The sequence below is a fragment of the Sturnus vulgaris genome, unplaced genomic scaffold, assembly GCF_052056855.1.
Source record: "Sturnus vulgaris isolate bStuVul1 unplaced genomic scaffold, bStuVul1.hap1 Scaffold_192, whole genome shotgun sequence".
Classification (NCBI taxonomy): domain Eukaryota; kingdom Metazoa; phylum Chordata; class Aves; order Passeriformes; family Sturnidae; genus Sturnus; species Sturnus vulgaris.
In genome coordinates this window covers 8,252,961-8,324,608 of record NW_028276155.1, presented here as the reverse complement: position 1 = coordinate 8,324,608, position 71,648 = coordinate 8,252,961, and the positions used below count along the sequence as shown (strand labels likewise).

At 46.9% G+C, this 71,648-nt stretch overlaps 3 long non-coding RNA genes across 3 annotated transcripts; 2 read left to right on the top strand and 1 right to left on the bottom strand.

The window, feature by feature from the left end:
- Positions 1-36,718: 36,718 nt before the first annotated feature.
- On the bottom strand, positions 36,719-37,733 carry LOC148218302 (uncharacterized). The gene is made up of 2 exons (XR_015800513.1): positions 37,115-37,733; positions 36,719-36,834 (listed from the first exon to the last, which is right to left on the bottom strand). It is a non-coding gene; the product is annotated as an uncharacterized LOC148218302 (long non-coding RNA).
- A 10,712-nt stretch (positions 37,734-48,445) lies between these two features.
- LOC148218301 (uncharacterized) lies at positions 48,446-56,624 on the top strand. The gene is made up of 4 exons (XR_015800524.1): positions 48,446-53,286; positions 54,855-54,936; positions 55,790-55,852; positions 56,558-56,624. It is a non-coding gene; the product is annotated as an uncharacterized LOC148218301 (long non-coding RNA).
- Positions 56,625-62,609: 5,985 nt separating this feature from the next.
- Positions 62,610-64,600, top strand: LOC148218300 (uncharacterized). Its single transcript, XR_015800523.1, has 3 exons — positions 62,610-63,340; positions 63,636-63,722; positions 63,808-64,600. It is a non-coding gene; the product is annotated as an uncharacterized LOC148218300 (long non-coding RNA).
- Positions 64,601-71,648: the final 7,048 nt, after the last annotated feature.

Here is a 71,648-nt window from a genome sequence, read left to right as displayed (position 1 = left end):
TCCGTTGGTGTCGGGTCAAGGTTGAGCTCGTGGAGAAGCTCTTCCCACACTCAGGACACTCGTAGGGCCTCTCCCCGGTGTGGATGCGCCGGTGGGCAGTGAGGGTGGAGTTGCGGTTGAAGCCCTTCCCACAGTCGGGGCAGCGGAAGGGCCTCTCCTCTCTGTGAATCCGCTCATGTCTGAGGAGCTTGGAGCTGGTCTGAAGCCTCTTCCCACACTTGGGACACTCGTAGGGCCTCTCCCCAGTGTGGATGCGCTGGTGTCTTCTCCGGCCAGAGCTCCACCCAAAGCTCTTCCCACATTCCAAGCAGGTGTAGGGCCGTTCCCCAGTGTGGACTACCTGGTGCCGGAGCAGGGTGCAGATCCTGCTGAAGCTCTTCCCACATTTCCCACACTCATAGGGCTTCTCCCCAGTGTGGATCCTCTGGTGTTGGATCAGGCTGGAGCTGTAGCTGAAATCCTTCCCACATTCCAAGCACTTGTGCAGCTTCTCCCCTCCATGAGGCTTCTCCACCAGCTCTGAGCTCTGCCTGGATCTCCGGCCGCCTTCCCGGCTCAGGGAGGGTCTTTCCTCCTCGCAGCTCCCTGGGCTGGGTTTGCAGCCCCTCCTTGAGGAGGATCTCCGGGGCTTTTCCTCCTCCTCCATCTGCCCAGGTCTTTGGAATGAAAAATCCTGGTTTGGAGGAAAACAAAAGATGAGAGGGCCTTAGACTAGGGGTTTCTCCTTGCCCAGGTTCATTCAGGAAGTCATGGGGCATCTTGACCCTGAAAAAACCTCCAAAACGCCACAACAGCACGAGGGGGCCCGGCCTTGGCGCTCCCCCCCCCACCTCCCCAAATTCCCCTGCCGGGGGGCGCTGGGGCCCGGGCCGGGCGCAGGTGGCTCCAGGTGGGCAACGCTGGGAGCTGCGGCTCTGCCCGGACACTGCTGCGTCATCACCGCCGCGCGCTCTCATTGGCTCAGCGCTGCCCGAGGGGCGGGGCTGCACCAAGCCGGGACACCCTGCTCCAGGGGGGATGGCCCCAAAACGGGGGACCCCCATGCAAGGAACAACAGCAAAGGGTCTCTACAAACACATGCTGCGAATCCGCTTGGACACAGGGCCGGGGACGTGGACATAAGGAAGTGACAGCAGAAGCCATCAGGGTCAGAAAATGTTATTCATTGACCACACAGACTGCTGCTCAGCCAAGGTACTGCTCAGTTCATGAACTCCCAGAAGAACAACAAACACTTAACAGAGCCACGAATATCAATAGCTATACAAAAGTGGTGTGCATATTAAGGCCCAAGCACCCAGGGGCTCTCAGATCCTTACACCATCTTGATCCAGGTGCCCTCCTCACACTGACACCATTCAGTCCTTGATGGCAAAGATGCTTTCTGGGGATGCCCACTTACACAGGAGGGTAAACTGGATTTTGCCTTTGAGTGCGAACACGAGGTAGAAGGGAAAATGGTAAAGACATGGATGGTCCTTCTGCAGGGATGCACGGAAGCACCAGCCTTATTGGGGCAAGCCTTGCAGAAAATATCACAAGAATTTACCCCACCCCCAGGGATTGGGTTAATGCAGGATGTGGATGACTTGCTGCAATCAGGAGGACAAGAAGGGGCAGAAGAAGTCTCTGTGAAATAACTGAATGTTCAGGCTAAAAAGCATCTTTGAGTATTTGAAAAAAAAAACGCAAATGCTGGAGAAAAAGGTTAAATATTTGGGACATAGTTTGATTGAAGGTTTCTGGTGTATTGACCCAGAGAGAGACCAGGGAATCTCAGAAATAATCCAGGATTAAAAAGGAGTTGCAAGAAGTATGACGATTAATAGGAAATTGCAGGATCTGGATTGAGGATTCTCTGTTCTAGCCACAACACTTTGTGACTTTTTAACACCAGGTATTCTCAATGCTGTGGTATGGATACAAGAAATGGAACAAAACTTAAGAAAATTAAATAAATGATTGATGCTGCAGCCATGGCTCTACTAGACTGAGAAAAAAAATTTGAATTGTATGTGGATGTTAAACAGGGCCATGCCAAAGGAATTCTCATGCTAAAATGTTTAGCCCAGTGGCCAGAGTGGCCTCATTGTCTGCAGAATTGTGCAGCCACAGCTTTAATGAGACCTGAGGCCCAAAAACTGATGGCAGGAGGATCTCCTGTTGTTCAAGTCTGGCACCAAGTCAAAGCTTTGATAACCAAAGGAGCCTCTACATGGATGAGCAGTGCTCGGTGATTACAGAATGAAACTTGTTCAGTGACACAGGAGGATTTAGAATTGAGGACAGGGGAAGGGTTTAACCCAGGCTCCTGTTTGAACAGCCTGCACAAGGGGCTGGGAACAAACCCATGACTGCATTCAAGTGACAGAGCTCCAGAGTCAGCCTAGGAGAGATTTAGGAGACATTCCCTGGCGTGAGAGACAAAATGTGTTTCTGGATGGCTCTTCAAGGGCAGGAGAAGAGAAAAGAGTTCCAAGACACGCTCAGATGAAGGAAAGGGAATTAGACCAAGCTCAGGTTACTGCCTGCATGGTCAGCTCAACCGGCAGAGCTGGTTGTGCTTGGAAGAGCCTGAGACTGAAATGCCCTGAGCAGGAAGGCTCAAATATCTTCTGGTGACAGCATGGCAGCTAACAGGGTGGCAAAAGCAATTCTGACTTCTTCTGTTGAGTCGACTGGTGCTGTACTTGAGACAGAAAACACAGCACTCTCTGATCCATGTGAAAAAGGCCTCTATATTTTTCTGACTTCTTCTTAAATACCTTTCTTAATGTTCCCAGGTAAGCGCCTGTGATTGGTTCCAAGTTTAGGCTGCTCAGCCCTCTGACCAATAGCCCCTGCAGCTTAGGACAGAATTGAAGATAGGCTGGAACTCACTGGGTTACATCCTTGTCTATCTCTGTTTTCTGGGGGCCCGTCTATTAGGCCAGGCCACTTCTCTTATCAGTGGCCAAATTCACTGCCCAGTGTAAGCCAGCTAACACTGTGACATTGCTCAGCAACCACTGGATCGTTTCTTAATGTATTTCTAAAACAAATAATTCCAATATAAAGGATTGTGGAAAAAATAGATTCTCATATGGGGAACTCATTTTATAGCAAAGATCCTTCAGGGGGTTATGACTGCTTTAGGAATACAATGGGACCTCCACAAGCCCTGGCACCCCCAGAGCTCAGGGCAGGTAGAAAGAACAAACGGGAAATAAAGAAACACCTTTGGAAGCTGGTGATAGAAACCAAGATGCAATGGCTACGGCTTTTGCCATTGGCTTTGGCAAGAATAAGAGCCAGACCCAGGGCAGATATTCAATTATCTCCCTTGGAATTGATCTTTGCAATTCCTTACCCTGGTAATTCTCCACCTAGTGTGGGCTGGAGATAAGGGATATATATTTCAAGCAGTCTGTGGCCAGAATCCTGTCTCTTGTGAAACCTCTCCCACAGGAAGCTGGGCTGGCACAGAGCCTGCCTTGGCACTTTGCTGTTCACAACATCCAACCAGGACATCGGGTCCTGCCTAAGGAGTGCAAAGAAGCACCACTGGTGGCCAAGTGCCGTGGCCCATTCCAAGTGTCCCTGAGCACAGAAACAGCCGCCAGCACAGCTCAGCACGGGGGGACCCCTCACCCTGGGCTCAGGGGCTCTCAAGCCCCAGAGATTTGGAATTCCTGGCTGCAGGAGCAGCATGGGAGGGCACCACTGACCCTGCACTGAAGGCAACACAGCAGCAGCCAGGGCTCCACATCGGGGCAAGCCCCTGGGCCTGTCCACAGATCCTCTGCTGAAATCCTCGGCCTGGGCACCCTCCTTTGGCATCTCCACACACTGGGGCCAATCCTTGCTGCCACTGCTGGAGCTTCGCTGCTTTCTGTGCCTGCACTGCCACAGCTGCTGGGGAAGACAACGGCACAATTCCACTCTGCCCCTCAGTTACACTCACACACTGGGCTGCCGGGGATTCCATGGTCACAAAATATACCAAGTGTAATATTAAAAATCTACTTCTCTACTCAGGCTTCATGTGCCTTTGCATTGGGGAAACGAATTTTAAAGGGATTGTTTGAGGGATACTCCACCACTCAACAGAGATGAGTTTAACATCTCAACAGACTGGGAATAGCCCAAAAGATACCAACAAAGAGAACGACATTCAACAAAACATCAACAAAACACCAGCAAACATCAAGGAACACCCACCCCAGACACTGACACGGCATAGTTGGAGACACTGGCCTGGAAAAGACTGAGAAGGATATCCAGGAATGTGGACCTAATTAACATCACAGGAGGAGAAACCGGGGTACAGTAGGAAACCAAATACTAAGAACTACACAACTTGGAAGTAATGAACATGAAACCAATGGAATTCTATGGGTTCAGACTGTAAAAAGTTAAGGGAAAATCTAGTAAAACTCACATGTCATGGAATGATTTTCTCTGCACACCCAGGCTATGTGTGGATGAAATTACTTCTGTTGCACATCCTGACCAGAATCAACTACTGCCTTAACTCTCTAACACTAAAGATATTGTTGGAGAGATTTTTATTGTCCCTGCAGTTTCAGTGACAAGATTACACCATGAGAAAAATTTTTCATAATAATCCTACTTTTATATTGTCAGTTAGGTTTGGGCCAGGGGTGTGACAAGCAATTTTTACTCTTAGGAGAAGAAGTAGAAAAAGCTTGATTGCACTGGAATATTTTTGTATATATTTGTGAGTGGCTCTTAATGATGGCAGAATTTCAGAATGGGTTTCTCTATGCTCACCTTTTGGATGCATTTTGCCAAACTACAGGAGTATTGATTGTGAGGGCTTAAACACATAAACAGTTAATACAAAATTGTTAACAAAAACAAGAAAAGAAAAAAAAAAGCAGACTATAGGGGTGCACATGTGAATCACCTAAGGGCTGCTCTGGAAAAGAAGCATTGGCTCCAGGCAGCCAGGAGAGGAGCTTTAGAAATGCAAATTAACACTGCTAGGGCAATGTGTGCACAATGAACCAGGATGATCTTCATGCCTGGAGGAGGAATTTCGCTGATTCCCTCTGCCCCTCACTCCAAGCTCTGCCTGCTTGCACAGATGGAATTAGCACAGATAAAGGCAGAGCCCATAGTGAGGATATCTGACTGCAACAGAAATTGGTTAAGCTGCAAAGGGAAACAGCAAACGCAGAATGTTGGGAAAACTTTACTAAAAAAGCGGGGGGGAAATCATCCCTCTCCTCACTCCAACATGTGCTGCCACTGTCTAGGTTATATAGAGTGTATTAGAGCACTGGGGTGTTTGTGCTAGTCCAGAGAAATCAGTTTGGAATCCAAACATCTGAGGATTTAATAAGATAAAAGTGGTCAATTGATGCAGCCCTGGATGGAGGGAGCACCCAAAAAAGATGAACAGACACCAGAGCCAATCCTACAACACCATGGACCAACCCCTGGGATCCCTAACGAATTCATATCAGGACACAGAAAATCCATCCATAATTTGAGTGGCATAATTAGATTTAAAAGTGTCCTTGAAATAATAACCAACCAGACAACTCCAGCTCCTGACCTTCCTGACGACCAATCCACTGAAATAAGAAGGAGACATTTCACCATGGGATGGGATCAGATTATCTATTAACAGAAAGAGGCGGAGTTTGTGGAAAATTAAATCATTCAAATTGCTGTTTGCAAATAGATGATAACTGAAAAGTGGTGAAACAGATAACAAAGGAAATAAGAAAGTAGTTCATGTACCAGTCCAAAGAGGGAAAGGATGGGAATGGGACACGTTTTCGTGGTTCCCTGGCAGACCATGGCTTAAACGAATGCTGCTCCTCCTCTGACGTGCTGCAGCAACTCTCATCTTTTTACCATGCAAGACACCTTGCGCCAAAGAGGATGCAGGAAAAGAAATTGAGTCAATGGAAATTAAAAGTTTGTAAAGGCAATTCTCGAGAAAATGAGAAAAGGAGGGATTCCAAGAGGTAAGATGGATATCGTAGGAGGGGTGCATATTAAGGGGGACATGCAGTCGGCGGATTGGGAAGTCTGAACCTTCCAAGTACCACAGCCAGTGGGGAAAGGGAGATGCAGACGGGAAAATGAGGATAAAAAGGAGGCGGCGCTTTAGAGACCGCATGGCAAATGCCGCATGGCGTCTCTCTTTGTTCATCAATAAAGTCACTTTTACAGGACTCCTCTGTCTCCTTTGGGCACACAAACCTCTGGCCACGGGAATTTTCCCGCACAGCCCCGGGCACAGGGCAGACACCGCTGTCCCACCCACAGCAACCGGGACGAGCCAGCGCTGCCCCGGCACTGGCTCCTGCCGAGGCCCCAGCGGGAAGGAGACCGCGGGCAGCCGCTCCCGCAGCGCCCTCAGCCCAGCGCCAACACGGGCCGGCACCGGCACAACCAACCCGCCAGAGCCCCCTGCCGCCCCCTCGGCCCGCAGCGAGCCCCGAGCCCCCGCAGAACCGAGCGCGGCTCCCACCTGCGCTGGGGCCGCCTCCGAGCTGCTCCGCTGCCGCCTCCCCGGGCTCCGGCCGCTGCCGCCGCTGCCGGGCCCGCACAGACGCTGCCACAATGGCGCCTTTGCTGCTCTGCCCAATCAGCGCGCAACAACCAGGAGTGACATTGGCACAATCATCCAATGGCAGCGAGGGGCGGGCTCTGCACACGGCCCAGCCTCGGCCCGCGCTCTCAGGGCCCCCCGGGCTGTGTGAGGGCAAAGGCGGAGAGGAGGAGCAGCCCTGGAACGGGCCCGGGCCCGAGCCGCCATTGGCCTGGAAACACAAACAAAGTTCACCGCAGCTCCCGGCACGCCTTTCCCAGCCCCGCGTGTTCCCTGCCTCCGGCTCAGCGGGAAGCCCTGGAGCCTCACTTCTCCTACCCCTAATTAGGAGCATCAGTGCATGGCTTTGATTTTCCCCAAAATGGGAAAACTGCTGCAAACCCCTGTGGATGAGTGGAGAAGGGAAAAGATTTCTGGCAGAAAACTCCAAAAACTCAGAGCAGGATAATGAGAAGTAAATGGAGACCCTTCAAACCAGCTTTCCCTCAACCCTCCCTCCTTCCAGCTGCACCTCCTACCCCGGCAGTGCAGGGTGTGAGAAACGACGCTCATTTTAAAATTTTAAAGGTTTATGAAGTCTTAAAAAATATAATAGTGGACTTGTGAGAAGCAACAGGTGTTGGAAATGATAAGGATTTGACAGGAAGGTCTCACAGATATGTATGTGTAACAGAAAGGTCTTTGAATGTAGAATCTGAAGTAGGAATACAAATCATAGCAAATTTTGATGTAGAAGAATTGCTGAGCCAGTCTGACTGGGTAACCAGAAGGCAAAGAGCAAGTGAGTTGGAAGGGGCTTTTATGATTTAGAGCAAAGGATAAGCCACCTCAAACAAAAGATTTTGGAAAAAAGTTTTTACCAAGCAAAAAGATTTTCACAGACAAACAAGAAAGCCAATGTTGCAAGTAGAGAATATATCTCAGAATTTTCCACTGCAAGAAAACTGAAAAAGAACTTCTAGCTTAAACTGTAACATAGTAATCTTTTGTGATTGGACAATAGTAACATGAATATGTTTATGTTAGTAGTAAGGACAGGCTATAGGTAACAGTAAAGGTATCGATTGGGTGTCATGTATTGAGATGCTCTGTAATGAAACGTATAGAATGCACTGTAACCAGAACTAGAGATGCTTCAGACGAACCTACAGCTGTGCCTGGAAAGGCTCCATGACCCGTCAATTGCTGTCTCATCTGGATACAATAAACAGCATTTGAAAGAGCCACCTGGAGCCCCACATCCCTCATTTCTGGCTCTTACACAAATGCAGAGCTGAGTCCTTTGTTTGAACTGCTAAAAGGAGACTCAGACCTTTTATCACCTAGAAGACTCAATTCACAAACTCATCAAGCCCTGCAGGGCAGAGCTTAGCAAAACGGCAAGGTGCACTATGTGCACTTCTTTTCATAATTTTGGCACAGCTAAACAGCTTCATGCTTTGATACTTCAATGGGACTCCGATGAACCAGACCCTTTGTTTATCATGGAATGGATTTTTTTGCCACAGCAAGCAACCAAAGCCATCAGTACCCAGCATGGAATGATGGCACAGCTGATTGTTAAAGCCTGACAGAGACTAACTTCCCTGGCAGGAGTGGATTTTTCCACTATTTACATGACTATTACTACCTTTTATTTGGATTGGATATTTCAGGAATCTGTGGCTATTCAGATGGCCTTTGCTGAATTCAGAGGGCAAATTTCAATACACCCACCAAAACATAAGCTTTTAACCCCTTTATTCCAATTGATAGAAAAACCAAACAGAAGTGAAGTCCCACTTAAAGCTTTAACAGTACTTACAGATGGTTCTGGTCGCTCTCATAAATCAGTGATGGTATGGAAGAGATCCCTCACCTGGTGCTCGGAAATCAGATGTGTCCACAGTTGAGGGGTCTCCCCAAATTGTTGAACTAGCTGCTGTTGTCAGAGTTTTTAAAAAATTTTATGATCCCTTTAATTTGGTAGCAGATTCAGCTTATGTTGCAGGAATTGTGATGACAGCTGAAGCATCAGTTTTGAAAGAGGTTGAATATTCAGAACTCTTTTATTGGTTACAGCTTCTTGTTTTTTCCTTAGAAAATAGAACATCTCCTTATTTTGTTATGCATATTCGATCACACACAGACCTTCCTGGATTTTTGGCTGAATGGAACACGCAGGCTGATCTTTTAGCAATGCATGTACTAAATTCTGTACAGAAGATGGACCAAGCTAACTTGAGTCATTCTTTTTTTTTCTCCAGAACGCTGCTGCTTTGATTCAGAACTTTGGCATTACTAAAGCCCAAGCTTCAGTAATTATCACTGTTTGTCCTGACTGTCAAAGGTGTTATTTTCCTTCCATTGCAGCAGGTGTTAATCCCCAGGGCTTCAAAGCCTTCAAATCTGGCAAAGAGATGTTACCCATTTTGCTGAGTTTGGCCGTTTAAAATACATTCATTCCTCTATTGACGCCTTTTCTGGCGCTCTTTTTGCATCAGTCCATTCAGGGGAAACAGCTAAAGATGTCTGCAGACACTTTACTGCTGCTTTTGCAACTCTTGGTGCACCTTCTGAATTGAAGACCGACAACAGCCCAGCTTATACTTCCCATCGAGCTGCTGCCTTTTTTGCTCTATGGGGAATTAGTCACAAAACAGGTATCCCTCATTCCCCAACAGGTCAATCTAGCATTGAATGAGCTCATGGCTCTCTCTTATACTACAAAAAGTGGGAGCTGGAGATGGCACCCCTGCCGAGAGACTGCAGAAAGCTCTTTATGTTTTTAAGTTTTCGAATTGTTCTTTTATGGACCCCAATCCACCAACTGTTCACATTTTAATTGTAATTCACAATTGCAACATAAGGAAAGGCCCCCTGTTTTAATAAAAGATCCAGAATCCGGTAAAATATTGGGGCCTTATCCTTTGATCACCTGGGGTTGAGGTTTTTCATGTGTCCTTACAGAGAATGGTTCCAAGTGGATCCCTGCAAATAATGTGAAGCCATTTCGAGAACCCCTGAATGCAGCACTGGAGGATTTGCCTTTAACTGCAGCACCTGAAGACCCACCTGTAATACCACCATGGAAGGAGGACACCCAGGATCAGGACTTTTAACTGAGGTTGACTGTGTTAGACATGCTACTCTGCAAAACAGAGCAGCAATAGACTTTTTGCTTTTAGCACAGGGACCTGTGGGTGAGGAATTCGATGGGATGTGTTGCCTTAACCTTTCTGACCACTCCCAGCCCATCTATGCCAGCATTCAAGCCCTGAAATAAGGTGTGAATAAACTTCGGGTAGATAATGGGTACGACTGGCTGAACTGGCTCTTAGGGCACTGGGGACTCACTGGCTGGGTTCGGAATTTAGTTCAAATAGGTTTGTATGTATTAGGCATCATATTATGCATTGTAGTAGTTATTCCTTGTATTTTACAGTGTGTTAAGAATTTAATCGACAAATCGCTTAAGAGTGTATTTTTAGTTAAAAGAAACGGGGGAGATGTGGATATGGGTAATGCAAATGAGACTGATAGTACTGCAGATTTAATCAGCAAATGCAGCCTGACAACGAGGATGCCTGGCAAGAGCAAACAGAGATCTGACTGCAAGAGGACTGGATCAAGTCTGGGTTATGGGAAATAAGATTTTACTAAGTCCAAATGTAAAGTTTGTCTATGTGAGAGTTTGTCTATGTAAGGTTTGTCTATGTGATTGCAGTAAAATATTATAGCCTTCCTGTAATTGGTATATAGGCACATGTAGTGCTCAGTAAAAATTGGATTTTGATTGAGAGGAATGTTGAATTTGTCTTTACAAATGAGCTGTGGATCAGCCTGTAGATAAGGCTAGCACTGAGAGATAAAAGAAACAATGGAATGGATTCCTCTGATTGATGAATGGGAAGAGATATTTGCCTTTACAAACAAACTGTAGGGCTGCTGATAAATGAAATTGGATACTGAAAGATGAAAGAAGCAACGGGGGAAAACTATGAATTCTGTAAGAATTAAAAATTAAAAGGGAGGGTTATATATTAGAGGGGAATTTCAGGTATCAGGCGTTCCGGGAATTCTGTGCCTCTCAAGTACCTCAGCCAATGGGGAAAGAGAGAGGGAAATGCGGCCTGGAAAATAGGATAAAAAGGAGGCTGCGTCCTCCAAAAATTGGAGAGATCCCAGGGGAATGTCCCATGGCCTCTCCCTTTATTTGAATGAAGCAAAAAGGATTCCTCTGTCTCCTGTTTGGACATGAACCTCTGGTGTTTGTGGATTAATTTTCCTGACAGAAAGAACTTTGGGATTCTTACCTGCACAAGCACATGCAGTGCCTCAGTCATAAGTGCATCAGAAATATCAGAAGTGTGTCTTCTTCAGAGTGTGGTCACAAGGGTTCAGAGTTGGAGCCAGTTCTGCGGGCAGGCTGATGAATAGTCTGGGGCTCCTCTGCAGAGCCCCATTCATTCTGAGGCTGCTTTCTGCTGGTTCTGCTGAACTGGCTCGAGTGAAGTAGACACCCAATTAACAACAGTTAAATTACTCTGGCATGAAACAGTGGGGAACAGGCAGAGCAGTGAAGGGCAGCATGGACCAGTTGTTCTGGCAGCTCTGACGAGGTCTGGTTTGATAGAGCACTCACAGAACTCTGCTCCACCTGTGACACTTCCACTTGCAGTAGATGACTGTTCCTCTTCACAATATCCAGCAAGGCAGGTCAAAGACACTTTTACCATTTTCATCTTCAAAAGCAAGAAGAAATCAGCAGCAAACATGAAGTAACCAGTCAGAGGTCCCAGGAAGAAACAAAAGAACAAAGAGTGGTGGAAAAAAACAGGTGGAGCAGTGATCCTTATCTGTGTGGGAGATATCCTCTGCTAATGGGCCATCTGTTAAAACCAGGTGGGGCAGTGTTCTTTATCTTTTCCACAACCCATCCTTCCTCCAGGAAGATATCTCCTGTTAATGGGCCATTGAGTCCCAGTGCCTGACTGATAAAATTCCATCATCCCATTGGGAGATGCTCCAGCCAGGGGGAGGAGCCAAGACTTTCTTACCTAGATAAAATCTGAGATTTTGAACCCCAAGGCAGCCCTTACCCACTGGTTTCCAGAGGACAAGAGCTACCAGACCTTTCTACAGCATCACTACTACAACAAGACCACGTCATCAGGACTGCTACCACCACCCTAACTAGCGGGGTGTCAGGTTGTATTCTGATTCTGTCAGGTGTTTTCTTTTGTACTATTGCATGGATTTTTTTTTCTCTTATGTTTTTCTTATGAAATTCTATTTCTGACTTGGAGTCTCTCACTGGTTTTGCTTTCAACCCAGCACAAATTTGGAGGGGATTTTGTCTGAATCTTGATATTTGGGGAGGTTTTGATCTGTGTCTTAAAGTTTGGAGGATTTTGGGTGGGAATCTTGTTGTTTGGGAGGTTATTACAGACACAAGATGCTCAATGACTTCCAGAGATGAACTTGGGCGAGGAGGAACACCCAGTTTATGGAGCTCTCTTCTTGTTATTTCCCCCTAAACCAGGAATTTTCATTCCCCTGGTGTGTGGGGATGGAGGAGGCAGAAAAGCCCCGGAGATCTCTCACAAGGAGGGGCTGCAAAACCAGCCCAGGGAGCTGCAAGGAGGAAAGACCCTCCCTGAGCCAGGAAGGCGGCCAGAGATCCAGGCAGAGCTCAGAGCTGGTGGAGAAGCCTCCTGGAGGGGAGAAGCCCCACAAGTGCTTGGAATGTGGGAAGGGTTTCAGCTACAGGTGCAGGCTGATCGAACACCAGAGGATCCACACTGGGGAACGGCCCTACAAATGTGGGGAATGTGGGAAGGGTTTCAGTCGGAGCTCCAAGCTGATCCAACACCAGAGGGTCCACACTGGGGAGAAGCCCTACGACTGTGGGAAATGCGGGAAGGGCTTCAGTGAGATCTCTGACCTGCTCCGGCACCAGGTGGTCCACACTGGGGAACGGCCCTACACCTGCTTGGAATGTGGGAAGAGCTTTGGATGGAGCTCTGACCTGAAAAAACACCAGCGCATCCACACTGCGGAGAGGCCCTACAAGTGTCCCAAGTGTGGGAAGAGGTTTCAGACCAGCTCTGATTGCCTCAAACATGAGCGGATTCACACAGAGGAGAGGCCCTTCTGCTGCCCCGACTGCTGGAAGGGCTTCAAGCAAAATGGCAACCTCACTGTCCACCGGCACATCCACACTGGGGAGAGGCCCTACGAGTGTCCTGAGTGTGGGAAGAGCTTCTCACACAGCTCTCACTTGACCCGACACCAACAGAGACACCACTAAGGGAAGTCCTGTGAGTGTCCCGAGCGTGGGAAGAGCTTTGTGTTCTGCTCCAGCTCCATCCCCCATGGGAGGATTGGTGTTGGATGATCCCCAGTGAACCCCGTTGGGCAGAGCCCTGGTGATCTGTGTTCCTGGTGATCCCCATTGGGTGGGGAAAAGTGGTTGGAGAGATATCTCTCTGTTTTCCTTCTGTTGCTATGATTTGGTTGGTAATAAATTCCCTCACTGTGCCCAGGCTGTGTCTGTGACGCCCGTTTTTCTGTTTGGTGTGTTTGCTCGTCCCATCTTAATCTGATCCTGGAGCTCCTGGTTAAACTTTCTCTTCTCTTGCAGCTGGAGGGGCAGGGACAGAGTGGCTCTGGTGGGTGCCTGGCATCAGGCCAGTGTCACCTTGTCTTGGTTTGAAAGACAGGTATTTTTCTACGGAAAGGCTAGAACCCCTTTCCTGAGATGCAGAGTGCAACGCCCTCCCTTCTAATTATTTTAGTTTCAAATCAGCCTGTCAGGCAGAAGATATGGGGATAGGAATAACAGTTCTTTACTGATATCTAACAAGGCAAAATAGCAGAAACAGCAACAGCTATAAAAATTGACAACAGAACAGAACAGTATAGCTCAGTTTCAGTCCCTTTGGCCAAAGCCCTCTCTCCCTGTGCTGTTACCGGTGCTGGGGGCAGGGCAGGTCCCGCGCAGTTGAAGAGGGCTGGGTGATGGCGGCCACGGCCCAGGGTGAGAGGGGATGGGAAAGTGACTCCCCCTCATGGTGTCGGTCGTGGTGCTCAGCAGAGTGTCCGGAGGTAGCAGGGTGAGGTGGGAGAGCAGCAGAGCAATGTCCAACGGCAGGGAGCGTGGATCTCAGTGCTGGGATGGCAGGGGAGATGCCAGAGCGGAGCACAGGGCATCCCCCTTCCACTCCACGGGTGAAGTGAGAGAGCAGAGTGCCCCTCCAGACCCCTCTCCCACCTTTTCCTTTTCTGGTCTCCCCCCACCCCCCTGCAAGAGAAAACTATTGCTACTAAGGTGTAGCCACAAGTACTTAGCATAACAATGGGAAAAATTCCACAGAAAGAAAAGGGAACAATTCAATCCCCAACAGGAGGAAAGAGTGGTCTGAAGATCTTATTCTGAATTTGCTTTTCTTTCTTTTTATTTATGTAGTTAATAAAGATTTTTATACCCTTTTAAGTTTTAGGCCTGACTTGCTCTTTTGCTCCTGGTTCTGTCTCACAACAGAAAATGAGTATATTTAAATTGGCAACTCAAGACTATAACATTATTTGGTGCGTTGGCCAGGAAATTCAAAAATTCAAATTAAACCAAGACATTAGATTATCCTATCTGGATGAAGATAACTAGAACTCCAGGGAAGGAATTTATTGATGGGGAGTAGGACAGGATGGCTACAAAAAAAGTTGATTTGCAGGTTGGGGTTGATGATTTTGAATAATGAAGGTCTATAAATGTGCAACACGTTGATGCATTTAAGGAAGTGTTTTCTGAATGTGTGCCCTTGGCTGAATGCCCAGCACTCAGCCACATTAACCCTTTGCTTTACTGTCTTAGTCTCTTATTTGTTTACTTTTTTATTAAACCTTGTAAAATTTACCAGGAAAGTGAACCTCGTTTTTCACATCACTATGGGCAGGGAGCTGCTGCCTCCTGAAGCTCACCTTTCCTCGTTCCTTCCAGGAGGAAAGCTGGGTGTGGGAGCGCTGCATGCGCTCCTTCCGAGGCTGCTGAGGGCAGGGGTGGGGAAGGAGAAGAAGTGGATGAAGAACTGCGTGCAGTGTCCTGGCCCTGCTCATCCTCCCCATGAATGACGAGACCCCCAGGGTGGGCCAGGCACTGCTGCCAAGGCTGAGCACTGACACGGAGAGGGGTGGCTGACCCCCCCTGGGGCTCCAGGCATTGGGCAGCATTCCCCAAGCACAGCCCAGGGAAGGGTCCCTGCAGAGCCAAGTTGGCATTGCCAGCACCTGCCCTGCCCACTCCAGCAGGGCTCAGCACCAGGTCAGGACACCGAGGTGTGGACAGGTGTGTCCCCAAAGGTGTTGGAGAGCAGGGATTTGGGCCTCAATCCCTGTACCTGGGGGCCATTCCCGGATGTTTTGGCAGCTCCCTAAAGGCAGAGTCACCCCAGGTCAACTTTCCCAGGCCCTGGAGCCATCTCCCAGTTTCTGCTGTTCCACAGGCCTCCAGGAATGCTGTCCTTGCTATCGCAGAGCTCCTCAAGTGGAAGGAACTGAAGCACGTGGTGAAGACAGGGCAGACCTGGAGGATGGCTGACTGCTTGGTGAGGATGTGCCCCAGGGACTGTGCTGGGCCGTGGGCTCTGCAGCTGGGCCTGGGGAAGAGACCCCCACAGCCTGGAGCTGCATCCTTGTTCCTGGCTCAAGAACAGAGCCCCAGGGGCTCTCCTCCAGTCCCATCTCCCCTTCCTGCACCCAGTGGGAGGGAGGAGGGCTCTTGGTAATGGGGCTGCTGCCAGGAGGGGCTGCTCCAGTCACCTGGAAGATGTGTGACAATGCCCACATCTTTATGGTCCCTCCAGATGGAAAAGGACAGCAGGAGGGCTGAGCAGCACCTTCATCAGAGCCTGCAGTAGCTGAGGGACCCTCAGGAATTTGTGCAAGACTGGACCATCAGGTTCATGAGCCCCAACCCAGGGTCCCTCTTTGGGCAGCCCCTGTCCCCCCCAGCCCCTTCCCAGTGCCACATCCAGGCTACTGGTGGTCCCTGGTTGTTTGGGATCGTGCTGGGGAACAGCAGGGGCTGACAGAGCTCTGTGCCCAGGGACCATCGCGTGACATCTCCAGGACCAGAGCAAGGAGCTGCCTGCTCTGGATTTCAGTGGGGAGTGGGGAGTGAGGGCTGGGAGAGTGGGGGGTCTCTACAAACACGGGAACTCATCTCGGCTCTGTTTTGGTCACAGAACTTCAGGCCTTGCAGAAAGATGGGTGTGAACTCATGCGTTGTGTGGCAGCTCAGAGCAGCTCGATCCTGAGGAGCCCGAAGGAGCAGCGGACACCGGGACAGTCCCTGCGAGCTCTGTGGTGCTGGCACTGCTGAGCTGGGGGCCTGTTGTGCCCAGAGTGGGACATTCAGGCACGACTGATCAGGGACACCCTCCTACTGATTCACAAGGTGCAGAAAGGACTCCTTGACTTCCTAGGGTTCTTCTCAGAGAAGGCTCTGGGTGTGGCTGGATCCAGCCCCAGCCCCAGACTTGGGCAGCACTTTAAGTCTGAAGGGTCATACAGGCGTCGTTGAGCCTGGAGATCACTTTGTCCTAAGGATTATGGCTGGAAAACCAACTATAGTTTTGTAAATAAAGTTAGTTTTTTAAAGTTTTAAATAATTGCTTTTCAAATTTCTTTTAAGACATCCCAAAGGTACCTGCGGGCAGGTGGGCACACAGGTGTGATGGGCTGGGTGGGATCAGGCCAGGAATTAGACCCTGATTTTGTGATTTACAGCAGGACTTCTCCTCTGATCCTAATTCCCAGTGTTACGGTGCTGCCAGGTGTGCTGCTGGTGGGTCTGGGACTCTCACACTGAGATCTGATACACCTAAACTGGGGTTTGGGTCCCTCAGATGGGGGGGTTCAGGTCCTGGACTCCTAAACTGGGGTCAGGGACCCTCAAACGGTAATCTGGGTTCTTTAAACTGCGTCTGGGATTCTTAAACTGAGATCTGGTACCCCCAAACTGGAATCTGCAGCCCTCCAGCGTGATCTGGGATCCTCACACTGAGGTCTCAGCTCTCCACCCTGGCACCTGGGCCTCTCAAACTGGGGTCTGGAATCCTCAAACTGGGTCTGGAACCTCCCCCCGCCTGGAGTTTGGACCCCTGAAAAAACTGGAGGGGGACAAGTGGGGGAGGTGAGGTAGGGCTTTATTTGGGAGTACAAAGATTAAAGGGGGATGGGGAGACCTCAGGGTGGAATTTGGGGTCTACCTTAGAGGGGGGAGGTGAGTGGGAGTAGCCCAGGATGGAGATTTGGGATCCTCAGGGTGGGCTTTGTGGAGTCTCAGGGGGGATTTGGGGTCCCAGGGTGGGTTCTGGAGGGCCTCGGGGTGGAATTTTGGGTGTCCCAAGGTTGATTTAGGCAGTTCCAAGATAGATTTTGTGCATAGATTAGGTGCAAGATGGATTTTGTGGGTCCGAGCACCAGATTTCACAGACCCCTTAGTGGAAGGCCATTGGGGTTTGAGGATTCCCAGGGTGGATTTTGGAGTTTCACAGCGAGTTTCACCCTCCCTAGGATGGATTTGGGCATCTCAGGTTGGGTTTTGGGGTTCCAGAGTAGGTTTTTAGGGTCCTAGGATGGATTTTTGGGGTCCTAGGCTGGGTTTTCAGGGTCAGGGGGATGGATTTTAGGGTTCCAGCACCTGCAGCGCAAAGTCCAGGGCGGGGGCACTGTGGGTCAGACACCCCATGGACACCACGTCGATGTGGGGCCCCAAAACCTGGGGGAGGGTCTCCAAAACGATGCCCCCGCTGGCCTCCACCGTCACTCCGGGATGTGCAGCCTTGACCTGCGCTGCAGCCGAGTGCAGCTCCTGGAGGGGACACCCTGTTAGCAGGGAGCACCCCCTCCCCAAAATTTGGGGGTACACTGGACATATGGATGTATACTGGATGCTACATAGTGCAGAATCCCCCCCCAAATCTGCCCAATGTGGGCTCCCCCACAAGAAACCACCAATTCAGGGATCACTCCACCCACTGAGCTCCAAAACTGGGGTGTCCACCCCCAACCCCTCCAAATCAAGTGTTATCCTGATTAAACCCAATAAAAACTCACTAAAAATAGATTCCCACCCAACATCTGCCCAACTGGGGGCACCACCCACCACTGACCTCCAGAACAACCCCAAATGTGGGCTGTTCCGCCACCCAGAACCCCCCAAAATTGTGGCCTCCTATTCAACGCCTCCAATCCAGGCATTTGCCCACCCACTGACCAATAAATTACAATCCCCCCACCTAAACTCCCCAAGTCAAGGGTCCCTTCACCCTAAACCTCCCAAATTGCGATTACCCAACCCTCTGACTCCCCCGAAATTGGAATTCCCCCTCATATTATTAGGGCTGCCTCACATTTACAGCAGATCCCCATTTTACTGGTGTAGCCTTACCCTATTTTTGCCACTCTCCTCGATTTTGGGGACTCAGCTGGGGATAACAGAGCCAGGATCTATGTGGTTAACCCCCACCTTTTTGGGTTCAACCCACTTCAGTGGTCTGTCTCTCTTTTTAAAGGGTCTTGACCCCCATTTTTGGGGTCCAGGCTCACACCTGGAGGGTCCTCCCTTTCTTGGGGGCCCCTGCCAGATTTTGGAAGCTCACCTGGTGGGGGCAGAGGTCAAACCTATGGCATTACCCACCGTTTTTGGGAGATCTGTGCCCCATTTTTGGGGTTTATCCCCATTTTTAGAATACAAACTCCCATTTTTGGGGTCCAGCCCACACTTGGGGTCCCACCACTATTGGCCCCCCTCCGATTTTGGGGCTCACCTGGGGGGGGCAGGTTGTTCAGCAGGACAATGTCAGCCCCAGCCCCAGCAGCCGCCGGCACCTCATCCACACTCGAGCACTCGACCCCCAAACAGCGGGTGAAGCCCCTGGCCCAGCGCAGCCCCAAAATCATCTGGGGAAGAGGGGGGGTTCAGGGAGAACCCCAGAGTGACGCCCCAGTAGGGGGCAGGGTAAAATGGGGGCTCCCCCACAGTCATTCACTTAAAATTGGGTTCCCCCACTGCCTTCCCCACACATTGATCCCCAAACATTGGGGTCATCTCTCCCACAGTATCCCAATTCAAGAGTGTCTACTCCCTAAAAGCTGGGGTTCTCTCAACTACAACCACCAAAATTTAGAGTTACCCATCACATGATCTCCCCCCAATACAGGGGTGACCCCAATTTCCTTCCAAAGTTGGGAGCCCCGCACCCATCCCCCCCAATTCATAGGTCCTCCCACATCAGTCCACGCCCAGAATATCCCAGTCCAAGAGTCTGTCCCAAAATTTGTGTGTTGGTTTGAAAGTAAAACCAGTGCGAGACTCCAAGTCAGTAATACAATTTACTAGGAGAAAAGAGAAAAAATAAAATACATGCAATAATATAAAAGAAACAACCACCAACACAGTCAGAAATACAACCTGACACCCTGTCAGTCAGGGTGTTGGTAGCAGTCCGTATAAATGGTGGCTGCATCCTCCTGGATGACAGATGTGGTTCTGTTGAAGCAGTGCTCCTGTAGAAGGTGCAGTTTTCCTCCGAAGATCCAGCGATGATGTGGAAAAGGTCCGACTTCCCTCTGGGATCCAGTGGAAAGATCTGCCCTCGGGTCCCAAACCCCAGTTTTTTATCTAGGTAGGAAAGGCTTGGCTCCTGCCCCTGGCTGGGGCATCTCCCAATGGGGTGATGTAATCTTATCAGTCACACATAGGACTTAATGGCCCATTAACGGAATATATCTTCTGGAGGAAGGATGGGTTGTGAAAAGATAACGATGATCATCCCCCGATCTTATCAGATGGCACATCAGCAGAGGATATCTCCCACAGAGATATGGATCACCACCCCTCCTACATTTTAACAGATGGTGATAGAATACACATTTTTGCATTGTACCCCAGGACAATATTCCAACTCCAACATTTCTGATGCCGTTCATGGGTCTCACTGAGGGACACAACTGAGAAAGTGTCCCCAGGTTCCAGTGTGAGCAGGAAATTGGAGGCAGAGATGACAGGTGGTGTGGGAAATGCAGGCACAGAGAGCTCTCAGGGCCTTGTGCAAACAGGCTCAGAGACTGCGATGGAAACAAGGTTTGACCTAAGACCTTGGAGAAGGCTTGGGGAATCAGAGCATTAAAAGGAAAATTGATATAAAATAAGAATATAAGATTTTAGTTTTAGAAGAAATCTATTTTAAGCAAACAGAAATATTCATTCTGTAAGCAAAGCAGTATATTAAGTAAGATAGGAAAAGTTTGTAAAGTTTAGCAACAGAACCTGTTATAAAGTTATAAGTTTAAAATATATCAATGTAGGTTTGTGAAGTGTTCTAGGATTGGTTCAAAAATGATGCATTGTGGCAAAGCCATGAGAAGGAAAGCAATTAATGATTGGTGTAAAAGGATGCTGGCAAACTTCACAGAAGTATTTGATTGGCTAAAAAACGAACTTAAGGCATTGTAACTAAGAATGAGGCAGTTTCTGATATTATGGCATTGGACGTAACACTTTTAATGTCTCACCCTTCTATGAGACTGACACTATGAGGCCATAAACCATCGTTTACAACGTCTCTCAGTTGCCTCATCTCTTGTAATGTCAATCTCCCAATGCACATTTTTTTGACATCAGACATGACTAATGAAATCAATAGGGCCTTATGGACACCAGGTGTATCCCATTAAAGTCAATATTGATTTAGGGACACGTGGTCTATCCATTAAAATCAATGGGATTTTGAGGAAATTTGGCCCTAATATAGGGAAATTTGAGTAAATTTGGAGGAAATCTTGGGCTGAATTCTGGGAATTTCCACTCCAGGATCGCAGTGCCAATGCTCTGGATGTCCTGGATGAATTCCTGGAGGCCAATCCCGAATCCCTGATCCTTCACCTGCTGTCCATGCTGGAGCTGTGCCACCAGGTAAGCCCAAAAATGTCCATTTTCAGCCTGAAATCTGGGAATTCCAAGCCCAAAATTGGGACTTTTAACGCCCAATTTTTGGGACATCAGCTCTGCCCACTGAAGTCAAAGGGGATTGAAGGACACCAGGTCTACCCCTGTGAAGTCACTAGGGGTTTTGGGGACACCAGGTCTACCCATTGAGAGGGCTTGATTGGGAAGTTACTGTTTAAACTGGGAGCACTGGGAAGGGCTAAGGGGGGACACTGGGGTTACTAAGAGCACTGCAAAAAGTGGGACAACTGGGAGGAATTTATAGAGATAAATGGAGATGAACAGGACTCTAGAGCTAACCTATTGAATTTAGGGACAGCAGGTCTACTCTTTAAAGGTAATAAAGTTTAGGGCCACCAGGTCTACCCAGTCAAAGCAATGAGGATGCTTGAGACACTAGTTTTGGGGGTCCCAAGGGGGTTTTGTTGATCCAGGTGTGCAATGGGTACCCAGGTGTATCCAGGTGATTTCTGGGGGTACCCAAGTGGCCTGACTCACCCTGACAGGCCAGGAGAGGATGATGGCCACTGTCCTCCCAGTCGATGTGGACACAGGTGACCCTTGGCAGCCGAGGGGCTGTCAGGGGAGGCCCCAACATTCAGGGGTACCCCAAAAGTCCAGGTGGACATCAGGGGTGGGAGGGAGCTCTGAGTTACCTCGGGAGAGGATGCAGGGCAGGTACAGCCAGGTGCTTTGGTGCATGGGGTTGGTGAAGATGGTATTCTGCAGCAGCTCCAGCTCTGTGTGGGCAAAGGAGGCACCCCAAAATCTCTAGGGGACACCGGGGGAAATCCCAATATCTTGATGGGGGCACCCAGGTATCCAGGAGTTCAGGTCTACCCATTAAAGTCAGTGGGGATTTAGGGAAACCAGATCTATTCATTGAAGACTATAGGGATTTAGGAACACCAAGCCTACCCATTTAACACAACAGAACCCAGCAGCTCCCACTTTAGGCGAGGGACGGGCTGGAAAATTTTGGGGATCTCGCAAAATTGGGGGAGTTTTTTAGGGAATCCCTCGCCTTCCTTCAGCCTTCCAGGGGGCAGTGCCCTTGCCGTAGTTCCTGGTGGGCATCAGCAGCCACAGGCAGTGTTGCCAGGCTGAGAAGTTGGAGAAGCTGAGGATCAGCAAGGCCCTGGTGAAGGCCAGCTCAGCCTTGAGGTCCTGCCTGGCCACAAGTGCCTACCAGTGTTCCCAAGTGTGGACTGGGAAGGCACCAGTATAAACCAGTAAGCACTCCTGATCTCCTGAGGCTCATGGCAGCAGTTCCCAGTATAAACCAGTACGGCCTCATGCACCCAAACCCATTCCCAGTGTAGTCTAGGGGCTCCTTGTGTGGTCCTGTGGCTCCCAAGTTTATATTGGGAAGGCACCAGTACAAACCAGGAAGGCACCAGTACAAACCAGTAAGCATTTGGAGCCACCCCTGAGCCCCTGAGCCCATGGTGGCAGCTCCCAGCATAAACCAGTAAGGCCAGCACAACCTGAAGTCACTCCCAGTGGAGTGCCAGGCATCCCCAAGACCCCTCCCAGTATAACCCAGTACACCCCAGTCTGACCCAGTAAAATACAGAATATCCCTGTATAACCCAGTATCAATCACTACAACCCAGTCACCCCCAGCACCCCATCCCAATACAAACCAGTATAACCCAGTGTAACACACAGTCGGCCACTAGGTCCTCCCAGCCAGCAGGGGGCACTCATATGCCCTTGCTCCCTTTCCCAGTGGAACCCAGTCCAAAACAGAAACACCCCAGCACCCCATCCCAGTATAAACCAGTATAACCCAGTACAACCAGTACACACAGTGTTAGGTCCTCCTGGACACTCACACAGCCTCTCTCAGTATAACCCAGTACTACCCAGTGACCCCAGCCTCGTCCCAGCACAAACCAGTACAAACCAGTACAAACCACTCACAGTTGTAGGGGTCAGCCACCAGGAGGTGCTCGCACAGGGCCAGGTCCTCCTGTCCAGCAGGGGGCGCTGCAGTGTCCATTGTGACCCTACAGAACCAAGGAAACCCCTGTGACACTGCGGGGCCCCACGGAACCAAGAGTCCATTGTGAGACACCTGGGCCACGTGGAGCCAAGGAACCATTGTGACATTGGGGAAACTCATGGGACCAAGGGGCCACTGTGACATTGTGGGGCCTCATGGAACCTGTGAGCCATTGTGACACTGCACGGCCTTGTGGAACCAAGGAGACCAAGGTGACACTGTGGGGCCACATGGAACCAAGAGTCCATTGTGACACTCTGGAACTACAGAGACCATTGTTGAGAGTATGGAACCTCGAGGAGCCAAAAGTCCATTGTGATAGAACATGGCCTCATGGAACCCAAAAGAGCATTGTGACACTGTGGGGCACCATGGACCCAAATCTCCATTGTGACAGTGCAGAACCAAGGGGCCTTTGTGACACTGCAAGGCCTCAGGGAACCAAGGAGTCCAAAGGACTGAAATATTTTTTGCAGGGTTCTGCCTTGGGGAAGGGGAAGCTGCTTGGTGGCACCTTGGCTTTAGCACACACTAATAGAAGGTGTCTGTTTTCAATGTGGATATTAAGGAGTTGTAGATTGCTTCAAAAGAGAAAAAAAAAAAAGGGGGGGGGAACACTCCTTTTGGCCTGTGTGCAGCCAGTTCTCCAAGCAAAGCAGGTCCCAGGTGAGTGAGGACAGACAGGATGGAGTTGGGGAATGTGGAGCAAGGTTGTCCACACTGGGTCAGACCTCAAGGCACAGCTTCTGTGAGCAGGCCAGACGTTAGGAGAGACCCTGCATCAATATCAATCACAGAATGCTGGAATCACCTCTACTCTAAAGAGAATAGCAATGAAATACACTCTTCAAAGTAGGAATATGTATTTCTTAGAATCTCATGGAAATATTTCCCCATAACTGGATTTGAAAATCTTCCTAATGAATGAACTTCACCAGAGGGAAATCAAGGCAGAGCCATGGTTTGTCAGGACTTGCTTGATCCCAATCAGCCCCGTGGTGCATTTGGTGCTGAGCCCTTGAACCTCAGGGCCTGAGAGGAGATTGCACAAACCTTTCCAGGAGTCCAACCCAAAGTGTCTCAAAGCATTAATGGGTCTCACTGAAGTCCATCCCCAACACAGGCTCCTCATGGACTCCTTGGAAGAAAGAACTGGATGCCAGGATCGCCCAAAACCGTCTCAGAGAGTCAGAGAGGAAAGGAAAATCCAAACTACCTTTAAAACCTTGAGTATCTCAATGTATTAATGAGACCCACTGAGTGTCAATATAAAGCTCTCAAGGGACTCATAAATGTAGATAATTGAGGCCATGATTGCATAAACTACTAGAAGAGTTGGTGTCAAAAGGGAACCTCCAAGTACCTTAAAAAAAGTGAAGTATCTTGAAGCATTAATTAGCCCCAATGAGTGTTGTTACTGACAGAGCCTCTCAAGGGACTAATTAAAGCAGATAATTGGAGGCCATGATTGCACAAAGCTCTCAGGGACTCCAAGGCAAAAGCAAAACCCAAAGTCCTCTGAAAAACCTGCAGTTCCTGGGAGCATGAAGGAGCCCCCAGGGCCATTCCTGACCAAGGCTCCCCAGGGACTCGTCCCAGCACATCCCTGAGGCCACTGGGATGTGGGGGGATGCTGAGGGCAGGACAAGGGGTGACAGTGGCCAGCCTTGCTGGGGCTGTGCCAGGAGGCCCCAGTGGCTCAGGACAAGGTGTCTCCTCCCAGCCCTTGGTGGCACAGACCCTGCTGTGCCCCAGGGCACCAAGACATGGCTTCTCTTTGTCTTCACTTGTCATCACTGCCTCCAATTTCCTGCTCTAACTGGAACCTGGGGACACTTTCTCAGTTGTGTCCCACTGTGGGACCCATTAAAACTTTAGGAAATTTTGGAGTTTGATTGTGACTTGGAGTTCTTGAGAGGCTTATTCAGCTCCCTGTCACAGACTGATGTTCAGAGACTCAGCCCCAATCCCAAGAGGGTCATTAAAGCCCTTGTGATGTGTCTGTGCTGCTGAGCTGGGCTGGGCTCCTGGCTCAGAAGGCGATCCTGGCAACCAAGAAGAGCTTCAAAAACACATTTCTCTTCATGAACAGCTCTTCTCCCAGCTCAGCAGGGCTGGGGCCCTGCCTGCAGCCACCCCAGGCACAGCACAGAGGCACAGAGAGCTTCAATCAGTCAGGGCTGGGAAGATGCTCACAAGTGACTGGGGCAGAATCACTCCCAGCCCTTGGCACAGGAAGCCTCTGGCTGCAGGACAATGCAGCTGCAGCTGCTGCAGTGATCTCCTAAAGCTGCAACATCCCAATGCCTGCAGACTGTGTGAGTACATTCTCTGATGATCTCTTGTGTAGAGCAGCCAGGGGTGCCCAGGGCTGTGGTGCAGAGCAGGGTCCTGCAGCCCAGGGCGCTGTGCTGGGGCAGGGACTCTGCTGCCTGCCAGGGACAGCTCTCAGTCAGCCCTGGGAGGTGCTCCTAGCACTGGGGGACAATCTGGGTGGAAGGAGACAGCTGGTGAGGCTTGGAAGGGTTGTCTTTGTGTGGTGAGGATAGTGCAGGGCTGCTCTCAGCATGACTTTTGACTGCAGAACATTTCCAAGGAGATTAAACAGGGAGCACAGTGAGGCAGGGGCTGCATAAAAGGGAAAGTCCTGCTTTATTAATCTACTGCACTGGGCTGCATTGCTGGGAGATTGCACATTGATATTCATCTCTCAGTTCAGGTTGAGAAAAAATTCTTAAAATTCTCTTAGATCTCAATAAACCAGGCAATGAAAGAAATCAGCACAGGACCCCATACAGGAAGGATCACTTTCGCTTTTCCAGCCTCCTCAGGGTTGTTGTGATGTTGCCATCAGAGCCTGCAGAGGCAGAACTGGCTCAGGGCTGTGCCCTGTGCTGGGAGGGGAGTGCAGGTCAGAGCTGAGCCCCCAGGGCTGGGCTGGGCTCTGGCAGCACTGGCAGGGCCCAGCCCTGGGCACAGGGAAGCAGCTGCTGGCAGGGACAGCTCCAGGCAGCAGAGCCCTGGGCAGGCAGTGGGGGGAAAGTGCCACCAAGTTGGGCTGGGATATTTCAAGTCCTCTCCAAACTGAACTGTTCCATGATTATTTTTTTACAGATCTTCATGCCAAGACACAGCAAATGTCCAACAGCAGCTCCATCAGCCACTTTCTCCTGCTGCCATTGGCAGACACGCGGCAGCTGCAGCTCCTGCACTTCTGCCTCTTCCTGGCCATCTCCCTGGCTGCCCTCCTGGCCAACGGCCTCATCATCAGCACTGTAGCCTGCGGCCACCACCTGCACACCCCCATGTTCTTCTTCCTGCTTAACCTGGCCCTCACTGACCTGGGCTCCATCTGCACCACTGTCCCCAAAGCCATGCACAATTCCCTCTGGGACACCAGGAACATCTCCTATGAAGGATGTGCTGCTCAGGTGTTTATGCTTATCTTTTTCCTTACATCAGAGTTTTTCCTCCTGACCATCATGTGCTACGACCGCTACGTGTCCATCTGCAAACCCCTGCACTACGGGACCCTCCTGGGCAGCAGAGCTTGTGCCCACATGGCAGCAGCTGCCTGGGCCAGTGCCTTTCTCACTGCTCTGCTGCACACAGCCAATACATTTTCCCTGCCCCTGTGCCATGGCAATGCCCTGAGCCAATTCTTCTGTGAAATGCCCCAGATCCTCAAGCTCTCCTGCTCCAACTCAAACCTCAGGGAACTTCTGCTTCTGGCTGTCGGTGCCTATTTAACTTCTGGATGTTTTGTGTTCATTGTTTTCTCCTATGTGCAGATCTTCAGGGCTGTGTTGAGGATCCCCTCTGAGCAGGGACGGCACAAAGCCTTTTCCACCTGCCTCCCTCACCTGGCCGTGGTCTCCCTGTTCTTCTGCACTGTCATGTTTGCCTACCTGAAACCCCCCTTCATCTCCTCCCCATCCTTGAATCTGGCCCTGTCAATTCTGTACTCAGTGGTGCCTCCAACCCTGAACCCCCTGATCTACAGCCTGAGGAACCAGGAGCTCAAGGATGGCCTGAGGAAAATGATAATGAATGCCTTTCAGAAGCAATAAACTTTCATTCTCCTGTATAGCTATTATGATATTACTCATTAATGCCCACTCTGTGTTTTTTATGCTTGCACAGGTATAATATTTTTTAGAATTTGTTCACAGGAAAATCTTTGTACCATTTTTAATTCAGTACTTGCATTTCTAGTGTGAACTACATTCTGTATAAACCAAGAGTTCTACTACCTATGTGCTTATACAAAATAAAGAACTCTGTATTGCCCTGTTCTCCTGACATTTTTCCTCCTGACTTCTCTGGGGCTGCAGGGTCGGTGCCTCTGGGCAGAGCTGGAGAGAAAAGGAAACCCCTGTGCTCCTCACTGCCAGGCAGCCCCAGGACTTCTGCTCCATAACCTCCCCTTCCTTCACTTCCACAGTGCCCTTCAGAGCCCCTGTGTTGGTTTAAGGCCTCAGGGCTCTCTCATCTCAGTCCCTGTCCTGCTGTGTTACTGTCCAGGGACTGCAGGGAGGGACAGGCCATGGGCACTGGTGGGACAGAGCTGGGCTCTGCAACTGCATTTCCATCATGCAAGGGCATCTCCCCAGTGCAGGGTCTGAAAGCTTCAATCTCCTTCCCAGTTTGCTCTCAAGGGTGTTCCCAACACAGCGCCCTGGAAAGGAGAACAGCAGTGACCAGCAGAAGTGTGGCAGTGTTCAGGGTGGGGCTGTCCCAGCAGTGCCCTTGCAAAGCCAGCACCACTCCCAGCAGTGGCCTCTCACCCCAGGGCACAGAGGTTGTTCTCTGCGTGGAGGGACATCAAGTGACAGGGTCAGGAGTCTGTGTTTGCAGTGCAGGGACATTCCACAGCCCTGAACATCCTGTGTGTGTGTGAGGGGACATAAACCAGTGAAAAAACACCTGCAGCTGTTCCTGGAGTTCCCAGAGAGTAACATCACCTGGGAGCCCCTGGATGCAGGGCTGGGATGAGCTCCTGTGCCCAGAGCTCCCCGTGTCCATCCCTCCAGCCGTGGGGCACCTCAGACAGGGGCAGGGCAGGGTGACACCCACAGGGCTGAGGTCCCTGCCAGGCTCTGGCAGTGGCAGCAGAGCCCAGGGAGCCCCTGCCCGTGCTGCAGTGAACTGTGTGTGTGTGTGTGCCAGGGAAGGACTCGTGTCCCTGGACACCCCTGGGGCTGTGAGCAGGGCATGAGCCCAGCTCAGGGCTGGGCACCTGACAGAGCCCTGACATTGCTGGGTGTGCCCCTAAGAGCAGAGTTGGGCAAGGTGACTGTGATTAAACCCCTCTGGGGATCAAGTGACAGCCAAGTGTCTCTGTCACTTTTCCTCATTAATCAGAAAACAAGAGAAAATATGATGAAAAGATTAGGGGTCACCATAAAGAGAGATTACTGTTAAGGGGACTAAAAAAGCAAAGGCCATATGCAGAAGCAAGGAAGATCATGGAGAGACAAGAATTCAGCACACGTAGTGTTTGCTTTGGAAGACAAATGTATTAATACAGAAAATCCAGAGACCCTCTTGTCCCCCTCAATTCCCTGTTGATCAGGACATCCCATGGAATGGAAGATCCCGTGTGTCAGTCCAGCCCAGCTGTCCCATCCCTATGTCCCCAGGAACATTTGCCCACCCCCAGGACATTGGTTGGGGTTTACAGAGATGCCTCATGTGGGGCCAGCCCTGATCAGGAGCAGCCAAAGCCTCGGGCTGGGACCAAACCCACTCCAGCCACGAGAGCCAAGCACAGCAGGACAGGAGCTGCTCTGGGCAAAGGGAACTCCATCCCAGCCACACCCACACCAAGGGGGATCAGGGGGCTCTTCCCACCTCTGTTATTCCACCATTCAGTGAATCTTTTCCTTGGAGAGATCTTTGAAGGCAGAATTGGCAGAGAGGCAGCAGCAGAGCTATAAAATGCACCAATACAAACACAGCAGCTCCAGTGAGGAATGAACCCTCCCAGGGCAGTGCTGTGGCAGGAGAAGCAGCCAGGAGGAGGAGGATGAGCTCAGTGCATGTGTGTGTCCCAAGGCACAGAGGGTGAGGGTGGGCAGAGATCAGGGCAGGGCTGGCAAAGACAGGGCAGAGGCAGGGGCAGCGAGATGGGAGTGTGCAGCCTGCAGGGACACAGAAGCAGCTGTGGGACAGCGCAGGACAAGCTGTGCTGGACATGGCCAAGGACTCTGGCAGGGCTGGAAGTGCCCAGGAGAAGCCAAGTCTTTGTGCCCTGGGGCACAGCAGGGTCTGTGCCACCAAGGGCTGGGAGGCAACACCTTGTCCTGAGCCACTGGGGCCTCCTGGCACAGCCCCAGCAAGGCTGGCCGCTGTCACTCCTTGTCCTGCCCTCAGCATCCCCCCACATCCCAGTGGCCTCAGGGATGTGCTGGGACGAGTCCCTGGGGAGCCTTGGTCAGGAATGGCCCTGGGGGCTCCTTCATGCTCCCAGGGACTGCAGGTTTTTCAGAGGACTTTGGCTTTTCCTTTTGCCTTGGAGTCTCTGAGAGCTTTGTGCAATCATGGCCTCCAATTTTCTCCTCCAAGACTCCAGGAGGAGCCTGTGTTGATGATGGACCTCAGTGGGACTGACACTGAAACTGCATGGAAAACAGGAACTCCTCAACAACATCTTCTCAGTGTTACGGAATTTAGGCATTACTTTCTTCTGGCCAGGATGTTTTTGTGCCCAGCATGTGCAATAGAAATCATTCCATCCACACATGCCTGGCTTGGGCAGTGAAAATCACTCCGTCATACATGGTTCTTTACTAGGGTTTTCACATATTTATACAGACAAAACCCAAAGAAATTCATATTCATTGATCTTAATTTACACAATTCTTAGTATTCAATCTCCTGTTGCTTATTGATCCCTTTGCCCTTGGAGTGAATTAGGCCCTCATTTGATTCTCTTACCAATCTTTTCCCAGACCAGGTGTCTCCAACCACACTGGGGGTGATGTTCATTAATGTTCATTTACCTCCTCTGTATCTTCAGCTACTCCCAATCTGTAGATGTTAAACTCATCAGGCCTCACCCAACCTTGGTGAACGGAGTCTTTTGAAGAGAAACTTCAATTCCCCTCCTCCTGGGCAAATGCGAACAAAATCCTGACTGAAGTTCCATTAAAAAATTTAAATTTGTATCATTTGCAGCAACTCCATTATGTTCCTTACTGTCCCAATTCTGTCCTTAGTTCCATGAGGGCACACAGTGTCACAACAGCCCCTTCATTCCATGAAGCCCTGCAGTGTCACAAAGGTCTCTAGAATTCCATGAGGCCCCACAGTGTCACAAGGTCCCCTCGGTTCCATGTGTCCTGCACTGTTACATGAATCCTGAGCTCCATGGGGTCTTGTAGTGTCACCATGGTCTCCTCAGTTCCATGGTGACACAGTTGCCCAAATGTCTATGGTACCACAACTGCCTCTTTGTCCCACGAGGCCCCACAGTGTCACAGAGGCCCCTTGTTTCCATGACACCGTGTAGTGTCACAATGATCTCCATGAGTCCATACAGTCCTGCAGTGTCACAATAAAACTTTTGTCACTGAGGCTCCACAGTGTCACCATGGCCCCTTGGTTCCATGGAGCCCCACGGTGTCACTGTGGTCCCCTTGGCTCCACAAGACCCTTTGGTTCTAGCAGGTCTTGATGTTTCAAAATGCTCGCCATGATTTCATGAGCACCCTGTGTCACAACAGACTCTTGGTTCTGTGAAGTTCTTCAGTGTCACAAAGGCCCCTTGGTTCCATGAGGTTTGGTAGAGTCACAATTCACTCCTTGGTTCCATGAGGCCCTGCTGTGTCACAATGCCCATGGTTCAATCAGTTTCCACAGTGTCATCACGGTCTCCTTGGATCCACAGGATCTCAATGGTCTCCTTGGTACCTTCCTGCTCCAATGTCTCAAAGGCTTTTTGGTTCCATGAGGTTCCACAGTGTCACAAGGGTCTCCTTGGTTCCATTAGGATACAAGACCTTTGCATAAATGCTGAGCAACACCAGCTTAACACACCTGGGAACATCTGTCTGCATTCAAAAGAGGGATTGAAGGTGAGAATGGCACCAGCAGCTTCCATTTGCAACAGAGATCCAGGGAAAGGACAAGGACGGAGAATTCAGCTGAAAGACTCAGAGGATTCACAGAATCACAGAATCCCTAGGTCTGAAGAGACCTTCAAGATCATCTAGTCCATCTCATGCCCTAACACTTCAACCAGACCATGGCACTGAGTGCCATATCCAGGCTTTTTTAAACACATCCAGGGATGGTGTCTCCACCAACTCCCCAGGTAGATCATTCCAGTACTTTATCAACCTTTCTGTAAAAAGCTTTTTCCTAATATCCAACCTATATTTCCCCTGATGCAGTTTAAGACTGTGTCCTCTCATTCTGCCGGTTGCTGCCTTGAGAAGGAGACCAACCCCAACCTGACTACAACCACCATTCAGGGAGTTGTAGAGTGATGAGGTCTCCCCTGAGCCTCCTCTTCTTCAGGATAAACATCCCCAGCTCCCTCAGCCACTCCTCACAGGACTTGTGTTCCAGACCCCTCACCAGCCTTGTTGCCCTTCTCTGGACATGCTCCAGCCCCTCCATGTCCTTCCTAAATTGGGGACCCAGAACTGGACACAGCACTCGAGGTGCTGTGCAACCAGTGCTGAGCACAGGGGAAGAATCACTGCCCTGCTCCTGCTGGCCACACCATTCCTGATCCAGGCCAGGAGTCATTGGCCTTCTTGGCCACCTGGGCACACTGCTGGCTCATGTGCAGCCTGCTGTCCATCAGTGCCCCCATGTCACTCTTGGAGCGGACACGACATACAAAAGGACTCACTACATTTCAGAAGGCAAATATCTGTTAATTACAACAGCTAGCTGTTGTACCCTCTAAAAACTTTACATTTTATTCATTGGTTACAATAAATCAACATAACCTTCATTGGTGTAAAACCATCTCCGCCTCTGTTTTTTCAGAAAACTTTTCTAATAATACTTTTTCAGATGCAGGTTTCTTCTTGCTTATATCCCTCCCCTTCCTCTCTTCTCAGTCTCCATACTACAGGTTTTCTTAAAATTCCTTTCAGAAGTAAACATTAGCTATTAACTCTCTCTGGCTCACAGACCAGCTGTAAGCCCCCTTCCATATTCCCAGGTCCCTTTCTGCCTGGCTATTTTCCAGCCACTCTGTCCCCAGCCTATAGCACTGCAGGGGTTGTTGTGGCCAAAGTGCAGGACCCAACACTTGATCTTGTTAAACCTCACCTTGTTGGATTTGGGCCCTGGATCCAGCCTGTCCAGGTCCCTCTGCAGAGCCCTCCTACCCTCCAGCACATCCACACTCACACCCAGCTTGGTGCCATCTGCACATTTGCTGATGCTGCACTCAATGCCCTCATCCAGATCATCAATGCAGATATTGAAATCCACGCTGGCTGGCTCTGATCCCTCAGCCATCCTGTAGGTGCCCTGTGATGGCACTCAAGGTGATCTGTTCCATCACCTCACCAGGCACCCAGGTCAGGCTGACAGGCCTGCAGTTCCCCACATCCTCCTTCCAGCCCTTCTTGGGGATGGGCTCACATTGGCACCTCCAGTCCTCTGGCACCTCCCTGCTGAGCCAGCACTGATGAGAAATGATGGAGAGCAGCTTGGGCAGCTCATCCAGCAGCTCCCTCATCCCCCTAGGATGGATCCCATCTGTTCCCAGAGACACCTGTGAGCATCTGAGTGGCTCAGCAGGTCCCCAGCTGCTTCCTCCTGGATTACAGGGGGTCTGTTCTGCTCCCTGTCCCCATCCACCAGCTCAGGAGAACACTGGTACTGAGGACATCCTGTCTTATTGTTGAAAACTGAGGCAACTAAGGTTGAATACTTCAGCCTTTTCCTCATCTTTGGTAACCATATCTCCCCCCATAAGGAATGGAGATTTTCCTTGTCCCTCCTTTTGCCATTAATGAGTTTATAAAATCATTTTTGTTATCCTTCACAGAAGCAGCCAAGTTAACTCCTAATTTCAGCTTTCATGTCTGATTTTCTTTCTGCATGACCTAACAACTTCTTTAAACATTTCCTGAGTTGCCTGCCCCTCTGTCCAAAGGTAATGCACCTTATTTTCTCCCTGAGTTCCTGGTAAAAGCTTCCTGCCTAGCCAGGCCAGTTATTTTCCTCGCTAGCTCACTTTCCTCTGTGAGTAAAGTAAGAGACAGACTGCCTCTGCTCCTTCAAGATTCTTTTCTTGAAGTGTCTCCATTCTTCGTGGAATCTTTTAAGAGCTGTTTCTTGTAAAAAAATCACGTCAATTATCCCCAAATCTGCATTCTGAATAGGCCAAAGTCTGCTCTCTGTAGGTCCAGTGTAGAAGTTTTGTTTTCCATTTTTGATTCTCCACCTTTGTTCATAGAATATTAAAAAACTGCATTATTTCATGGTCACTCTACCCCAAACAGCCTCTGAGCATCACATCTCCCTCCAGCCCTTCTCTGTTTGTGAACAGCAGGAGACTCAGCTTTCCTTCCAAGTAAGACGAGAAGGAATTTAGGTTTTAATCAAGGGCATATGATTTTTATTTTTCAGTTGAGAGAAGGGCTGACTGAAGCATTCCTTAAGTGATCTTGATGCTGAATGTCTCCTTAGGAGGTCTGGCCATGCAGAAGAATGAGCCCCTTGCAGGCCAATGCTATTTGGACAACCTGCTCCTCACCCCCAGCCTCACCATGTCTGACATTGCCTATCTGGGATTGACATCCTAAAACATAAAAAACCCCTATAAATTTATTATTAATATTGTAATTTAATTAAATAATAAAATATAATGATGCTTTTATTTTTATAATGCTATTATTCTTTTTTATACGTGATTTTTATATTTATATGAAAAAATCAATACATTTTTAGCAACCAGAAAAATTAATGGTCATTGGTTCTAAGTAACACGATTCCCTTCATGAATTAATTGACCACTATCGGCCATTAATTTCTCCCTGTTTATGATAATTACTTCTATTTTAATCCCTTTCTCATCTTTTTAATAATTTTCACAGACAGGATAAAGCGGGGCCTCTTTGGGATCCATGAAGACATTTCTGGGGTACATTTCAGGAAATTTTGGGTCTGGGGAGGGAATTTAGAGAGAACTTGAGACACTTCAGGGAGCCGAGTGGTCACTTAAGGATTCTGAGAGAAACTTCAGAGTCCGGGGGAGCTCTTGGGGGTCCAGGGGGGCACTTGAGGGTCAAGGAGGAGAATCTGGGGCCATTCGGGGTCCGGGCGGGCACTTGGGGGGCTCTAACGGGGCTCTCTGGGGCGCGGGGGGTGATGGGAGTTGTAGGCACAGGTATAATGTGGTTCAATGGGGACGCAGAGCATCATGGGAGTTGTAGGTGCAGCTACAATGTCTCTCTGTTGTGCGCGGTGCATGATGGGAGATGAAGTCATGGCTGCAATAGCACTCTATGGGAACCACGGAGCATGATGGGAGCTGTAGTCACGGAAGTGGCTCAGCTGAGGCGTTTGGGGGTCCGGGAGGGCACCTGGGGGACACTTTTGTGTCCGAGCAGCGACTTGAGATCCTCAGGAGGGAACGTGAACGGTTTGGGAGCACTTGGGGGGAGCTTGGGGAGCTCTCACCGGGCTCTTTAGGGCACAGGGATGAGCAGGAATTTTAGGTACGGAACTGTGTTATGAGGGACTCTGAGGCCATGGGGGATGACAGGAGATGAATTCCCAGAAGTGACTGTAACGGGTATCTGTGGGGTTGGGAGCATTCAGGGGATCTGGGGACACTTTTATGGGGTCCCAAATGGGTGCTGAGGAGGCAATTCGGAATCCTGGAGGGTCTGGGGGACACTTAAGGGACATGTGGTGTCAGGACACCGGGGTTCTGTGGGGCGTGGGGCATGAGAGGCGTTGTAGTCCCAGCTCCAATCAAGCTCTGTCAATACCAGGATGTCCCTGTATTTTTAAGTGCAGCTCAGAGTCCATCCCAGTCCATCCAGATTCCCCCTCAGTACTTCCCATCTTGTCCCAGTGTTCCCCAGTATATCCCAGTGTGTCTCTGTGTATCCCCACATTCCATCCCAGCCCACCCAGATTCCCTCTCAGCATTCCCAGTGTTCCCCAGTATGTCCCAGTCCTCCCCAGTATCACTCTGAGTATGTCCCATTGTCTACCACACAATTCCCAGTGTTCTCCAGTATGTCCCAGTGCTCCCCAGTGCTCCCAAGGAAACTTGAACTTCTCCCAGTTTTCGTGGCACCCAAACCCAGCAGTGGGGTCGGTGCAGTGTCCATGGCCACAGCCCCTGGCACTGGCCCAGGGCAGGTTGGGATGATGATCCACCCTCACAGCTGGCCCAGGGCAGCTCTGCAGTGGTTTTGGTGTTACCTTGGGCTGGCACACACCTGAGGAGTGTGTCTGTTTGCAGTGGGGAACATTAGGAGTCTTAGATTGCTTCAAAAAAAAAAAAAAAAAGAAAAAGAAAAAGAAGAAACCCCTCTTTGCCAGACCGCCTAAGGAGAGACCCTGGATCAACATCAATCACAGAATGCTGCAATCACCTCTGCTCTAAAGAGAACAGTAATAAAATACACCCCTGAAAATAGGAATGGATATTTCTAAGAAGCTCTTTGAAATATTTCCCCATATCTGGAGTTGAAAACCTTCCTAATGAACTGCACCAGACCAGAGGGAAATCAAGGCAGAGCCATGGTTTGTCAGGACTTGCTTGATCCCAATGAGCCCCGTGGTGCATTTGGTGCTGCCAAGCAGCTCCAAATAATATTTTGGAAATATTGGCTCTCTCTCTACAGCGCTGCCTTTGCCAGGAGCCTGGCCCAGCTCAGCAGCACAGACACAGCACAAGGATTTTAATGACCCTTTGTAAGGGTCGGTCCGAAGTTCCCCTCGACTTTGCCTCCCGACCGTCGCAAGGAGACCTTGAGGACCCCACCCAGACTGACTCCGAACAATGGTTTACTGGCGGGGCCAGGTGGATGCTCGTGACTGTGTGCTGGTGTATTGTGTTCACTGGACCGTGCTGTCGTGGCACCAACCAGAGACTGTGTTGCATCAACTGAGGACTGCTTGTCCGTACCTGTCTCCTGCAGCACCACACAATGGTCCATAAATATTCCCACCTTTTGGCCAGAGGCCACTCGCTTTGGAGAAGGACTATAAAAGAGCGACCCTCTGGAAAGAACCCTTTGAGATCTCTCCACTGATGAAGACCCCTGAGATCTCCCCACGGACGAGGACTCGTCTATCGGATGACCCGCGAGGACGCCCGTCTCGTCTGTTGGTAGCTATTCTCCCATCCCTTCCTTTCCTTCCCCTTTCCTTATCCTGTACCTCTCCCCTTTACCGTAACTGAATGGTTGGCATTTGATGAAATGCATTGCTGTTGTTGACTAAACTGATTTTCTGTTGTTGAATAAACTGATTTTGTCCCCTGCATTTTGCCTGTTTGCACCTTTGAGATCAAAAGAACCATCACGACCCCCGCTCTGCATTAATAGCGGATCATGACACATGCCAAGTGGCTTTTCCTTCCTGGGCAGTTCAGGGAACAGTGAGAGGGTGTGGGGAGGGCTGGCAAAGAGGGCAGGGCACCAGGCCATAGGGAGGGGTGGGGCTGCTGTTTCTGGGAGCAGGAGCAAGGCAGGATGCCTGCATGGTGATGGAGAGGTAACATCTGGTGCCCAGAAAAAGGCATATGACCAACATTGAACTTGTCAACTTCCGTGTCAAAATGGGCTCTTGGAGGACATTGAGCTGTTTTCCCTGGGTAGTTTGATCAATTGCATGGAAGGGGGAAGGATGAAGAATTTGGGCAGTGTTTGAGGCAAAATGGCATTTTGCCACTTGTGATTTCCTCCCAGCTTTTGCCGAGGGGTGACAGCTCCAGCCCTGCAAACCACTCCCTTTTGCAAGGCACACTCAGACCTTGCTGGAAGCTCAGGGTTCTTGAAGGGGCTGCTGCAGTTGGCAACAGGAGCTGCTGTTGAATTTTTCACGTTGCTTAACCCCCCAACCCAAATCCCACCAAGAGGAAGGACAGAAAACGATTTCCGTGGAAGAAGGGAGGCCAAAAGCTTGGAAAAGGATGAAAGAAACACGCCGATGATGGTAACAAGAAAAAGATTTATTTTTGGCAGCAAATGAACACCTGCCGCCCTCCAGCCCTCCCAGATGGGCAGGCCCAGCAGTGCCGTTTCCATGGCATGAGGTGCTGGGAGCCTGGGGAGAGAAGCCAGAAAGCCACGGTCAGTCACAGAAGGCTCCTGTCCCCCCTGTCCCACCAGGGCCTGTGCGTGGGCCAGGCTGCTGGCTGTGCCCAGAGTCCAAACCTCCCAACCCATTCTCTCATTTTTAGAGGAGAGCAGCAGGGCAGGCCACGCTCCACCTCTTCTGCTTAAGCAGGGCACAGCAACCTCCTCAGCAGTTGCAAGAGCGAGATTCTCGTGTGCCCACTCCCATCTGCCCCTGTGCCACCTGTGCTGTGGAGCTGGGTACCCACCTCTGCAGAGCTGCTGCCAGGAGAGGAGCTGATCCCACACAAGGTCCTCGTCCTTCTTGAAGGGGATGTCCCTGCACACCGTGGCTGCCCCGGGTAGTGTTGGCACCTCTGTGGAGTGCGTCCAGTGCCGGCGCTTCCCCACCCGGTCTGGGCACAAGGTGCAATCTTCCTGGAAAAAACAAAGAACAATTGCATGAAAGTCAATTCAAAATGAGACCTAGAAAGAAGAAAAACCACCAAAGGTTATCAATGTTTGATGGCCCTGGGGAGGGTCTGACCACTCCATGCAAGAATTAAACCTCTCCCCAGGTGGGGAAAAACCCCACCTTTCCTGCCTGTAGGTCCACCCCTTCCTCAAGGGCCTGAAAAGCAAACCAGCCGGGGCATGGCTTTGGGACCCACCCCCCTCTGCTGTCCCCCATCCTCCTGGATGGATGCTTTTGTCAGGCAGGCTGCCCCCACCCCAGCCCACACCAGGCTGGCTGGCAGAAGCTGTAGGCGAGGCCAGGATCCGGCTCCCCTTCCACAACATCCATCACCTGTCCCACCAAAAAGCAGCTGGGCGGGCGGCGCAAAGATGCATATTCCCCATTGCCGCCGAGCAGGGAACCTCCGGCGCGTGGCCAGGCCGAGCCCTGGCATGCCTGGGAGCACGAGCATCCCCCCGCCCCTGCACCGGCTGGGGACTCATCTTGATTTCGTCGGGGCACAGAGCCTGTCCTGTCCTCCAGGAAGGGGCCACAACCAAAGCCCGTGGGCTTTGCCCCGCCAGCGGCCAGCTCGAGGATGGCGTTCTCCGGCTCCGCGTCGTGCTCCAGAAGAACACGCCAGCTGTGCCTCGGCTTGCGGGGACATCACGATGCCATTGAGCTGCAGGGGGATGTTTCCCCTTGTCCAGTCTGTGGCAACTTCACTGCACTGTGCCACCACTTCTCCAATAGGACGGGGAGCCCTGAGCTGCTCCCTCCACAACTCGCCGGGGACCCATGGAAGTGTCTCCTCGGCCGCGCTCTCTGCTCCGTGCCACGGCCACAGGGAAACGCTCTGGGGTTTGCTTTGAGCGCCATGAGACACGAGCAGCTGGAACTTGCTGGGCTCCTGGATCCTACTGTGCAGAGGGATGGATCTCTGCTGTCTCCTGGGCCACCTGGGGGTTCTGCAGCCAGGAATGCTCAAAGAGCTCTTCTAGGCATGGCCTGTCTGCAGGGTCCATGGATAAACACCACCTGATCAGGTGCTGGCACTCTGCAGAGAGAAACCAAAAACCACTGGTCACCTCCTGTCCATGCTCTCCCACATTCCACAGTGCCCACCCCACACTAGGAGTGCTCGGAGCTGCACCCTAAGCTTCCCATCCATCCTCCCTTTTGGAGCAGAGCAGCACACATGCCACCTCCTCCAGCTAAGTCCAGGAGATCAACCTCCTCCCTAGCTGCAAGAGCAGGACGCTTATGTGCCAGCTGCCATCTCCCAAGCCCATTCTTGCTCCCATGCCTTGAAAACATATCCCCACCTTGAGACACCCGGGGTGGCAAGAAGAACTGGCCCCGGATGATGTCCTCAGGGGTTTTGAAAGGAAGGTGCCCGCAGACCAGGTCATAGAGCAGGATGCCCAGGGACCAGATGGTGGCTGGCTGGCCATGGTAGCAGCCGAAGAGGATCCACTCTGGCGGGTTGTACTGAGGAGTTCCTATGGGACATGGGCACAGCTCATCAGGCCGATGCTGCTCCCTCCCTCCCAGCCAGCTCCACAACAGCCAGCCCCTGCCCCCGCCAAAAAACAACTTGGCTGCAGCCGGCTGAAGAAGGATTCCCCCTCCCTCCTCCGTCTTCCCCTGTGCCAGCAAAGGGGAGAACCTCCACTGCCCAGCTGGGCCCTGGCTTTGGGCTCACCTGCCATGTGGGTGTAGAACGTGTCCTGGAGGAAGGTTCCGCAGCCAAAGTCAATGAGCTTCGCCTCGCCCGTGGTCAGGTCAACGAGGATGTTCTCGGCCTTGATGTCGCGGTGCAGGACGCCGCGGCTGGTGCAGTGCCGCACGGCCTGCAGCACCTGGCGGAACAGCCCCCGCGCCACGGGCTCTGGCAGGAACCCCCCCGCGTCCAGCAAGTGCCACAGGTCCCGACAGCGCTCCGGACGCTCCATGACCAGCGCGAAGCCGTCGCGCAGCTCAAACCAGTCCAGGAGCCGCACGACGCCGCGGAAGCCAGGGCACGACACCATCCACAGCAGCACCAGCTCCAGTGGCACCAGGGCGCCCTTGTGCTGCGGGGGGACCGCGATGCCGTCAGCGGGGCCGATGCTGCGCCGCGCCTTCGGCACCCCCTGCCCGGCGCCACCGCAGCTCACATTGCCCGGCCCGGGACGCTGCGCGGCCCCCGCTCACTCCACGCTCGCTCCCCTCGCAGCGTCCCGGCTCCCACCCTGCCGGGCCTGGCCTCAGCCCCGCCCGGCACGCCCCGCCGGCTGCTCCCGCTGGCCCCGCTCACTCACCAGCCGCGCCCACTCCCAGATGCGATCCCGGCCCACTCGCTTGATGGCCACCTGCAAGCCAAGACAAGCGGCGGGCTGAGCTCGCCGCCCGCCGATCCCCCCCTCCCCGCTCCGAGCCGGCCCCGTCTCTTACCGGAGCGCCGTCGGCGAGCCGGGTCCCGGCGTAAACGCTGCCGCAGCCGCCCCTCCCCAGCAGCGGGCCCTCCCGGTAGAGCTGCTCCAGGGGAGGCTTCTCCGCCCGTGCGGACGGCACCGCGCTCTCGGCATTCTGCCCGGGGCACCCACTCGCCCCAGGCGCTGCTGCTTGCCCAGCCGACCCGGGCTCCGGCGGCTCGGGGCCGGCGGCCGAGCTGACGGGCGGCGGGGCTCGCACCGGGGAAGCTGCCGGCGACGGGGCGGGAGCCGGGCGGCTGCGGGGCGGCTCCGGGCGGAACCGCGGGAGGGGCCTCGTTCGGGGCCGGGGCCGGGCCAGGAACCGCGGCAGGCGGAGCCAAAAGGCGATGATGCTCCAGCACCACCACCAGCAGAGTGAGGAGCTCCTGCAGAGGCTCTTCAAAAGGCGCCTTGCGCAGCGCGGCATGAGCCGGGCTGGGAGAGGCGGAACACGGACGGAACGGGAGTAGAGGGAGTGTGAAAGGGAGAAGGGGACGGAGAGCGAGTCGGAATTCGAGCGGAAAACCGATCGAGAGAAGCGCTGCTGCTGCTGCTGCTGCCGCTGCTGCGGAGCCGCCGGGGCGCGCGGCCGTTCTTCCTCCGCGAGCCCAACGGAGGAGCGGCCGCGCGCCCCGCGGAACGAAAGAAACAAACAAAGAAATAAAAAACGAAGCTAATTCGTATTAGAGAAATAACCAAATAAAAAAATGTAGGCATAAAGAAGATTGCTGGCTTGTGGCTTTCTTCTTTGGGTGAGATGAAGCTTTTCGTGGAGAAGAATTGCCTCTTCTGACAGTTTTGCCAGTGTGAACAGGAGAAGAACATTTAAATTTCAAGTAGAAAAGAGAAATCTTGTGAGTATTGTCATCTGTCTTCATTCTCTGTTGAGATAGTTGCAGGCTGCCAAAAGACATTTTCTGCAATGTGGAACTTGGTCCCAGGTTTCTTTTGCTGCCAGAGGATGAGGAGGGGAGGTATCCCAGACTCATGGAGTCATGGCATGGTTTGGCTGGGAAGGGACCTGAAAGATCACATCGCTGCAACCCCCTGCTGTGGCTGGGGACCCCTTGCTCTAGACCGGCTTGTCTGGAGCTTCATTCAGCCTGGCCTCGTACACTGTCAGGGATGGGCATCCACAGATTCTCTGGGCAACGTGCTCCAGGAAAGTGGTTTTTTTTTCTGAATTTCTGTTCTAAACCTACTCTCTCTCTTTCAGTTTGGATCCATTCTCCCTTTTGCTGTCTCTGCCTGCCCTTGTACAAAAAAACCTTGTCCGGCTTTCTTTTAGGTTGACGTCAGGTACTGGAAGGCCACAGTTCAGTAAAGCCTAAGCCTAAGCCTCAGTCTCTTTTCCAGGCTGAAGAAGCCCAGCTGTCTCAGGCTTTCCTTGCAGGAGAGCTGCTCCAGCCCTCGCAGCATCTCGCTGTCCCTCCTGGGCACCTGCTCCAGCGCGTCCCTGTCCTTGCGGGCCGTGCTGGGGAGCCCAGCAGAGCCGGACGCGGCCCTGCAGGTGCAGCGACAGCGGCTGCAGGAGACACGGCCCTGACAGCGGCTGCAGGAGCCGGCAATTGGCGATTGGCCGCCCGCTCCGCAGAGAGCCGGGGCGCGGGGCACGGCAGGAGTTTTAGGCACGGATCTGTGTTATGAGGTGCTGTGAGCTCGTGGGGGATGGCAGGAGATGAATGCCCAGAAATGGCTGTAACGGGCATCGATGGTGTGACAATTGATAAAAGATTCGTGTTGTGATAACTGTGATTCGTGCTAATTAAATTGTAATTATATTAGCAAAATTGTATTTAGATCAATAGAAGACAATTGTTACAGAGTGATGGGGGAGATGGGTGAGACAGGGCAAAGGACATCTTCCAGATGTTGGGAGTTGAAGAAGAAGGTTGGAAGAAAGTCAAATAAGAATAGTAGAAGGACGTAGGTCTGATAAGCAGCATCTAGAAATACAGCTTCAACCCTGAAATGGGCAAAAATGGGATGATTCCAAGCATGGGACTTAATTAGAGTCATGTTATGGAAAACATCTGCTCAGTCACACAGGGCGCCTGCGCTACCTGCAGGTCACACCTTGGTCACTGAGGAAGACGAGGAGCCTTCATCGGAAATAAGACCCTCAAAAGGAGGAGAGACCCCCTAACCCATTAGTAGACCATGTGCCGTGCAGTATAGTTATGTAGTTTTTAGGAACAGAAACTAGGAGGAGCTTTCTAGAAACTTCTGTAGCCTACAGTATGAAAGTAGGACTGGTAGCCTGGATGCTTTGGTACGAGAGGAAGGGCAGACCCCTCCCCGTACCCCCGGTCGGTTTTGCTTATGCTTTATATGAACCTCAATTATACTAAAACACTTACTCTCAAATTTTATCTATCCCAAATTATACAACTTTAATACTTTACTTGGATTGTATTCAATTTCAATAATTTTTGCAATAATCTTTAATACTTTTGATTGTATTCATTTATAATTGTTACTATTAAAAATTTGTTGTTACATTTAATCTTTGTTGTTTGATAAATTGGAAAAATAGAAAACCATTCATAACAATGACCATGTAGCTGTGCATCTTATTTCCGCCGCACTTAAAGGGTTAAAACCCCTTTCCACAGCTACAGACTCCCTTTCCCCTCAGACCTCTCCTGCTTTCCCAGCGACTGCCAAGGTCCCTCTGTGCCCCCTTGGCCGGCGACCACGGCGACGTCCCCAACCTGCCGGGCCCCTCGGGCAGCCCCGAGACCTCTTCGGTGGCCACGAACGACGAGGAAGCCCCGGGGCCACCGCCATCGCCCCCCGGATCCGCCGCCATCTCCCCCCGGATCCGCCGCCATCGCCCCGCGGATCCGCCGCCATCGCCCCCCGGGGCCGCCGCTCCCCCCGGCCGGGCCGGGCCGGGCCTGAGGCGGGCGCAGCTCCCGCCGCACAGCGCCTGCGCCACAGCAGCTCCGCTAGGCGGCGCCCCCCGCCCGGCGCTGAGGGGCCGCCGCCGCTTCCCGCCCTTGGCCGAGAGCTGCCGGCGATGGCGCCCGGCCGCCCTTCCAGCGGCGCCGTGGAGAAGGAAAAGCGGGTTAAATTGTTCGTTCCGCCCCGCCTGAGCGCTGGGCAGTGGTCTGTGGGCAGATCCCAGGTGAGCGCTCGGCCGCGGGGCAGCTGAGGGCAGCCCCCCCTACCCCGGGCCGCCCCTCGGGCTGTCTCCTGCCCTGGACTCATTTCTGTGCACATGCCTAGACTGGTGCCGGGGGAACATCTTCGGTTGGAATTTCAAAGACTTCTGCTGTTATTTTCTGTCAAAAAAGTGAAAAACGAGGTTCAGTTTCCTGGTAGATTTGAAAAAGTTCAGTAGAAGACTGTAAGAGACAATAAAGCAAAAGGTTACAACAGCCGGGTGCTTGGCATTCCGCCAAGAGCACACACAAACTCAGAAAACGCTTCCTTAAATGCATCAACCTGTTGCATATTTATAGACCTCTCATGCATTCTTCAAAATCACCCCCACCCCCCCAACGTGTAAATCAACATTTTTTTACCTTTTTTTTAGTTTTTTTTTTCTTGTGGCTCCTCCTTGTCAGCGCACTCCCTGATAACGGAGATCAGTAAATTCCTTCCCTGGAATTCTGGTGTTCATCAGCCCTGTCTTCATCCAGACAGGATAATCCAAGAGTGTGAAGAATTTCCTGATTATCTTTTTACAATTCTCTGATTTAATTGCATGAACAAAAGCTTTTTACATTACCATGTTATAGTCTAAAAAAATATATATCACACTGCTATTTTTAAGTGTCGTTAATAGCAGAACTAAAAGAAACTATATTCATACAGCAACATTTTCCAACATCATACATGCAGCATTCATTTTAATGTTTGCAAAAAGCCAATAATGTAATATGTGCTTATAACACAGCTGAAGGGACTCCTCTTGTCAGCCTGTGCTGTGTGTTGTAGCTGTAGCTCAGTGATGATAAATCCGTGTTTGGGGTGGCTCATTCAGCACCCAGAGCGAGCAGTGACCCCCTCAGATGCTCCCACTGCCGTTGATGTTTTGCTCTCACCAGATCAGGTGTGCAGTGAAAATGTTCCGTCCCCACTCTGAGTTATGGGAATTCAACAAGTTGTTTTTTCATGTTGAAGCTCCTAATGAAATGTGTTGGGATTCAAACAGGGTATTCTGACAACTGATGAGTTATGCTGTTTACAGGATTAACTTCTGTGACTTAAAAACCTTGTAAGAGGGTATTTTCATGCTGAAACATAATCAGATATGGTTTAGAACTGCCCTTGGAAGTAAAGCAAAAAAGAAATATCAGCTACTGGTCTTGAAAAAAGTAATTTGGCTTCTTGAGTCCTTTACCATGCACCAGTGCACAGACAGGCAGGAGCTGCTGAGTTCCCTGCATTGAAAGCTTCCCCTTTGGCCACAGTCAAAAATAATAATAAAGAAAACTGAAAAAAACCAAGTTTGATAAACCACTGTGAAATAAGAAGCAAGCAAGTTCCAAAGCTTTCATCAAAACCTTGGGCTTTGAAATTGTATAGGCAGCTGATTTATTAATGAAAAATTCTATTTTCACATCATCTGTAGGATTTTTGGGGTTTTTTTTCAGGATTTTATAATCCTTTTTTACAAATCTACCCCAATGAACTAATTTTTTAATTTGTGCAGGGTTTTAACAAATGCTTGGATGATGATTTTAAATTGCCATTCCATGTGTCCAACCATGGCAAAATCACTGATTCAGGTAAGACTAAATATTGGCCATGCACATTCTTTAAATTTTTTTATATTGTCGAGTTCTAATTTTTTTTTGAGTAGTCTTAGAGTTTAATATCTGATAACACTGTTAAATACAGTTTCACTGTTAGTATTTTTTAGAAATACATTGATCAAAATCTCTTCATGTTTCAGATATAATTTCACAGCAGGTCAAGCTTTGCTCTGAAGTAGATGAGGAGGTCAGCTAAGTATAAACTCTGCATATCTAATTTCTTGGGATCTTTGAAATTTGTTCCCAAACAGTGCTTAAAGCATTATTGAGTAGATATTTCAGGGCTGAAGGAAGTAGTCAAAAGGGAATCGTGTTTCCTGTCTCCTGCTTAAAGCTGAATCACATAGAGGAGATATTTGTGATTTAGTGAACATGCCTGGAGACAAATCCTTAACAATTAGGGTGATTGCAATGTTGGTTGTTGTTGTTGTTGTTTTTTCTTTATTTGAAGTGCCTGTGAAGTCTGTGAGTTTTAATTAGAGTAAGATTTAAAGATTTTCGTTGTATTTGTGTCTCCTGTGTGGTCTGTAATGCCTTTTGATACCTACATAGTGGATGCACAAAGATTTAAACTTTGCTTCCTGATCATATATAAGTTTATATCACCATCTGTGGAAAAATATTACTCTTGTGATGTTTCTAAGAGATAAAATATTTTATCTACAACAGTATTAATTAGATAGTATTTGAGATTAAATTGTGGAACCTGTTTTAATAGAATACAGAAACAAGGAATGACTTGTTCTCAAAACTCTACAATGAGGCTGAGAAGATCAAGCAGTGGAAGCTGACTATGGAATCAGAACTAAACCAGAAAGAAAGAAAACTCCAAGAAAGTAGAGAGATTATTGAAGCACAGAATAAAACCATTCAAGAACTGCAGGCCAGTATTGTACAATATGCATTGAATAGATGAAGTTAAGTGCTTCCTGATTTAGTATGACAATATTATTGATCCAATTAAATATTACAGAATGTTGCAGTTTGGTTTGTGCCTTGAGCAAATGATTGTTTTGAGAAGGTGTGTGCACCTGTCCTGTATGAGTGTGTGCATGAAGAATTTACCTGTAAGTGTCTCAGTTGCTGGTAAGTCATTGCTCATTAATTATTCTGCCTTTCATGCAAAAGATGACTCAGCATGCAATACCAGTTAAATAGACTTCTGTCTGCTGATACCCAAAATTACATTTTCATGTGGGATTTGAGAAGTCAAAGTGTATTTCTAATGTATTTTTCAATAACAGTGTCTTTTTGCATTTATTCCCTATGAAATTAGTTAAAAAATGATAAACTCTATTTGAAACTGGAAGATGAAATATGGGAGAAAGAAGATCTCCAGAAAGAGTGAGTAATGTAACCAAATAGATGTTTTTGTGGTGAAAATAATCAGTTTTCATATGGGCAGTTTCATATAGCAGTTAAATTGTGAAGGTCATTTACATTGTTACTCCTTAGGTACTTGGTATAAAATTTGTCCATTAAATATATATATATATTTATACTTAGTATAAAATACTGTGCACTCCTATGAAAACATGGTATTTTTCCTCCTTTAGAGCCACTGCTTCGATGCATCTGTGTACTCTGCTCAAGGAAACCTGCACTCTCTTCACAGAAAAGACCAGCAAATGTAAATACTTTTTATTTTTGATTTATGAGAGAAAATGAGATGTATGAAAGTACTTCTAGCTTGCTCTAAATTCACAGAAAAGTTCTCATGTTGTTCCAGATGTGTTCTCCAGCTGAGATTGGCTGGATGTGACTCTTAAAATGAGGAGTGAAATTTAAGTGGCTCACAAAACTAGAAGTGAAGCCACAGGTCTAACACACATCAGGTTTGTGATGCTAAATCCAGAGGATTTTTGGAGCCAGTCAAATCGTTTGCTGAAAGTTTCCAGGCCTGGGAGCTGTTTGGGTGCCTGAACACTGAGCCAGGTTTGAGGCAGTGCCAGACCCTGCTGAGCAGTGACAGCCACTCCAGAGCAGTGCAGCTCCCCTCGAGTCTGCTCAGCCCCCTGAGGGTTTTCAGTCCCATCCAGGGACTGTGAAGATATTGAGAGATATGAAGTGGCACTTCATGCCTGTTTTGAGGCAGTGGAATCTACTCTAAATTCCCAGCACACTTTAAGAAATTTCCAGAGCTGGCATTTCCTGTTTGCAGCATTTACACATTAGTGGGGAAAAAAGATCTTAACCCAAAGGTATAATGAGGAACTGGAATTCTTGTGTAACTCAACAAGTCAAGACAGTTTGATAACTTAATAAAGTTTAAATTCTTGAGGTATTTGAAACATGTTCTCGATTGGTAATTCTGCTTTATATGCAATGTAGAATTGTTATTGTAATCATTAAAATTTTACTAACTTGATCCTGGATATTTAAGAAGTGTCTATTTCTTTTTAGCCTTAATTCTAGAAATACTTGTGTATAGATGTATTGTTCTTTTTTGATAGCTCTGTTTCTTACTATTCTCTTCTATAATTGTTTTCTTAGGGAAAAATAGTATCAATTAAAAGAGTAAAAGGAAAGAAGGAAAATATGGACATGGAGTGTTGTTGTAATTTTATAATGACAGTTCTGTGGTCATAGGTATCTGCTGATAGGAAGAAATTCAGTGCTAAACCCTACATTACAGTTTATCAAATACTAACAGCTTTGATACATGATTATTCAACATTAATACTATAAGAATTAATATGGTTACATAAATTGATCCAGAATTACACTTGTCAAAAATATATATTGGGAAGGAAATCTAAAAGCTGAGCTTGCTTAATATTTCAATGAAATACACATTTTCCCTAGATTGTATGGCTTTTGGCACTGTATTTCATAATGCCTCATTTAATAAGAAATGAGCTGATAATTCCTTTTTAAATTCATTATGCTGATTAAGGAAAATGACTTGGACAGCTGGCATTCTTTTTCAAAAGAAAAAATTTCAAAAGAAAAAATTACAAAAATTCCTTCTTTGATAGATGAACAGGAAAGAGAAGAAACAAGACAATTGTATGAGGAACTTCATGGCAACATGGAAGTAAGTGACACAAGCTGGCTAAAAGGAATGTGAGTGTGGACATGCTGAGCTGATTACATGTTTATGTTGGGATACTTTCTGTGTCCATATCATGTCATGTGTGATGCAGGAAGTCAGGTTTTCAGTCCCTCTTCAAGAATTATTTTTGTATTACATAAAGCACATTCAATGGAGAAAGTGCAGCAGCGTGAGGGATGTAGATCCATGTGATGGGTGTGATATGTGGGATGTAGATCCATGTGATGGGTGTGATATGTGGGATGTGGATCCATGTGATGGGTGTGATATGTGGGATGTGGATCCATGTGATGTGTGTGATATGTGGGATGTAGATCATGTGAAGTGTGTGATATGTGCTTAGTGCTGGGTGACTGCCAGAACTTCTGTCCTCTTTTTGGACTCTGTTTCACTTACCTGGTGATTTCTCAGAATGGTTGGGGTTGGCAGCAGCCCCTTGGGAACTTCCAGGGTTTCCAATATTGAGCTTCAAATATGAAATTTTGTTTTTAGAGAATGACAGTGGCATTTGAAGAGCTTCGTGTGCAAGCAGAGCAGGACAGATTGGAAATGAGTTTCAAACGTGAGAATTCTGTTTATTGTGTTCATGCTGCTGGCTCAACAATTTTGTATTTTATAGCATTTATTACACATAAAAAATGTGCAGTGTCAGGGCAGACAGATGTGAATGGTGAGCAGGTCACACTGAGACACTGGGACCCTCTTTTATTCCTGCTGCCTGTATTCACTGCCTGGCCCCTTCTGCTGTTGTTCCTCTGGGCCAAATTTGGAACTTTATTTTTCAAATAGTCACTCAAAGTTCAAGTTTTGTCTGTGAAGTACAGCCTAGAGATTAATATTTATTTCCTGTAGTTGGTTTACTTAAATGGTAATGCACTAGTGTATAGCTATACAAACTTCAGGTAAATGCTCTCTCTATATGTACAGGCTGCTGTGTTCCTGTTTGTGTTCCTGTTTCATTTTCACATGCTCTTTTCTGTTAGTTTCTTATAACAAACATGGAGTAATGGACTAATTCTGTGGAAAGCTGGCAAAAAAAAGATATTTTGCTTATAAAATCAAATGTTGCCTCAGCAGTTACTCTTGGGAAACAAAATGTACAGCTGTACAATTGCAAGCAATGTTAAACTGGAAGTTGTATTGAACTTGGAGTATATTTCAGCTGGAATATTAACTGTGGCTATTACTGTATCTCAAAAGTGAAAGAAGAAGCAGAAAAAGTGGACAAGTTTGAAAAAGAATGCAAACTGCAAGTGAGTCAGAAGGAGAAGGAGGTTTGCTCAGTTTTACCATTTAATATGTGGTAACAGCTTTATTTGTGACTAAAAGGGCAATGCAAGAGCCAAGAAGTCTTTCTGGGTATTAGTAGAAAAGACAAAATAACAGCTGAAGCTGCATTTAAGTCAGGTTCTGCTAAGTTTAGTGATGTTTCAGACCTTTAGTCTACTGGAATTCATAGTTTGATTTTGAACTGGAGGACTTTTTCATTTGGAGTAATGTGACTTGATCAATATTTGGCTAAGATCAACAACCTTATGTAACTTGAATGACAGCAGCTTATCATACCTGGGGTACAAATGGAAATGAGTCTCTGTCCCTTTTCCACACTTCATTATGATATTTCTTTAATTTTGCTAGATTTCAGCTCTTACCATACAGAGAGATGAAAAAGATGGTGTAATAGAAGACATCCAGGCTCAGCTGCAGATATCACAAAATAAGATTGCTGACTTGCTAGAAGCAAAATGTAAGAGTTCTGTCTGCTGTGTTTAAATGTAATTGTTTTTAGAAGCATAGGAAACAGGGCTGTGATAGTTGTTCTGTTGCTGGTTGGCAGCAGAATTTTGGGGCTTATCTTTGAAACAGAAGCTGCTTATGTGGGATGAGAACTGGCAGGGCAATTTTTAGGGTGAGTCAAGCAGTGAGAAGTTTTGAAAATTGCAAGGGGAAAACACATTGCTTCAGTTTTCCAAATTTACAGTCAGGCAGGTGCCACTGAGGACACTTACTTTTCAGACCTTGATTTTCAATATTTTTAAGCCATTTATATTCAAAGGTTTTATAGTATATGATGTCAGTACCACTGGCCTTTGTTAAATTCTATAAATGTATGTATTTTCGAATTTCTAACAGCATTTTTTTAGTAAATATCCTATTTTTAAAAATATAAACATACATCTTTTTTGCTTAGTACATGGAGAAGAAATGTTAAAGGAATCCCAGGTCAGTCAAGAACATTTGAGGGCAAAGCTGGGAGAGGCTGACATTTCATTGCAAAAGGCAGAGGTACACCTTGCTTACAGTTTTACAGTTTAAATAAACTAGATGAGTATTTGCATAAATAATTATGGATACTTTAGATATGAAACAACTGTAGCTGTTTGTTGCAAAACATGGTTAGAAATTAGATCATGTTTTGAAGGCTACTCAGAAGAACTTAGAAGCTGAATTCCAAACTACAGTGAAAACATTAATTGAGGTCACCAGAGAAAAGGAAGCACAGGAGGAAGAATGTAAAAAAGTGAAGGCTTTGCTTGCAGCTGTGACAGAGGAGTTTGAGATTTCTACTGCCAATTTGAAAAGCTTGCTGCAAAAGGAGCAAAATAGGTAAATTAAAGAGTTTCCATTCAGAGGCATCTTACAGGTTGCAGTTTATGACAAAATCAAGAGCAACTGGAAATGAAGCTGAAATTTGGAGGTTTTTTGATACAGTGGTCTAAATGCAGGGAATTTAATGTAATTTTTTTATATTTGTGCTGGTTGATACTGGTCTATAAAAAGTAAAAATTTTCCCCCTCCAACTTCGATAATTTTGTCTTCAAGAAATACAAATTTCTGTAAGTATTTATTTGTTGACTTGAATGTCTGCTGTTCTGAAGTTGTAAAAGTGAAATTTGGTAGGTGTTGCAGCTGATATATTGTCTGCCTGTTGAAAGGTAAATGTTCTTCGAGTGCTTGTGGTAAGACACTGTCCTGTTGTCCTTCAAGTTTCAAGTGCAGTGCTTTGTACTGTACATTTGGAGGTTTTAAATTATCATTTTCTTAGATCAAAGAAATATGAAGACGAATCAAAGCTGGTTACCTTGGAGCTCCAAAAGAAGTCTGCTGAACTGGGTAAGGCTTGTAGAAAGGCAGAAAATGAGCTAGGCAGTAAGAAAAATGTTTTCTGCTGCTTTCTGGAAATGGACTGTCTGTAGTACTTGGAGGAATGATGTTACCTGTACCTGTCAGGAATGCCTGCATTTATTTGGACTCACCTGACTCCCCTTTCTTTGGTGGTCATTGATCCTTGCACAGCCAAAGGGCAGTGCTGTGCAGAGCTCCAATGGCAAGGCCATCCATGCAGGAATTCTCATGGAAGCAGTTTTGGTTTCCAGCTAAGACCAGTAGCACTGCAGGTGCCAGGAGTAGCAGACAGGATTTCTGTAGCTTGTAGCAGAGATAAAACTCTCCCATTAAGGCTCCTGCAGACCCTCCCCATGCTGGATGTGGCAGGGCTTATCTTTAAATCCTGCTTTGATATCGTGTGGTTTCTGGGGATGTGCTCCTCAGCCCCCAGAGCAAGAGTTCTGCCTTCAGCACTGTTTCCTGCTGTGCAGCACATGGGGCTGGATCTCATCTGACAGATGAGAAATAGAATTGGATGTCCCTGTATACATTGAGGGCATCTAAAGAGAAATGTTCCAAAGTGAACTGCTAATGCTTGTCTAGAGCAGGCAGGATGAGACCTGTGAGAATTCCACACCAAACACGACCTTGGTGTGGAGTACTTGCAAAAAATACCAGTATTGTGAATATGCACATAGAAAACATGTGGAAGTTAGTAATAACTGGTTTCCTTTTTCAGCATATCCATGTGATCTGAACTTTCAGCAGTTCAGACTTTTTTTTTCTGGAACAATGCAGATGCATCAATACTTGGAGAATACTCTGGTCTTACAGTTCATGGTTTATTTGAAGCCATAATTGTGGAAAACATAATAGGCTCTGAATTTTATTTAAGATAAATAATTCGTTTCTGTTCAGATATAGATTTGCTCATGTCTTTCTTAATAATTTTTCAAAGTCTACATTTAGATTGAGTCATAAATGAGCTTTACAGTTTCTGAACTTAATCCAGTAAGTTTTGAGAACTGGCTATTGCAAAAGGGTAAGTATTTTATACTGCCTGATAAGTATGAAAAATTATTTCTGTTCCATTAATTTTGCATTACATGTGCTGTAGAAGAGATGACTAAGTTAAAATGTGACAAAGAAGTGCAACTTGAAGAGCTGTCAGAAACTCTGGTAAATGTTCATTTTATTAATCTCATGGCATTTGCTTTTCATATGAAATTCCTCTTGCTTTGTAAGTGCCTTAAATGCCATAAATAAATACAGTCTAGTCTACCTTAACGTTTCTACTAAACTTTCTCATGCACAATTTCAGTGTTTTCTTTGAAGATCTTGTTTATTACCACTGTTTTTCTTGTCTCCTGCGTTTTGGGTTTTCTTGTCTCCTATGTTTTTGGTTTTTCTTGTCTCCTGTGTTTTGGTTTTCCTTGTCAGGTTTTTGGTTATTTCCTTCTTCATTCATGCCCATTCAAATGCCTTTATATCCCTCTGGATAGAAAGTTTTCCCATTTTTTTCTTACTTACAGGAAGGTAATTAGCTCTGGCCTCTGTGCACCCTGCTGTACTGTGGCACAGGCCCATTTTCTGTCACAGGAGTCTAAGCTATATGAATTACACTATTAACAGAGGTTTATTTTCATGATGATTTTATATTTACAAGTCTAACAAGAAACCATATCAACTAAAGTTAAGGTAGTGTGAAATCAGGTGTGCATTTTACTACCTCTGCTTGTTGTTACAATCTGTGCATTGAGTGTTCTGAACTGAGTTTCACTAATTTTCTAAAATGGGCAAATTGGAGGATTCTTGCTGAATAAGGATCTTGAGGCTACTGCAAAAAAATTGCAGAGAGAGAAGAATTTGGAGAGAGAAATCAGAGAGGTGTGAAATAGGGCAATAATAAAACATGTTTTTATAAATAGTCAAGTTACACATCCTAACTTGAACACAAGTACATGGAAGTAGCACACAGAGCAGTGTCCCACCCTGAGCTGCTCTGCTCACAGCAGTGACAGCAGGAGATCTCTGTCCTCCTGTGCACAGGGGCCTGGCTGCTGCCCCTTGCACTCCTACAGTGCCTGTACTGAGGATGGAGGCACAGCCCTGTTGATTGCCTTTCTGCTCTATCCTGTAGAACTGGAATTCTCTGATGTTTCTTTAGTCTTTTTTATTTAGATGAATGCAAAAGCTTGTAAAGTCTGAAGCAAATATCTTTATTTAAAATTATGTCCAAGGACTCTAATTTAATAGTTTTGCAGACTGCGTAATGAAACTCACAGCAGGGGCCAGGTACAGCACTGGTGTCAGAGCTCTCATCTCACACCACTTCATATCCCAGCAGAGATATGTAAAGGTACAGTCTGGATAACCCATGGTGTGGATGTTGTTTGGTTCTTCTGAAAGCCTTGTGCTGTTAGCTCGTGTCTGACAACCACCACGAGTTGTAGTTTACACATGTGTGCTCAAAACTCTTCTTTTTCCTTCTGCAGAAAGAAATGCATGGTTTGAAAGCACAGCTGACTAGTACAGCTGAAAAGGAGCAAGATCATTTAAACCAGCTTTTGGCTCTGAAAACAGATCTGCAACAAGAGACGTATGACTATTTTGAAAATACAGTATTTAATTCTTTTTGGTGTTATATAGAAGTTACTTTAATCCACAGTGAAATGAGCTGTGATTGTTTTCTAATGGAAGTTTTGAATCACACAATATAACATAAATTATATACTTACAGTTGTAAATTACATTTTCTCTATTTGTATTATTCTATGGAATATGTAGTTCTTCCATATCTCTGACTTTGTTAACAAGAAGAGAAAGTTTCTGAATTCATTGTTAATCCTGCTTTGAACTACATCATCTTCACGGACCATTATATTCATATAAAAGTTGACTCTGATTTTCTTTTCTTCTTCTATCTCCTTTTTATATCACTGGGACTGCTGCAAATCCTGTATTGTAGATAAAGGCCTGGACTTTTTTCAGCATGGAGTAACACTTGTTAATGGGTATATTTAACTTCAAAGGAGATTTCAAAATGCATGTTCTTATTCCTCTTGGCCATTTGTTTTAAATTAGGTTAAAGAATGAACAACTAACAGTGTGTCTCAATAAGCTTTCATTAGAAAAAGAACAAATAGCACAGGAGAGAAATGATGTGGCTGCAGAACTCAAGAAACTGCAAGAAAAACAAGAGGCAAGTTGTAAAATTCCAGATTTTTTTAAAGGACAGTGCTCAGTTTTACAAATCAGATGATAAACTGCAACATGACATGGTTCTGTAGAGTACCTAAACTGTTTTTTGTGCTTGAATTGGGAAAGAAGTGTATTTACACTTGTGAATAAAGCAGGTCAGTGTGCTTTGGATGTCTTTGAATTTTTTAAGAAGTCGCTTTGAATTTTATTTCTTTGCTGACATTGGTCTTTATTTAGGATAGTGAGAAAAAGGAAGAAAATACAAAGCAGTTAGTTGTAAACCTAGAAGAGGCAAATGGCCAGCTAAGGCAAGTAAAAACAAATATTAATATCTGATATTGTTTAAGGAAGTAGATTCAGATAGATAGTTGTGTTCATATGTTGTTTTCTGGGATTTTTTTGAATAATATTTTTCTAGATAATACAGCTAAACAGAAACTATTCAGTTCTGCTGTTGGCAAGTACAAATTTTATCAGATTAGAAATACCTGTTGCTACAGGAACAATGTCTGCCATCATTTTGTTTTACATAGAAAGAGCTGTCCTGTTGTGCATTAGACATGTTAGGTGTGAAGGAAATGAAAATGGAAGTTCAAGGTTATGGATGAAATGTGACAAGGCAAAACTGGCTGAGTGTTACTCTGCAGAACTCTCTGTACCATCAGTTCAATAGACAGGCAGCCTCCCATGTTTCAGAGCTGCATTACAATAGTCCGGGTCAGGATGTCTTTTCCTTAGGTTAGCTGGAACATCTTCTCCTACTTAAAATAAAAAGTATGGACAGTTCACATCTTGACTTACTAGGCATGTTGCTTCATTTTAAGAACATTTTCATTGAGCAGCTTATGAAATTCCCATCAACATCAGCAGCTCTTTGTAGAAAATAAAATATGAGTTTATTAGTACTGAAAGGAAGTTGAAGGTAAGAAGTAAATATTTACTAATGCTTGTTAATTTGGCCCTTAGAAATGAACTGGAGTCTCTGAAGGAGAAAATGGCAAAGACAGGTGAAGAGATTCAAAGTAAACTGGATGAAAAGGAAGAAAACGTACGTATGGAAATATGTTACATAACCTGCAGGACAGAATTGAAATGTAAAATGTTTGTTGGGATTTTTTGTGCAAAGCTCTGCCTGGGGGATGTGGTCTCTGCCAGGGGCTTTCTCCTGTCACAGCTGCTGCCAGCTGTGACATTGTGTGTCCACATGCTGAGCCCTGGTATTTTGAAAGACAAGCACAGTCACAGGGATGTTTATTCCTTGCTGGGAAATTGAATATTAAAGATTTGTTTGATTTCAGGCAAACAGGGAACCTGTTTTTCTTTTTTTTTTTCATATACCTACTGCGTGATGGATGGGCTCTAGATTAGTTTTTATATGTAGTGTGAGTTCTAGCTTAAATAGATTCAAATATTTTTACTTTCTGTAGTTTCAAAGCAACCTGGGGTTTTTAGCATTAAAACAGATTTCACAATTTCATTGTAAAGTCAAAGATTTACAATTCTAATTTCAGATTAAGAGTATTGAAAATGAAATTTCAAGAAATGAAAAGCAGTTGAAGAGTCTAGAAAATAATTGGGAAAATTCCTTTTTTCGTAGATTGTAGGGAACTTCATACAAAGTATTTTTGAAATTGTGAAGATACTGCAGGATTTTCTCTTCTTTCTTTCTTGACTCTATAACTGCTAAGGAACTGGTTCACTGCTATTAATTAAATTAATTAACATCTTGTAATACTTTATGGCTCAAACTCCAGTCATTCTAAGACATCAGCTTGTGTTTCAGTCCCATCAGAATAAACCAGACTGGTGCAAGTGCATGTTTGGGAATGTTGACAGAAATTGCTAACAGAGGGTGTAAGGTTTAGGACTTAACTAATTAATGTTTGAAATATCTCTTTCAGGTTAATAATTTAAAGAAACAGATGGAAAATAAAGCCAAATGCTTTGAAGAGTTGCAGCAGGAGGTGTGTAGAGATTTTGAAAGTCACAAATACATCAACACATGGTATTTTGGGGTGACTTTTCAGCATTTTTCATCTGCTGTGATATCTTTAGATACACCTATGTAATTTAAAAATGTTCCTTTCTTATCCTAACTGATTAAATTAAGGAGTCGTCTTTGGAATCACTTGATCTGTTAAATTAGCCTTAATTTGAAAAAAGCAATTACAAAAATAATATCTTTAACAAACTTATGCTTTTTTCATTTACTATATAGTATTATTTATGTACTTGTAATAAGGACCCATCACAGTTACCACTTGTAGAAAAAAATTCTGCACTAGCACAAATTGTAGAAACTTCACTGTAAAATATATATAACTTGTATTTTTGGTCATGACGTCTTCACACCGTCTGTCAGCAGCATCTTAGTTTTAATTCCCATTCTGCCCCTCATTTGTTATTCCCTGTTGTTGCTCAGGGGGAGCCTTTCTTAAGGTCATGAAGAAACAGGATTTTCACAGTAATTATCTGAGCATTTTTTGTTTGGAGAATTGTTCTGGAACCTGAACTGCACAAGAGAGAGTTATGGAATGAATTCCATTCAATAACAGGAACTTGATGAAAGCTGGAATTTTGAAGATTCTGACATTCTTGACACAGTTAAACCATTACATAATTCTGTTAACTTATTAAAGTGCAGTGCTTGTTTTGTTTTATTTCAACAGAATCAGGTGCTGAAAAAGAAAATTACTGCAGAAAGCAAGAAAAACAGTATTCATGAAGGGAAGGTAGGTTTAAATAACATCACACAGAAGATGAAGTGAGTGTTTTTAAGTCCCAGTGTAACTAATGACAGTACTTGTTAAATACATTGTGAGCTGGTTTATGGATTTAGGATACAGATTGTGCAGGAATGAGCTCATAGTTTTTAGAAGATGCTTCCATTTTTAATCATTGGGCACTGACTATTGAACATTTAAAATAGATGGACTTCACATCACAATTAATTATGTTTCCAATCAGTCCCTTTCTTTTTTTTTTTCCTTTTACTGATAGTGGACTGAACAGTAACCCCATTGTGACAGAAAAGCATTTAAAAGACTTACATACATTACTCACTTCAGGCTGTTCTTTAAATGTGTTCTGCACTGTAAATCCCTCTGATGGGAACATTGTGTCCAGCTTTGGGTACTGCACTTAGAGAAAGAAGTGGACTTTTGGGAGGATATTCATATGAGAAACTTAAAAGGAAAAACTGTAATCAAAATGCACAGCTGGGAGGAAAATGTCCCATAAAACCTGTGAAAATCTTACCTAGATTTACAGGAGAGAGAATAAAATCTCCATCTGTATTTGGTTTTTTCCAAGGAATTCACAGCATTTAGGGTTGTCTTTCCCATTGTGCTGTTGCCATTGTTTCTTTGAGTATTTTCTAACTCACTTCAGGACAAAGTTCAGTTCTTCATAAAAAAAAGCTGAACTTTTAAATAGGAAACACTTTAATCATATACCTGAGAAGTAACAGTGTGCTTCTGCTCAAAAATAAGAGGTTAAAAAAATTATTAACATATTAATTCCTAAACAAATAACAGTAGCATTTCTACATTCTCAAAAGGTGAATAAATTGCAGTTAGAGATGGAAAATGTGAACAAGCAACATAAGGAAGCAGTTGACATCTATCAAAAAGAGATAGAAACAAGAAAAGTGAATGAAAAGAAACTTAATGAACAGGTGAGAGGTGTTAATTTTTACTGCAATTAATTTTTTTTTATTTAAAATGTTTTTATGAAGCTTTATTGGCCAGAGCCCAGAGCCCTTGCTCTTACATTTCAGTCTTATCAACAGAAATGGAACTTCTTGTGTATGCCTGTGAGCAAAGCTTTAGTACATCAGGTGCTTAAGTTGAAATATTTGAATATGTCTTTGAAAATAAGAACCCAGTTAAAAATTCTTTCTTTCTAGATATAGTTCAAAGAAATTCTACCCTTGGTATAAAGTCAGCATAGCTAAATGAGATTATAAATTCTCCCATATTAGTATTTTTTTGCCCACACATTTTTTGATGGTAATGCTAAGAAATGTTAGGGCAGAGTGCTTGAAATGGCCTTTGGGTTCAAAGTGAACTTGTACCTTTAATCTTGCCCATTTTAACAATCTGCATAAAAGATGTCAGATTTGAAAAGGATCTCAAAAACAAATGAAGTCCAAGACTACATTGCACCCACAGGGGGAAGAAGAAATTAAAGTAATATTTCTAAAATATATATTGTTATGTTTATGAATGAAATGCAATTTACTGCTCCCAGGTAGAAAAGCTGAGGTTGCTTTATGAGGAAGCAGCAGTGATACAGAGAGAAACTGATATCCACTGTCAGCACAAGATAACTGAAATGGTGGCACTTATGGAAAAGCACAAGGTAAGAGATTTTACTGATTGCTGGCATTTGTAATGTGTTAATAACCCTTCAAACCCACAAAGAGGCCTGAGTCTGGGAAAAGGAAGCTGAACACATGCTTGACTTTTCATCACCTAAAATCAAATTCATTTGAAGATTTTGGAAACATGCCTCTGGACAGATAAATTTCATTTCTCTGAACTTCTAGGATTTAATTTTTTGTTTTAAAGTTAGGCTTCCTTTAATACCCTCTGAATGCAGTATTTTTCAGTATCAGTTTGGCCTCCTTCTCTGGGGAAATTACTTAGTGCCTGTCAGCAGTTTATCTTGACACATTTTAGTTTACCTTTCTATTACTCTCTTTTGCAGTATCTTTAGCAGATCCCATTAATAAAAATAGCATGGCTGGCTCTTAGGTGCTGAGCACATATTGCATAGAAATAAAGCACTCTCAGCCAGTCCACAAAATAACACTGCATTGAGCATTTGATTTCTGCAGTTTCTGCAGAAGCATCAGTGTTTGTTCATGGTGCTTTCTGAATCTTCTGAGGAGCCTGGTTTGAAAAAATGATGTTTTAAGACTGGATAGATCTATAATTGTAACATTTCCATGTTACAAAGCACATGTTTTGAGTTTGTTGTTGTTTTTTTTTTTTAACACAGAATGAATATGATAAAATGGTTGAAGAAAAAGATGCAGAATTAAGAGTATATAAAATTAAGCAGCAAAAGCAGTTATCATCAGCAAGAGCACTGGTAAGGAGTACTTTCCAATGTTAAATAATTCAGTGGAGGGGCTGATGTTCTTGTGTAGTGGTTTGATACTGGCTAAGCTTCAGGCACGCACAAAAAAACCATTCACTCATTTTCCTCCTCTGTAGTTGAGTAGAGGAGGGGAAAGAAAAATTGAAGGGTTCATGAATTGAGATAAGGATTAGGAGAAAAACACTTTAGGGGTAAAACAAGTTCGAACTTCAACAATATCAAGAAAATGTATTATAAATAGATTTAAAAGTGGGTAATGAGAATTAAAATAAACCTTTAGAACACCTTTTATCCCAGTCCCTCCCTGTTGCCCACCAACAGCACAGGGACACAAAACGTGATCTCTAGTCAGTTTGTCACTTGTAAAAATCTTTTTTCAGTTTGCTTAGGGAGTTTCTTGCTGTGCTGTGGGGTCTTTCCCAATGGAGACAGTTCTCTGTGGACTTTTCCAGTGTGGTTTTATTTTTTAGGAGTAGCAGTCCTGCCCGACCTGCTGCAACATGAGTCCCTCCCACAGGCAAACAGAATTCCCACAACTGTTGTGCATGGGCCATTAGTTCATGGGGTGAAATCTTTTGAGGATGAGCTGTTCTAGTTTGGAAACAAGGGGCCTCTTTATCTTCTCTCTTTGTTTGAATTTCCCACTAGATGACAGCTTTTTGACATCCACTCACTCCAGCATGGGCACCTTTTCTCATGGGCTGTGAGTGGATCTGTGCATTCCCCCATGTGCTTTGTGAATTCCAGGGACACAGTTTGTGTGTTATAGTCCTCACTATGGCTTGCAGAAGAATCTCAGCTCTGATGTTTGGAGCACTTCTTTTCCTTCCCTCCCCTCACTGACTTTAGTGTCACCACGTTCTTTTCATGTGTCTTCACTTTTTCCTCTTCTCTGATTCAGGAGAAAATTGTTGTCTGCAGGTTCATTTTTACTCAAGTTCTGTCAATTGTAAAGTTCTTACAGTGTTTTGCAGCTCTGAAAGGTTGATCTCAGTTTTCCAGGGATGACAGACCAAGAAACTGGGTGTGCAGGGACATTTATACAGGGGAGGTTCTAGGGGAGGGCACAAATTCTTTACCAATAGGGGAAGGCTGGGGAGGAGCACAAGGTGAGGTTTACAATACATAACCCAAGGAAACACGGGGAGGGAACAATTGAAACAGATCAATGGGGCTTCAAAGAACAGGGAATTGACAGGGAAGTTTCCAAACTAAAGGGTAGGTAAAAAGTGGGATTGACAACTTAATGGGAGGAGGAACAGGGAACATTCTGGATCAAGGGGCAGGTTTAGGGCAAGATGGACAACTAGGTGGGAAGGTACAGTTTAACAATGCAGGGGGGATGGAACAAATTATTGAGAAGAGAGCACACCACAACATCTCCCTCAAACCACAGGGGATGAGAACACACTGCAACATCTCCCTCAAACCATGAGGGATGAGAACACACCACAACATCTCCCTGAAACCATGAGGGATGAGAACACACTGCAACATCTCCCTGAAACCATGAGGGATGAGAACACACTGCAACATCTCCCTCAAACCATGAGGGATGAGAACACACTGCAACGCCGTTACTGCCGCACATTTCCACCCCTCAGAAGAAGAAGTGCACACAGTTTTTTTCTTCCTTAAATCTGTCATCACAGAAGCATTACCAACTTTTAAAATCAGACCAGCAATGTGTCCATCATCAGCACCTTCAGAAATTGGCTCTGCTGGACACAGAGGAAGCTTTCTCTCTCAGAAGCCACTTCTATGGCTTCCTCCTGTGAAAAACGAGGTTCCCTTTCCTGGTAAAATTTAAAAGGTTGAAGAAAAAACAATGAGACAAAAAATAAAGCAAAAGTTTATAAAGGCTTGGTGCTTGACATTCAGCCAAGACCACCCACTAACTCAGACAACACTTCTTTAAATGCATCAACATGTTGTATATTCATAGATCTTCAAGCATTGTTCAAAATCATCCCCCCCCAACCTGTAAATCAATTTTTTTCTTCTTCCCTGGGGTTCTGGTGTCCAATAATCCAAGAATGTGAACAATTTCCTGATTATCTTCTTTTTTTTACCATTCTCTCATTTTTATTGTTCTCATACATGAACAAAACCTTTTTACATCATCATTTTATACTCCAAGAAAAATATATGTATTTATCATACTACTATTTCTAAGTTTTGTTAATAGCAGAACTGAAAGAAACTGTATTCATACAGCAGAGTTTTCCAACATTATACATACAGCATTCATTTTAATATTCATGAAAAGCCAATAATAAAATATGTTATTATAACACTCCACCCCCACTGAGAGCCAAGCTGTGTTAAACCCACACACCTTGAGTGTAATAGAATTATAAATGTCATGTTTTACTTCTTCCTATTGAATATTTGGGGAGGGGGTAACTATCTGCTTTAGTGGCACTGAACAGTAAAAATCAGCCCACTAATTTATTTCCTTTTATTGTCTTACAGATCTTATTCTGGGCACTAAAAACTCCAAATGCTTCTAAAACTAAATGGGAATAGCAGTGTGTTTGTGTCTACTCTTCCAGCCAGTGTGTCATGTTCTGACTTCACAGTTTGAATAGGAAATTTTTGTTTTAAATAGTTCGATTCTGCCCTCTCACCCCATTCTCCCAAGTGTTTTAAGGTCTTACCTTGAACACTTATGATCAACTACCTGTTTCCTATAGTACTTCAGTCTTTAATTTTAAGCAAGGTAAAGCAAAACTTCAAGTATAGGGTTGAAAAACAAATAGAATTATCTTTTGTATCTAATGAATATCCCTATTAATTATTTTGGACTGTTTTCTTTTTTCTGGATTGGGCATAGTTAACCCTAGCCTTTATTTAATTGTTTTTAGGAAAATGAGCTGTCATGTTTGAAACGTGAACTGTCATCCCTTAAGGAACAACTGAAAGCAGAAATTGAAGAAAAGGTGGAGTTTTTCACTAACTGAGCAGTGTGGGTGAGGTGTGGCCTGGGCTTGTGCTCTAGAAGTTGTGTAAGGAATGAAATTGAATAGAAAAACAGTGTCTGGTCATATATTTGTGTGAAGTTTGTAACAGTCTGTGATTATAAACTGTGTTCTGTAATTACACCAAGAAGATTCTTAACAACTGAATTCAAATAAATATTTCCTTCCTATCACATAACTCTGTTTTAGGAGAATCTTGTAAAAGAGCACTCTGGAAATATGATTCCTGAAAGTGAAAAGAAACACAAGGTAGCTTTTACTTTTTAATTAGTTTTAGAGTTTGGAAGTATTTATATGTGTAGAATCAATTGAAGTGCCATGATAAATTATTTATGTTCAGCAAAACACATTTTGTGTTCTTACTTCTCTGTATTTCTTACTTCTCTGTAGATACTTAATTTTTTTCCTGAGATAAGCAGGGATTTTAAAGGGTGATACCATTCCATGGAGACATTAGACAGCAGTTTATGGAAGGGCTCCCAGTGTGTCATTTTTGTTTCTCAGTTGTTGCTTTATATCTCTAGAATTGTTTTACTTAGTCTTCAAAAGTGTCCATTTATAAAAGCACTTTTTTCTCTATGGAAGGGAAAAAAGTTTATATAGCTGCAAGAATTACTGAAGTATCAAAGTATTCCTGAATACTGAATACTGCAGAACTTGCCCTTCTTCCCTGTCAGGAGTTTGCTTGTGGTTTTCATCTTGGAACAACAGAATCCACCATCGTTTTGGTGTTACCTTTCTAAAAAAGGACTGCACTGGACTATTGCAATGTTTCTCAGTTTAACTTCTAGTGAAAGGGCTGTTTCAAGTAACACCAATCTTGATATTGCTGTCAATCTTTCTCTGAAAGCCTCTTCCTGCAGTTTTGTTAGTTTCCATTTTCTGAGATGTTTGATGCAGTCCACGTGTAGTGGCTGCAATTGAGAATAACCAGAATTTCTGCAGATAAACATAAATAACAATGTGCCATGAAACTCAACTCTTCCACAGCTTCTTGCTCATTCTCCTAGTTTGGCTACCAAAAAAAAGGATATTTCTACCCCACCCCACTTTGTTTGGGTCTTTGCTTCGTGTTTGGATGGAAAGAAAATAATTCCACCACGTCTCTCAGGTGTCTTCTTGGACACTCAGACTGTAAAGTGGGTCATGAGATTGGGTTTAGACTCTATATTTACCCCATAAAATAGAATTTAAAACTACAAACATTTTCTTTCCCAGACATATATTATAAAGACTCCTCCAACAGATAAACTGCAAAGTGGAAGAAGCACAAACCTGCCCTCGGAGCAGAGCACAAGGAAAAAGCAAAAAGTGCTTGTCCAGCTGGATTCTCAGTCAGACAGCTCTGAGCACACTGACCTCCTGGTAAGGGCCAGAGAGCAAATCCTGTGCTGAACAGTTCTTTGTGCTCACTGCTGTGTCTAAGAGTGAAGATAAAGGGTTGGGGCTTCTACATTCAAGCCAGTATTTATGTGTATATTTTTACTTAATTGACTCTTTCTGGAATTGTGGTTATATGTACATAATTTGCTTTCTTTTTATTGAACTGTTATGCCTCATAACAACATCTTAACTTTTTTTTTAATAGTTTAATATCCTGAGAGGGATAGAAAAAGTATTTTTTAATATAGTGTGACTAAACAACTTTTTAATTTATTAGAGCATAGTCTCAGAAGAAGAAATGTTTAAACAATTGTACAAAGATTATCCACAAGCTTCACAATTACATTCGACAGCACCAAAAAAGGTATGTTATCCTTTCATAAGATTAAACCAAACAGTTAATGAGATTGTTTACAGAAACTGATGGATGGCTTTATTTCCCTTCCTAGACACCAGCTCCATGCCATGGGAAATCTCCAGGCTCTGCACTGAAACTCCAAACCATGAGGAGAATGCGCCAGGCGGGGTGGGCGGCGGTTTCCAAAATGGACAGGAAAAGAAAAATTCAAGAAGCTGTAAAGCTCTTTGCTTAAAATGCAGAAATGCCCAGTGCCCTGGCATTGCTTCCTGGTGCTTCCACTGGGTTGTTATTCTCTGAGTTAGTATTTGTTGCATTTTTCTGTCGTGCTCAGTGTGTTTAATATTATTTTCATTTCCTTTACACATATAAGCTTCATAGATCTATAACTGCACCCCCCTGCAGAGCATTTTCCACCTTTCCTCCCTTGTGCTTCAAAATGTTGGGACACAAATTAGCCAATTTAAAATTTTGAAAAAAATATAACTACATAGAAAGTTGTTTCAAAGCTGCTTCTGTCATTAGAAATTCTGGTTTTAAAGAACTTCTGTTCTTTTAAATTTACTGTTTTTCTGAATAGATAACACAGTGAAAGAAATGTAGGTGTTAAATGTATGCACTTTTGTCTGAAGTCTTCTGTTTTTTTTCCATTTCACTGGCTGTTAGACCTGTCTTTTTAGACTGTGTTGTTTTCACTATGTTAAAACGGTTTTGGAATTTCTAAAATGGAAGTTTCAATAGAGTTACTTGCATTAAAAGATATTTCATCTTCATAAAGAGTAAAATATCCATGTTATAAGATATGAAAGCAATGTTAAGATGCCATTAAATTGTTTTTCTGAAATATAAAGTGTGAGACTAAATGTTGTTGCTTTAAATATTTGAACACAGACAGAAATCACCAGCTAGCCTTCCTAGGGATCAGCAGCTTCTGCCACAGAAGTGTAAGGATAGATTAGAACATCTGTTTCTGTATTAATCCTGATTAATCTTGGTTTCACAACAATGACAACTCCCAGTTCAGAGCCTAGAGATAACAAAAAACCTACAAGTTTCTTCAAACTTCCAATAGAATGAAAAATCTTCAAATAGAATGAAAAATTTTCAAATAGAATCAAAAATCAATAATCCGAGATTTGTCTGAAGTGGAAAGTAAAACATATTTATTGCCTTCTTTTTGTGTAGTCTTATGGATAGGCCAGTAGTTTGAGTTCCTTATGTTGAGTAGGGATGTAAATAAAAATTTTTTTTTGTATGTAATTAACAAATATTGTGCAAAGATCTGGAAGAATATACTGTGCTTTCCACATGAGCAGTTGAAAGTGAAAAATGGAAGTTTGTACTGCCCACTTCTAGACTCAAACAGTAACTAATCAATCAGAACTTTGGTGTTTTCTAGGGACGTGAATCCATAGTATATCACATAATTCTCCTGATACCATGAGTGTGTCCTGTGAGGTGTTGTGTAAATCACCTCAGAAATTACAAAAATATTTCCAGCAATGCTCCAGAAAGCTTGCAGGAAATGCAAAGAGCAGGGAAGGGTGTGAAATGATACCTGCCTGTTTCTGTGCCTCAGGGCCCCTGTCCTTGTGCCATGACAAGTCCACAGCTGCATCTCTGTGTCCCTTTCTCTGGCACCTGCCCCTCATTCCCAGTTCACTGCAGCACCCACTGGGGGAGAATCCAGAGGGTGAAAGAGACCAAACAACTCCAGGGCTCAGACACAGACAGGTCCATGGGGGAAGGAAAAGCTGTGCAAGGAAGCAGAGCCAGGAATTCACTCCCTGCTTCCCCCAGGCTGGTGGGTGTTCATCTCTCCCCAGGTAAGCAGGGCTCCATTCCAGGCACTTGACACAAACTCCATCACTTCCAGCATCCCCCGCTTCCTGCTTCTGTCCCTTCTTTCCAGACTGATTCTTCTTCTACATGGCCTGGGAGTCCCCTGGAGCCAGGTCAGGGTCACCTGTCCCAGCTGTGTCTCTCCCCCTTTCTGGTGCTCCCCCAACCCCCTCATTGTCAGGGCAGGATGAGGAACAGGAAAGGCCTTGGCTCTGGGCAGGACCAAAAACCTCCTGGAATCTTCCTGGCCCAAATCCAAGCCCAACCCCAGAGAAGCCCCTGGGAAGGAAGTTAACTCCTCCCAGCCCAAACCAGTCCCCAGCACCAGGGCCAGCACTGTCAGTGCTGTGCACCCAGCCCTGGCAATGAGGCATCAGGATAGTTACCGTGGCCACTGTCCTGGTTTGAAAGACAGGTGTTTGCTAAGAAAAGCAGAAGCCTCTCTTGAAATGGAAAAATGTAAATCTTCTCCTGCCAAATTATGATAATTTTGAAATTAAGGTGCTCTCAGACAAAGATATGGGAATAGGCATAACAGTTCTTTACTAGGAAAAAAAATAAAAAATACAGTAATACATAAAACCACAAAACATTGACAGAGTCAGAATCCAACCTGACACCCCATCAGTCAGTCAGGGTGTTGGTGCAGTCCCATTAAATGGTGGCTGCATCCTCCTGCAGTGACAGGTGTGGTTCAGTTGGAGCAGTGCTCCTGTAGAAGGTGCAGTTTTCCTCTGAAGGTCCAGTGATGATGCAGAAGGGTCTGTTTTTTCTCTGGAATCCAGTGGAAAAAGGCTGCTGTGATGTTCTAAAGCTCAGATTTTGTCTAGGTAGAAAAGTCTTGGCTCCTCCCCCTGGCTGGAGCATCTCCCAATGGGATGATGGAATTTTATCAGCCATGCACTGGGACTCCATGGCCCATTAACAGGAGATATCTCCTGGAGGGAGGATGGGTTGTGGAAAAGATAAAGAACACTGCCCCACCTGGTTTTAACAGATGGTGATAGAATGCACACTTTTGGTTACATCCTGCTTTGCAAGCCAAGACAGCAACCAACTGTAGCAATGGAGTTTTATGATGGTTGCCATGGCACTGACCTTCCACAGTACTGTGGGATCGTTTCCATGGCAAATGAGTTGTGCAAATGTTGTACAAAGTCCCTGGAAACTGGTTAATTGATGGTTGCCATGGAAACAGCACCAATGGAGGGTGTCTGTGTAGGTTGTCATGGCAACCAGCCTTGGCAACAGGACCTGAAATGGTTGTGGTGGCAGCCAACCACAGCAACAGGTCTCAGTGAAATGTCCATGGCAACATGGCAGTGTATCCATGATGGTTGCCATGACAGCCATCCCAAGTGCTGGTTACCATGGAAACAGTCCCTGGCTTAGCATTTCCATGTCTGGTTGCCGTGGTGTTGGGCACCAGCAGCGCGTTTGGCTGATGCTTGTCATGGTGACATCACAGCTCTGGAATTCCATGGCACAAGCCCATAGCAATGGGGTCCTATTGCTGGTTTCCATGGAAACTGAGCATCACAAATGGTTCAAGCCTTGCTTGCTGTGGCACCACACTTAGGAAGGAATCCTAAATTAACAGTTGCTGTGGTAGTTGCTGTGATAACAAGTGTGATTGATAATTGCTGTGTTAACGAGTTCCCCGGGTGGTGGTGGATGTCCCATTCCTGTAAACAGTGAAGGGCTTTGAGCAATCTGATCTGGTGAAGGATGTGCCTGCTCATTGCAGGGGGGTCAGATGAGACCAGAGCTCTTCCAACCCAAATCATTCTCTGGCTGTATGGTGAACAGGGGCTGCTCAGTGGACTTTGCTGGCTGATCCTGGTACCTGATCACCAGAGTCTGCCCTGTCCTTTCAATCTTCAGTGTTTGCTCTCTGTGTATTCCAGCTTCACTCCGTGTGTGTTTGTGTGCTTTAAGGGCCTGAGGAGCCCCGGGGCCAACTCTGTGCTGCTGTGCTGGGCAGCGGGGCTGGCCCTGGGGCTGCAGCAGCTGCCTGAGCTGAGCATCTGCTGAGCATTCCAGACACAGAGTGGCTGTCCCTGACCTGCCGTGCCTCCAGTTCCTGCTGCAGGGCCAGACAGGACTGGGCTGCTCTGCGGGGCTGGAGATGGGACATGGATTTCAGTGCTGGCAGAGGGAGAGAAGGAGCAGATTGAAGCAAGGCTGTGCCTGGGACTGGTTGAGTGCCACGGGAGCTTTAGCAGGGTGTGGGAAGAAGGCAGGTGTTGGGAATCCCACAGGAATTGGCCATTCCTCAGCCAAACACTGCTTTTTTTATTTGAAACAATAGCGAGGGAGGCCAGAGGGACATCAGTAAAGCTCTGGGAGCTCCCACGGTCAGAGGGAGCTGGGGAAATGGGGCACTGGGTAAAGTCTGCCAGGGAACCAGCACAGACCTAGGCCAGGCTAGGAGAGCTGCAGTGGGGGTGACCAAAGGCCTCGGGGGGCTGGGACCCCCCCTGCCAGCAGCAATGACATTTGTGTCCCCTGGCTGTGGCTGCTGTCCCTCCCACCAAGGCCCATGAGATGACACCAGTTTATTCCAGTCCCAGGGCTGGTGGCCTCCTCTCCAATCCCACAGAGCTTTGGAGGGCTCCTGCTGCTCTCCTGCCCTCACCATTCCCACCCCACATCCCACTGCTCAGGGACAGCCACGAGCATCCTGTGAGGCCACCAGTCCCCATTGCCAGGGGATGGGGTCAGGGCTTGTGTGTCCTGCTTGGCACAGCCCAGGCAGGGCTTTCACAGCCACATTCCAGAGTCCATTTCCACCTGGACCCGCTGGTGCCTCTGAGTTCTGCTTCCCCAGCCCCAAGGACGCTCTCCTTGTCTGCCCATTCCCCCACGGTCTCTGGGCAGGGATGGTCTCAGTGGGGGCTGCTGACATCCTCAGCAACTTGGAGGCTGCTGCTGAATTTTACTGCTCCAGAGGCTTGTTCAGCCTTCAGCTCTTCAGTTCAGGAACTCAGTGCCCCAGAGCTCATTAACATTTCAAATCACCCTAACAAGGGAAGCCAATGGGAATAATTTAAGTTTTAATTCCATTCTGGTTAATTAGACAGATTTCAGAATTGTACTGAAAATGAATGCATTACATTTAAAAATGACAGAATATTTTTTCCTGTTTATTCTTTTCCAGTCTATACACTGTTATCAGCAATCTCCAGTTGACATTTATTCCAAGCACCTCCTAATGCAGTCTGAAGAAATATGAAAATCAAGACTCTTTATGTCTGACTTTGTCCCTACCCCCACCCCACCATTTCCCTCATCCAAGCCCTGGCACTCAGAGCAGCCCTGTGCAAATCTGAGCTCCCTCCCCTCCAGGCTGTGCCTGCAGCTTTCAGCTCCTTGGCACCAACTCCCACCTGCTTTCCTTGGAGAAGGAGCTGCCCCAGACACAGAGGGATGTTCATTTATTTTGAGCAAACAAACCAAAGGCAGGCACAGCTCCATAAAAAACAGAATTCCAGCCCAAGGAGTGCTGGGCAATGGAGCCACATCCAGGGGTGTCCCCAGGGCTCAGGATTGGGGCCAGGGCAGTGAAATCCCTTGATTGCTGATCTGGACGAGGCCATGGAGGGCACCCTGAGTCAGTGTCCAGGTGAGGCCAAGCTGGGTGGGAGTGTGGCTGTGCTGCAGGGCAGGAAGCTCTGCAGAGGGATCTGGACAGGCTGGAGCCATGGGCCCAGGACAATTGGATGAGGTTCACCAAGGCCAAGGGCTGGCTCCTGCCCTGGGCTCACAACCACCCCAAATCCCTGCCTGTGCCCTGCCCCTGATCCCCACAGCCTGTCCTGTTTCCTTCATCCCTGCGTTGCCAGGGACTTTGTGGGACAAGGCAGCTCTGCTGTGGGGATGGAGGGAGGTGCAAGTGCCAGCACTGCAGTGAGAGCCACAACTCATCAGGTTTGTGTCCTTTGGGGGTCAGCAACTGGTGAGACTCAGAGGCACAGGAAGGTTTCTCTTCTCTGTCAACAAACAAAAGTTGAACAGGATACAATTTAATAACCATCACAGCTCTTCCCTCAGCTCTGTGCGATGTCCCAGCAGTGTCTGATGAGTCTACCACCCACAAGGGGTTTGTGTACAAAATCAATTTTGGACAAAGATGATTCTGTGACAGATATAAACGCTGGTCAAGTGTTGTATCAGGATGCTCTGCTTGGAGTGGGGGTTAAACACCTCCAACAATGCCCTGTTTTCAAGGCTGTCACTGGTAGATGGAGGAGTCAGGCTAATTTTGATGTTGAGGAAATGCTGAAACCAACCTGACTCATTTTAACTCCTCCTGTCCTGGCTGATCTCCTTTCTTGCCCCTTCCACCCATTGACTTTTGTCCCCTCCAGCCCCCCCAGTGCAGAGCCTGGCTCTGTGTTCTCCATCAGCTCCTGGCTGGCACTGCCAGGCTGGCATGAGGAGCCCCTCAGCCTTCCCTGCTCCAGGCTGGACAAGCCCAGCTCCCTCAGCCTCTCCTCTCAGCCAAAGAGCTCCAGCCCCACCTTGGAGGCCCTTCCCTCACCCTGCTCCAGCTGCCAGACATCTTTCCTGCCCTGGGCAACCCAAACCAGGCCCCAGTGACCTGGATAATCCACGGCCTTGATGTCCTGGTCACACAGTCCTGGCCCCTTGTCCCCGTGTCAGGCTCTGGGGTTGATTTGTGGAACATCCTTGGGGGAGGCTGTGGCTCCAGGTGGAGCAGGGGGATCCCGGGGGACAGGGGACCCTGCTGGGCATGAACAGCATTGGACTTGTCTGGGGAAACTGTGAGGGGGGCCTGGGGCAGAGTGACCAACCCAGTGACCTCACACAGCCCTGCTGTGATGTCACACAACCCCTCCTGTGATGTCACAGCCTGCCCTGTGATGTCATACCTCTGTCCTGTGATGTCACAGTCAGCTCTGTGATGTCACAGGGACAGCCTGTGATGCTCAATGGCCTCACATTACCCACTCTGTGATGTCACAGCCCACTCTGTGACCTCATGTTACCAGATGATAAACTGCCTACCCCAGCTGAGCTAACACAATTCTTGTTCTCCAAAACCACTGGCCTCTGGAACCTGCACAATTCCCGTTGTGTAAGAAGCAGGACTGGAAGTTCCCCAGCCTCAGTGTCCTGCCAGCTCAGCCAGGCCAACTGGAACATTGGGGTCCACGACCCCCAGAGACAACCAGAGAGACCCCCAGGACAGAAGAGGCCATGGGTAAAGAGGAGGGGAAATATGTTCATGATTTTGGGGAAATGATTATCATATGTGTGTTTAGTCCAGGACAATCAATGAATAAGTTTGCAGAGTACAGAAGATAAACAGAAATTTCCTGTACTCAGCATGCACGGCTTTGGGAGGAGCTGTCCCCCTGTGTATCCAGCCAAATCAAGAATGCTGCTTTTTAATGCTGCGTTGGTGTTAAGGAGTTTTTAATTTGAACAAATTGTTGGTAACACTCTCACTCCCAATGAAAGCTCTGTCTCCTGCTGTTCACAAACAGAGAAGGGCTGGTGGGAGATGTGGTGGTTGGAGGCTGCCTGGGGTACAGTGACCATGAAATAATCCAGTTTTCAATATTCTGTGAAACAAGGAGGGGCATCAGTCAAACTTCTACACTGGAATTATGGAGGGCACACTTTGGTCTATTCAGGATACAGTTTTAGAGAGTACCAAATCACGTACTGATATTTTAAGGGGAACAACCCTTAAGAACAGAGGGGTCCAGGAAGGATGGACACACTTCAAGAAAGTAATTTAGAAGGAGCAGGAGCAGCCTGTTACAACAACACATCATCAGTAGGGTAAAACTAACCTGTCTCACGAAGGTCTAAATCCAGCTCACGTTCCCTATCAGTGGGTGAACAATCCAAGGCCTGGGGAATTCTGCTTCACAATGATTGGGAGAGCCGACATGGAAGGATGTTTGCCTTGTGAGAAAAGTGCACAATGGGGAGGGGACGGCCGTGGCAGGCCACGTTTCACCGCCCCCAGGGAACCCATCCAGCAAGCGTGGGAGAAGCTGCCACCGACCATGCCACGGGCCAGCGGCTTTTGCCCACCCCGGAGAGATCGGCTTC